Source organism: Humulus lupulus, chromosome 6, assembly GCF_963169125.1.
Source record: "Humulus lupulus chromosome 6, drHumLupu1.1, whole genome shotgun sequence".
Lineage (NCBI taxonomy): Eukaryota > Viridiplantae > Streptophyta > Magnoliopsida > Rosales > Cannabaceae > Humulus > Humulus lupulus.
This window is the reverse complement of record NC_084798.1, coordinates 49,039,194-49,111,282: the sequence shown is the minus strand read 5'-3', so window position 1 is coordinate 49,111,282 and position 72,089 is coordinate 49,039,194. Positions and strand designations below refer to the sequence as shown.

General features: G+C 37.7%; 1 long non-coding RNA gene across 2 annotated transcripts; it reads right to left on the bottom strand.

The window, feature by feature from the left end:
- Positions 1–27,482: 27,482 nt before the first annotated feature.
- On the bottom strand, positions 27,483–46,703 carry LOC133782155 (uncharacterized). 2 transcript variants are annotated; one of them, XR_009870350.1, is made up of 3 exons: positions 46,575–46,703; positions 40,675–40,925; positions 27,483–27,884 (listed from the first exon to the last, which is right to left on the bottom strand). It is a non-coding gene; the product is annotated as an uncharacterized LOC133782155 (long non-coding RNA). The 2 variants fall into 2 exon arrangements; XR_009870349.1 differs by lacking the exon at positions 46,575–46,703 and having other exon boundaries at positions 40,675–43,774.
- Between the last annotated feature and the right edge of the window lie 25,386 nt (positions 46,704–72,089).

Below are 72,089 nucleotides of genomic sequence, written 5' to 3'. Positions count from 1 at the left end.
AGTTATGGTTAAAATACAGTCAGTGGTTGCACTTAAAGAAAACCGAAAAAAATGGAAAAAATTACTACTGTCAGCCTGGGGGATAGAACGTAGTGGCCGCGACAAGAAATGTCCCAGGCCGCGGCCAGAGCCCAATTTTTAGGAAAATAGATGTTCTAGTGTCCATAGCCACCAAGAAACACTGGCCACGACCGGCGATCGATGTTTCCTTAATTTTTGAATTATAATTGTATTTATGAAAGGACTATTAAAGGGGTTGGGGTTAACTTTTATAAAACTTTGGATTGCGAATTTTAAAGGCTAGAGCAGCAGAGGAGGAGAAAACACCTCAGCATAAACATTCTTCAATCTAGTTTTTCTTTCTTCGCAAAACTATTTTATTTCCATTGAATATTTATGTTTATGAATATGAATGTGATTATGGAGTAGTTCTTTTTTTTTATATAGTTGAGGGTTATTTCAAAACCCTAGACCTGACATTTTGAATGCATTGATGAATTTTATTTCTTCTGTTCCGTTATATAAAATTGCTTCTATTTTTCTATTTGAATGTTATGGATCTTGTAAGATCTTGTTAGGTGGCCAACTAATTAGGGTTTTGCATTGTTTTGCTATCATCTTAGGATTGTTATTCACCTAATAGTTTAGGATTCTAAGTAGAGTGATAAATTACAATTATGATATTGTGACAAGTATTTTGATTGTGATGAAAAATAGAACCTAGGTTACATGAATTGCATGCTCAATGAATTTATTGCCTAGATCAACCTGTTTCCATAGAGTGTAATGCTTTTACTAGGTTAAATAGATAGCATGCTTAATGAGTTTATTGCTGTGTAAAAAGGGTTAATTAAGAGCGCTTAACTTTAATGAAATATAATATGGAAACTGGAATAATTGACTGCTTAAGTGTATTGCTGTGTAAAAAGGGTTAATTAAGAGCGCTTAACTTTAATGAAATATAATATGGAAACTGGAATAATTGACTGCTTAAGTGTTACTTGCGGGGTTAATAGTTTAATTGGGAATAGGGAATATTATTCTTCATTGTTGATAGATTGATTGTTGAAGGTAGAGAGTAATTCATGACTATTTCTTTAATATTGTTCTATCCTTAGTTATTTAATCTTTGATCTTTATTTGATTTGATGTTTTCAAATTTTAAAACTAAATTCCCTTTCTAATTTAAGTTTAGTTCTTATTTTGAATAATAATTTGATCATAATTCTCGTGGGTTCGACCCTTATTTACCGCTATACTTAAGTAGTTGTTATAATTGAATAAACAAATATATTTAAATTTCATATGGCATATGACACCCATCAATATACTCAGAACCTAGTAGAAGCAACACACTTAGAAAACTCTCAGGTTTCTTCTCTCCCCATCACGTTTTTCTCGCTCTCACTCTTAGAACTTGGAGGGGTTTTGGAATTTGGAGGAGAAAAGGCTCAAAACTTGGGGGATTGAAAGCTCCAGCTAGGTTTGGGTTATCTGTAGCTAGGAGAACAAAATTAATCACTAAGGTAAACCCTAACCTCTGCTTTGATTCAAGTTTGATTTAAGTTTAAAGGTGTTCTTGAGGTGTTCTTGAGCTTCAAAGCTCAAGATTGGGTTTTTGATTTTTAATGGGATTTTGATCTAGGGTAAGCTTGGGTTGGTTGATGTTGGTATGTTAGTGAGGTTCTGAGGTTGAACTTTGAGTTTGGGGTGTGTTTAGATTGGATTTTGAGGGTTTGATTTCGGAGATTACGCAGGTGGGAGAACTCTTGGTTCTGGAAGGAGCGCTACAGCGCTGCTCCTTTGGCGCTACAACGCTAGGTGTTCTTTTGGGTTCTGGAAGTAGTGCTACAGTGCTACTTCTTGGGCTCTACAATGCTAGGCAAAATTTAGGAAGGCAAATTTTCAATTTTTGAGAATTTGGTCTAGGGGTTCGGGGGGTCGATTCCACCACCCCGTTTGGTGGAATTGGTGGTCGCGAGAGCATGGGATTAGTTTATGGAATCGAATTGTAATGAGGATGCTATTTATGGTTTGTGACTAGGTGATCGCTTGGGCTTGGGACAGGATCGCGCTCGGGGTCGTCTCTTGTAATCTAATGCTTGAATAAAAGGTAAGAAAACGATGCTTGCACATAGATCAGGGCTTGGTGCGAATAGTTGTGATTTATTTATGCTAAGTTGATATACTATGCATGCTAATTGTGATGATTATGCCTGAATTGTCTGTGATTGATCGGCATGAGCCGAAATCGGCAATATGCTTTATGAATGCGGCCGTAATGGCAAGACCACCTAGGGTTACTGCTTACCCTTGCTCGGCTAAGGCCGGAATCTTGTGCCTGGTAATGCACCTCTTGGCATAGACCACTCGTTTGAGTTAGTAATGACTGTGATAATTGGTTAATTTCTTTGGGTATTAAACTGTGTTGTTATCATATGTTATGCTTGTACAGTTTTCATGCTGAGCCTTGGCTCATAAAGGTGCTCTATGGTGCAGGTAAGGGCAAAGAAAATGTCAACTAGCCATGAGTTGGAAAGCTTAGGAGTGGCGTGTAAATGTCAGACCTACCTGGTCGCCATGGTTGGGGCATTACGAGGGACTTTGTACAGATGTCAACTTTTGTCTCTTAGGTCAACTGTATTACGAACTCTTTATTTTGTTAATATGTTTTAAACATCGTTTTGGGATCCCAATGTAACTTTTAGTACTTTAATGAAAGTTTAAGTCTTTTATGCAAATAATTTATCAAGTGTGTTTTAAGTTAAATTAATTACACTTTTGAGTTTAACACCTCGATTAGCAAGTCGAGCACATTTTAAAATCACATTGTAACAACTCTAGGGTAGTTGGGCATTACAAAGGAGCTGGGGGAGGACAATTTTTTGTCGTAATTGTGGAAGGCTGGAGTTTCTTCTTGGTGGAACTGGTCCCATTAGTTTTGGCTTGAGAACGAGTAGCAGCTCCAGGTCCAGATGTAATTTTTTTTTAAGATTCTCAACTTCTTGACTTTAGGGCCAATTCTGAAGATGTCCTTCTGCAAGGACAAGTGGTAACATAACAAAAACCTTACCATCCGAACATGAGGAGGAAACTAATATGATTAGTTTTGAATTATGGTTCAGGCAGGATATAACCTCTAACTCCTGGATTATTGGGGGGGGGGGGGGGGGGGGGGAGATTCTAGCGTACTACTTCATGGGGCCTACTGGGTTCGGGATCCTCATCTGGGCTAGGCTCATACTCGACCTGTCTAATACCCGGGCTTAAGGAACCATGACACAAGGAATGGCATAACAGGAGGTTTGTACCATATTGTTAAAAAATGGTGGGCCTAAAATGTCAAGTGTTTTCTACTACTATGATATATTAAGGGTAGGAAAAATCATGGAGAATGACCAATTGGTCGACACACTGATGTAAAGTCACATTCTGGTCCGGGTCTTCAGGATGTCGGCTCATAAGTTGCCTCAGATTGAATTGGACTAGTCTAAAACTTGCAGCAACCCGATTTATCTCCCTGTCTTGATTACCTTGGTCAGAGGTGCCAACTACTGCCCCCGATTTGGCATGACCTTGGTCAGAATTCTGCCCGCCTTCAGTGATCTTTCTTTTACGCACCAAGGGTGCGACCTCCTCTTCTTCCTCGACCTCATCAGCGATTGGAGGAAGATCCTTGGGAGTACCCTGAGGCTTGATGGCTAGTTTCTAATCCTCTCTAATTAGCTTGCAGACCACCATGGTGGCATCATTAACCACTGCCCTGAACTCCTTTTCCTTAGCAGAAGCGTTGGCCATAGTTTGGTACTGACCCCCAAGGGTCTCAGATCGCTCTGTTCTCTTGTAAATAGTTGAACAAGATAACAACTCGACCAGAATAAGTAAAACTAGCGAAACCATAAATAACTCGATCAAATGAAGAGTTCAAGAGAAAAGATACTTACGAGGTTGGTTGAAATAACGATATTCGCAGTTCTAGAATCCTTTTGTGTTGACGCGATTTTTCTCCAACAGTGTATTAAGAAATAATAAGGAAGATTAGTGCTTAATAGTAAACCGTAATGAAAAATAATATGAATTCACTCAAGAACACATAACTTTTACGTGGTTCAGTGGTTAAAATCCACCTAGTCCATGAGTCAATATTATTGCTGTTTCTCTCCATATTTTGGCAGAGTTTTGGTATTACAGAATAATGGTCCATTTTCTTGTCCAATATTCCCAGTATTTATAAGAGAATTCCATGAACATGTTTGGGTAACCACGTGAATCAATTACACATTTACATAATGATTACATTGAATACAAATAATTCCCTTTTATATTGGGATACAATTTGATAATAGAATAAACAGGTTCCCGCTATCTCAAATAATAAATACGACAACCTGGTCATAAATAAATGTATAAAGGGATCTCGAGTCTCTAGGGATCCGCGGGTATGCAGTATACTAGAATTACCACGAGCTGGATATCTCCTACAAACTCGTGCTTTGACAGCTATTTAAAATTACGAGCTCGTGCTTCACAGCCATTGCATCCTTAGTTCGGGATAAACTTAGTACGCCTTACACCACATATGACCACTATGAATCTCGAGTTGTCCACGTGGATAATAAGCGGATATTATTTCCCTTAGTCATTTCTTTGTATATTTATCTGCCAGTTGTACCTGAGTTGACTGCAAGGACTCATGCTAAAATTTTCCCCCCAAGCTCCTGCTCGTGTATGATGTCGTCACTTTCTGACCTACACAGTAGGGGCTTTTAGACTTCTGTCACATAAAACCACGCCTGCCTACTACTCGAGTAATGGACACGTGGTGTACTGCAATTTGCGTCTGTTCGAGTTTCGAGGACTACAATAATTGTCTTTTCAACTTTTTGCTATTGTTTGGTCTATTTAATCTTGGCCCTTTGATCTTGAACTAACCCGATTGGATGGCCTAGATTAATTTCCACAATTTACATATAAATATGATGGCCAAATTTCAAACTTCACCACCTTTGCATTTAAAAATTTCCCTTTTCTGAACTTCCACACTTCCCTTCTTTACCAGAATCCCCAAAATCGTTCATCGTGCCCAAACACTCAGAAGCTTTCCCAGAGCTTCCCGTTGCCTAGTCTACTCCCTTCAATCTGCGAATGTTCTTTTCTGTAAGTATCTCATTCTTTGGTTTGAAGAGTTTTTTCCTTTTTTTCAAATGGAATTTTTGTTCTTAACCATGTTCATCCACAACACTTATTGTAGTTACTGGTAGGCTATTTCTGAATGTTCATAGGGAATAGGTTTCGATTTTAAACTCCATAAGTGAAATCAAATATGAAGGTATTCATAAAACAGAGTAATTTTCTGGGTCAATCTGGGGTAGTTTTAATCTCAAATAGGTTTAGGAAATACATGTTTGGGGTATAAGAAATTGTAAGGTTTCTAGGTTTAAAACCAGGTAGCTTAAGGGTTACGATTCCTTAAGCGGTTTTGCACAAAACTGATTTTCAGAGGAAAGTAGTGGCTTGCCGTTTCTGACACACGGATCCCTAAATATCAGGGGACTGTTAAGAAACTGAGGCGCATAGACTAGGACCTCGCGTGGCATCACGCGATGGGGCTGAGGCTAACTTTAGCCCGTAGAACCAAAATAATTGCTTTCGTTCTTCATTCTATCGCGTCATAGTTATAGATCATCTTAGGTCGCTTACTAACTAGGCTGCTTTGTCATCAGGCGATCTGATGGCTCCTCAAAATAAGAACGCTCAAAAGAAGAACACCTCACTTGTCCTCTCATTAGAAGAACAAAGAGAAGCATGTCGCCTCCGAATCTCCCATCCCGCACTTCGGTTCGGTGGTGGAGAAGGAGCTCGTGGTCAATCCCAACGCATACTTCGAGGTTGAGTGTATCATCTCCAAGATCATGACCCAAGGGAGAGTGAATAAGATTATGTTGAGCCTAACATAGAGGTCAGAGCTTGAACTCTCCTTGCTTGACCTGCATTCGAAGGGGAAAGGAGTTGTTCCCCTCTCCAAGATGACTACGCGACTTGAAGTGATAAGCACCTGAAGGCTGGGGCCTTCCTTTCCCTGGACCAGTACTTTGTAAATTTCTTGAATAACGTGAAGCTGGCTCCATTCCAGCACCCCCCAAATTCGTATAGACTTTTGGCGGGGCTGAAGTACTTGTTCCGAAAACACGAGTGGGAGGTCCCCACCCTGGCAGACATATTGTACTTCTTCTGCCTCAAGGCAAGCCCCAACTAGAGGGGATGCGGTGACATATTCTACTACCTCATGCGATTCCCTAACTCCGCCTCTGTCATTGAGCTCCCCAGCCATCCAAAAGATTATAAAGATTTATTCTTTATGTCGAATGGCTTCAGAAACTGCGAACACCATTACTTCAACCAACCTCGTAAGTCTTCTATCCTTGTAAATTCAGCTTGTGAATTTTTGTTCCTTTTAAGATATTTCTTTTTTTTTTTGTACATATCTTGATTGAATTTGTTACTCGTGCAGCCATATTTGCGAGGACGGAAAAGTCTGTGACCTTCGGGGGTCAATATGAAAAATTATCCAGACTTCCCTCTGGCGAAAAGGACTATTGCCAGGTCGTGAGCGATGCCACCATGTTGGCATGCAAGCTGATAGGAGAGGGACAAACATTAGCTCGTCCAGATCGAGTTGCGCCAGGGGCAGCAGCTGGCCCCTCCAGCCAAGGTAACCCATACCTGTTTAGGGAATTAGATAGGGTTGTTGCCAATTTTTGGTTAGTTTGGTATAATCTGAATTAGCTCGTCCACCATCATCCTTCCAACCCGAATCTAAATATAACCCTGCTCCAGTATGTAGACCACCTAGTGGTACGCCATGAAAATAGTTACCTTAGGGGTACAATCGTAGTTGACAACACCCTAAATTTTAGATCCGCCATTTTTGAAGAATATGGGACAAACCGTAGGGCCTGGCCTTCTCTACTCCAAGGTGCATTTTCCCTTGGGTTCAGACAATATGTAGATGAGTCCAGCCCCGAGGAAGAACCTGAACCCCTTAGGATCCAAGAAGTATTAACTGTAGACTCCCCTTCTCCTCCATCAGTTCCAAGACCAGAGGTCGTGCCTTTCCCGGTCAAAACACCCGAGCTGGTGATAATAGACTCCTCCCCCAGCTTGGAGGGTAGGATCTTTGTTTTCTTTCTTTCTTTATAAATTCTTTTTGAAACATTATTTTTCTAAACTAACTCATTTTGTTCTTTTTAGGCGAAGAGATGGAACAACCAGGAGAACCCGACCTAAGAACTGCCTTTCAGGCTAGGAAGGCTGGTGCGAGCCTTATTGTGGAGAAGCCCAAGGTGGCAAAAAAGACCACTTCTACAGTGGGGAATACCTCAAAGTCCCCGGCTAAGAGCAAGGACACGAGCTCAACTCATGAGCCAGCTCCGGTGAATGTTGCTACCGAGCCATTTCCCCCTCCCCCCTCTCGAGAGATGCTCCCACCTCCTCAAGTCATTCAGGCCGAGGCTCCCACTGTATGAATACTAGTGGATCCTAAGGAATTGGAGAGGATCCCTGAAGCCTTTCGAGGAATAATATATGAGATGGAGTCTCATATGGTGGGCCATGCGTACAAAGCCAGCATGAGGGAATTGAGGACCATTGAGGAGCGCAGTCCGGAGAATATCTTTGAGTCTGCTATGGGGATGAATCTCACTGTAAGTTTTCTCAAATATGGTGATGATTTTATATATATATATATTTTTGTTGAGTTCTGACTTGTTTTGTTAATTTGTAGTCCGTCGTGGCCCAATACTACATCATAACTCGTGCTCAGACCAGGAACGATGAGCTTCGGGCCGAGCTGGAGACTGCCAGAGCCGCCTTGAATGCTGCCAAGGAAAGTGAGGAGGCCACCAAAGCTGCCCTGAAAGCTGCTCAAAAGAATGAGCAAGCTACCAAGGCTGCTTTAACCACCTCCCAAGAAAATGAGCAGGCAGCAAAAACCGCATTATCTGCCTCACATTCTCAGGCCGCAGAAGCTCAGCTTGAGATTGGTGAGCTTAAAGCAAAACCACTCGAGGCCAAGATCAAACCCAAGGAGGAAAGGGCGACATCATCATCATCCATGGAGGAGATGCTATACCAGTGCTGGGCTTTCAACCAGGAAGGGAACTTCTCTTTTCTGGAGCCCCATTTGTAGGACCCGTACCTTGCTAAATTCAAGGTTCGGCTTCTGCAAGAGTCCTCGGAGAAAGGTGATGCCTCTGGAGCGGCGAAGGGGTATGGTAAGGAGGTCACCTCTTTGGGGTGAGCTGAAGGAGCCCATTAGTCTCCTTTGTATTTGTTTTTCTTTGTAATTATTTAACATGTTTTTTGATATTAAACAATTGCCTTCGGGCTCAGTTCATGGTTTTTTCTCCTCGTGTAATTTATTTACTTTATTTCAATATATATCTATCTTTTGATCAATTTATCTTTCCTTTATTATCTCTCATGCTTATGAATCCTTAGACATGTACACTCGAGATTTTAGGAATTGATTTTTAGATCGGGATAGATTTTATCTAACTTGGTTATATCCAAGTTTTATTTGATTATTTGCATCATACTTGTTAAGAATCAAACCTTGACCTGGATAGATCAAGGGTTTTTTAGTGATTAAAACTTAGTTTGATTTAGGTTTATTGAAAACTCGAGCTAAGCCCTTGAATAATTAATTTTCCCAAATTTCCAAGTTTTTTACCTAGTTATGTCTAGGGTTTTAAATGATTTAAACGTAGCTCGCACTAGGTTTAATGAAAACTCGAGCTTTAAAAAGCTCTTGAATAATCAATTTTCCAAAATTTCCAAGTTTTTTACCTAGTTATGTCTAGGGTTTTAAATGATTTAAACTTAGTTCGCACTAGGTTTATTGAAAACTCGAGCTTTAAAAAGTCGTTGAATAATCAATTTTTCCAAGAATCTAAGTTTCTTAATCTTATCAAGCAGGCTTAATTTTTCCAACCTCGGGTTATGTGCCCCCCCAAGCAACTAGAAAGTAGAAACTTTCTTGGTTGCTTTTACAAATATTAGAACACGAACTAATACAACCTTAAAAAAATTATTTAATAATCCATCTATTATTTAATAATATGGCTTTTATAAATAAGCCTTACATTGATGGTGTACTACTGATAATACTTTTTCAAATGTAGGGCATTCTAGGTCCACGGGACTACTTCCCCATTCAGCCGAGCTATCTTGAAAGTTCATTCATGCAAAACCTCAACGACCTGATATGGTCCCTCCCAGTTCGGGCCTAATAAACCGTCCTTGGGATCCTTATTTGCTAAAAAGACCCTTCGGAGAACCAGGTCGCCCAGTTTGAATCTATGCCTCTTAACTTTAGTATTAAAATAGCGAGTGATTTTTTGTTGATAATGGGCGAGTTGTAACTGCGACTCTTCCCATTTTTCTTCAATCAGATCGAGAGATGCGTTAAGTATTCCATCATTCTGTTCTTGACTAAATGACCTTTGCCTGTGGGTGGCTACCATGGCTTCAACTGGAAGCACGACCTCGCTTCCAAAAGTTAAGGAGAAAGGAGTATGCCTTATGGAGGTTCTGTGAGAAGTTCGGTAAGCCCAAAGTGCTTGTGGGAGCTGCTCGGGTCATAATCCTTTCGCTTCATCTAACCTCTTCTTCAGGCTCGCCTTAAGGGTATTTTTCACAACCTCAACCTGCCTGTTGGCCTGCGGATATGCTACTAAGTAGAAACTCTTAATAATGCCATATTTTTCACAGAATTCAGTGAAGAGATCGCTTCCCATTGTCTGACACGATCTTTTTAGGAAGCCCAAACTGACATATAATACACTTTACCACGAAGTCGAGGACTCTTTTTGAAGTGATGGTTGCCAGAGGCTCGACTTCTTCCAACTTCGTGAAATAGTCAATTGCCACCACCGCGTAACGAACTCCCCCCTTTCCCATAGGTAGGGAACATATTAGGTCGATTCCCCATACCGCAAATGGCCATGGGGATGACATCATCGTTAGCTCGACCGGAGAAGCTCGGGAAATCGTAGCGAAACGCTTGCATTTGTTGCACTTCTGAACATACGAGATTGAGTCTTTTGTTAAAGTGGGCCAAAAATAGCCCTGCCTCAATATCTTCAGTGCTAGATTTTTCCCCCACGCATGATCTCCACAAAAGCCTTCGTCTATTTCTCATAAAATTGTTTTGGCTTCCTCGGGCAGAATGCATCGTAGGAAAGGCAACAAATGACCACGTCGATACAAGGTTCCATCCACTATTATGTACTGTGAAGCTTGAGAAAGTATTTTTCTTGCGTCCTTTCTGTTGCTAGGTAGCCTTCCTATTGTGAGGTATTCCATTATGGGAGTCATCCAGGTTGGTCTTGTGTCGATCATGTTGAACTCTATCATTTCTTCTGTTACATTCGGGCTATCCAAGAACTCCACTTGCACTACATTCAATGTCTCAACCTCTTTTGTGGTGGCAAGTCGTGCCAAAACGACAGCATTAGGATTTTGCTCATGGGGTATCTGTTCAACAGAACTGTACTCAAATTCAGATAGTTCTTCCTTCACCTTAGCTAGGTAGGCCGCCATCTTGGTACCTCGAGCTTGATATTCTCCCAATACTTGATTGACCACGAGCTGAGAATCACTATAGCATTGGACGACTTTCGCCTTAAGCTCCCTCGCCACTCTCAGCCCAGCTAGTAAGGCCTCATACTCGGCTTTGTTGTTGGATTCTTCGAATCCGAATCTCAGAGCTGTATGAAATAAATGTCTTTCTGGTGATATCAAGATGATCCCAGCTCCCGTTCTGTTCTCGTTTAATGATCCATCCATGAATATTTTCCATAACTCCTGCACCGACTCCTTCAAGAGCTCCTCTTGAAATCCGGTGCCTTCAGCCATAAAATCAGCAAGGGCCTGACTTTTGATTGAGGTCTGTGGTATGTACAAATATGAAACTGGCTAAGTTTGATAGCCCATTTTAACAGACGTCCCAACGTTTCAGGTTTTTGCAAAACCTGTCTTAATGGTTGGTCGGTCATGACGTTGATTGAATGGGACTGGAAATATTGTCGAAGCTTCCTGGAATCCAATATCAGATAGAACACCAGTTTTTCTATTAGTGGGTATCATGATTCAGCTCTGATAAGTCTCTTGCTTATATAATATACTGGTTTCTGAGCACAGTCTTCTTCTCGAACTAACACGGAACTGATTGTATTTTCTGTCATGGCAAGATGAAGGAATAGAGGTTCTCCAGATATAGGCTTAGATAACACTAGGGGCTCGGCCAGGTGCATTTTTAGGTCAAGGAACGACTGTTCACACTCAGTCCACTCAAATTTTTTGTTTCCTCTGAGCAAATTGTAGAATGGTAGGCACTTGTCAGTACATTTCGAAATGAAACGATTCAAAGTTGGTACCCTTCCAGTTAGGCTTTGAACTTCTTTATGCGACCTGGGCGAGGGCATTTCTAACAATGATCTGATTTTCTTAGGATTTGCCTCTATCCCCCTCGTGTTGACTATGAAATGCAGAAATTTTCCAGATGTCACTCCGAAAGTGCACTTATGTGGATTCAACTTCATTCAAACCTCCTTAAGATTCCAAAACATTCTTCTAGATCAGATACATGGTTATCGACAGTCTTTGATTTGACAAGCATATTGTCAACATACACTTCCATATTTCTCCCGATCTGATTAGCGAACATCTTGTTGACCAAGCGCTGATATGTTGCTCCAGTATTCTTCAGCCGAAAGGGCATAACTTTATAACTATATAAATTATTTGGGGTCATGAAGCTATTATGTTCCTGGTCTGCAGGATTCATCGCGATCTAGTTATATCCAGAATACGCATCCATGAAGGACATGAGCTCGTGACCTGCCGTGGCATCTACCAATTGATCAATCCTTGGCAGTGGGAAACAATCCTTAGGACAAGCTTTATTCAAATTGAAGAAGTCAATACAGGTCCTCCATTTCCCATTTGGTTTTGGGACCAGCACGGGATTGGAGACCCAGATCAGGTATTTTTCCTCGCGGATAAACCTGCTCTTTAATAGTTGAGCTACTTCTTCCTCAAGAGACCGTTCCCAAGCGTCTCTGTTTTTGGGATTTTCCATGCACGTTCTTGTCCAAATTTAAAGTGTGCATAATTACACTCGGACTTATTCCCACCATATCTTCATGTGACCAAGCGAAAGCGTCCAGATTCTCCTGTAAGAAATTGATCAGCTCATTCTTCCTTTTATCATCAAGATTCTTCCCAACCTTATGACTCTTGAAGCTTCTTTAGGGTCAATGTTTACTTCCTCGAGCTCCTCTATGGATTGGAGTTCTGAATTGTCTTCATCCATCTGTGGGTCAATGTCATCATGTTGGGTGAGGTCACTATCCTTTTTTTTGTTGAGGTTCTTCCGTCCCACAAGTAACTTCTACTTCCTCGGACTCATTACCTCCGTCATTTATGACCATAGCTTGCTGCCCGGTTTGTGATTTTCCCTTCATAGAAATGCTATAGCATTCTGTAGTAGCGAGCTAATCACCTCTGACAGTGCATATTCCCGCAGCTGAGGGGAATTTTATTGCTAGGTGGTGGATAGAGGTTATGGCTTCAAACGCCATCAACGCAGGTCGGCCCAAAATTGCATTGTATGCAGCTGGACAATAGATTACCACAATCGCGAGTTTTCTCCCAATGTCACTACCAATCTGATCGTCCCGATGGCTGTCGTCCCCTCACCAGAAAACCTGTACAGAGTCATTGAGGTTGCCTTCAAATCTGTTACAGATAACCCTTTTTTCTTCAAGGTGGACCTGAAAAGTAGATTCACAGAACTTCCATTATCTACCAGTGTCCTCTGGACCCTCCGGTTGGCGAGCTGAATGGTTATGACCAATGGATCGTTATTTGGGAATTGGACGTGGCTAGCATCCTCTTCTGTGAAAATGATTGGTTCCTTTTCCAATCGTTGCTGTTTTGATAACCGTTGCTCCGGGACGAACTCCACTCCGTTATGGGACTTTAATTCGTTAATGTACCTCTTCTGGGCCCCACTGCTCATGCCTGCCAAATGAGGTCCTCCTAAAATGGTAGTTATATCTCCCCTTACTATCGGAGGAGGGTCGACCTGATTTGTTTGAGCTCCAGTTCGACTTATTGGAGCTTCGGGGACTAATGGAGGGTTTGCTCTAGCGGGCTGATTAGGGACCACCCGATTTCGGGCATACTGGACCAAAGGTCTTGCTCTAATGAGAGTTTCAATCTTATCCTTCAGCTGTCGATAGTCATCAGTGTTATGCCAGATGTCATTATGGAATCGACAAAACTTTGAAGAATCTCTCTTCGCCCTCTAGTTCTTCAATGGCTCTTGCTTCTTCCATGGAAGGCAAGTAGAATTTTCCAGGAAGATGCGCTCCCTAGTGTCTGTTAGGTTGGTATAAGTAGTGTAAACAGGTATGAATTTCTCCCCAGACTTATTTTTCTTCATCCCGCTCTGGTCGCCCTCGCCATTTCCCTTCCTTTTGTTGTTTCCCCCTTGGTTATTCTGGGTAATAGTTTGAGACTTAGCTGCACCATCTGTTACCCCTCCAATGGGCTGGATGGGGGTCTAGCTGATTCCTGTGATGGAAGCTCGTGCCTCCTCTAGATTAATCCAATCTTGAGCTCGGGCCAAGAATTCATCCAGACTCTTAAGTCATTTTCTTTGGAGTTCTTGCCACAGGTCGCCCTCGACAAGAATTCTTGTCCTCAGCACCATTTTCTTAGAGCTGTCATCAACATCCCTAGCCCGTGCAGCGACATTGGCGAACCTACTTAGATATGCCTTCAACGCCTCACCAGGTTGCTGTTTTACATTGGCCAGTGAATCAGTATCAACCCGAGCCGCCTATGAAGCTCGGAATGCTTTTTTGAACTCAGAAGAAAACTTCTTCCACGAGCTTATGGAATGCCTCTTATATTGCTAAAACCACTGTCTGGCTGGCCTGACCAGAGTTGCAGGGAATAAAATACACCTTAGATCGAGCACGACATTGTGGGCCATCATCATGGTGTTAAACATTCTGAGGTGGTCTGGCGGATCTCCATCTCCATCAAATTTTGACAAGTTTGGCATTTTGTAGCCTACCAAATATGTGGCCGTCGCAATATTTGGAGCGAAAGGCTGGAGCTCGTCCTCTAAGTCACAATCCTCTTTGTCTTTTCTAGATAAAATCCTCTTCATTTGCTCTTCCATCAGAGCTAGTCTCTCGAGGGTTTGGTCTCTGGTCCTTTGGTTACCTGGGGGCTGTTCAACAGCTCCCATCCTATTGTATGTGTTTTATGGGTTATTGTCCCTCCAAGATCTAGCTTGGTTTTGTGGGGCATTATTCGCATTATCGCGTACTATGGACGGACCTCCTTTTTGTCGAGTATAACTAACATCTTCATTCCGAGTTGGATTCCTCCTTTGTGAATTCAGACGATCGCGCAAATCGGGCTGTGGATTGTATCGAGGGCTTTGTGCTGAACTCAAATGATTTCTTAGGTTGCCTCAGACCTACCATTACGACAAGTTTCTGTCCAGTAACTCCCATTTGCGAAGCTTACAGCTCGCGGTTGGGGCCGAGGATCTGGATTTTCAACACGTGTCCGTGGGATGTAAGTGTTGGTGGATAGGGGAGTATGTCCTAAAAGCATGTAAAAGACATTTATTATTTCGATGAATAAATAAATACAATGGTCTATTATTGTTATATTTAGATTATTACATTATTGTTTGAATAATTTTGTAAATATCAGAAAAATTCCATATTCATTATTGAGGATGTTATCTTGTATTAGTACGAGAGAATTAAGATCACATGAATGAATAAAAATAGTCAACAACAACAAATTGAAGTTATGGAATTCTTTAATTGGGATTGTAAGTACGGTTTGCTGAGTATCATGTTGATACAAATAATCTAGATTCGGATTATTGATGTGGTAAGACATCTCGGTAAATGTGCTTTATATAATATGATTATATATGACATGGACCGATATGAATAAAAGTCTTTATCCAAAAACCATGAAATAATAAAGACTTGTAATTCATATCATAACTGATGATCATTTATAGATCAACCTAAATCCTGAGTGTTCATGAACTCTTATTCATGTTTATTAAATCTTTTGATTCATTCGTTAAGGTCTCTTCATAGAAGGAGGCTAATGACTTTTGTTTTGGAGATTTAATATCATGGATGGCTGGGAACATGCATCAACAATACATAATCTAATCTTTCCTAACAGATTGTATATTAGTTCCCTTAAGGGTTAATTATGGAACTGTATGATTTTGAGCTCAAATCTATAATTAGTGAATTAATGGTACTTAAGGAATAAGAAGTAAATTAGAAAGGTAAAATGGTAATTATTCCATTCTAATTTATGAACTAATTGATTAGAGGGTTGAATTATTGTAAAATGGTTATATCAATGGACAACTTAAAATAAGATTTCTATAAAAATATCTCTATAACATAAAGAGTTCATTTATGAATTTATAGTGGAGAAATATCAGAATTAATAAATTAAATATTATAATTAAAGAGTTTAATTATTTAGTTTCAATTTATTGGAGCTTAATGTTATAGGTCCATAGTCCCCGAAATGGCTCAAACAAACACTAACAAAGATAAATACAAAAATAAGCAAAAGGACTTATTTGATAAGTAAAATATTTGTTTATGCACTAAACATAATTATTGTATAAGTATGTGTAATTAATTAATTATTTGATTTAACAAATATATAATTAATTTTGAATTAATTTATTTTTGAGATTTTTGGTATTTAAATAATAAGAAAAAATGGAAAAAATCATATGTCTTCCTTGGCATGTAGTACACGTGTATCACGGTGCACAGTCACTATGCTACACACACAAGAAGCTTCTAGAAGTTTCTTTGTTCCACAATTTTAGTTATTTAAATATTAAATAAATAATGAGATATTGTAATATGATTAAAATATTATTATTTTAACGAAATTTGATAACTGATTAGTTATTTTTAAATTGTTTTAAATAACTAATATTTTATTTTAATATATTTGATATATTAAATATAGGAGATCCATTTTTTTTCAGAGCGATACTTTTCAGTGATAGAAAATATATCGTGAAATCTCCCTAAGAGAAATAGAACAGTGATACAAGCATAGGTCACTGTTATTCACAAACTTAGGTCCAAACTTTATCAGATCTCATGTGTTGAGAACATCTGATAAATAGATTTTGCCTATTATTTTGTATAGCGAGCCCACACTCGTTCTTTGAGTGTTGAGAACATTTTGGAAGATCCTGGTGTGAGATCTCAAGGATTTTTGTCGTACAAAAAGATAGCAGCAAGGAAGGACTTGAGGTAATTTTCTATTCATCTCTTTGATTCAATATATATATGTATGTGAAGAAGTAGATCTAGAAATCTTGTGGGGTTAAATTAACAATTTTGATTGTTGTTCCACCGCATATAATGTCTGATTTGATCTATAAAAACCAACAAATGGTACCAGAGCCATCTTCATATATATATATTGAATCTGTGTGGGTTTAGTTTTATGCATTTATTTATTTATGATGAATGAATGGATGACTTAATATAATTGAATGCATGGGAATGTTGAATCGTTAATTGTATGGTGTTTTTGGGTTAGGATTTGTTTATGATTAGAACATTGTGTAAGCCATTAAAGGGTATAGGATTTATGTAATTTTATTTGGTTTTTGACACCATAAAATTGTAATTCCGATCACACAAAGTCAAAACGGAGCCCGGGATTCAGAATTCATCCACCGTTCCTCCGAGGCCACCCTCTGAGATGCTGCCAGGGACGTCGTACGGACGTCCGTACAAGTGGGCCCCGGCAGCACCTTTTGGTGCCACATGTCCCCGTCTTGCTGGTCCAGAATTTTTTTTATTTTTTTGAAATTAATCTGTTATTTTTTTAAAATTTATAAAATGTTAAATATCCTATTTATTAGAAATTTGATATTTAAATAATGAGATAATTTTGTTATCCTAACAACCTTTTTGAATATCTTATTTAAAAATTTATTTTTAAAATAACAGATTTTAATTAAATTCATTTATGTTTTTTTTAATTAAAAGTTGTTTTAATTAGAAGGAAAATAAAATAATGATTATTTAAAAGTTTTGTTTTAATTAATCAAGATAATTAGAAAATAGTTTTATTATTATTTTGGACCAACGACACATATCCTATCGAAAGTAAAGTAAAGAAGCCCGATGGAGATCAAGGTGGTTTTATTTTAATTTTATAAAGATGTTATAAAATTAGAAACACCCAAAAGCACCCGATTCAACATTTATTGTTTATTTATTTCATTAAATAATTGTTTTCATGTGATTGATAACTGTTCATGCATTTTGTGTCATACATAAAAAACCCACACAGCCATTATCATGCATCTCATTGGTAGAAACATGATTATTAGGATTGTCCTATATGTTTATATGAGTTGTTTTGTGAAACCAATTGCATATAAATTACTTAGTTTTATTCTTTGAAAACTTGGTAAAATATCACACCGGTTTTAAGTCTTTATGACTTAATTTCTTTAAACCAACTTTATTTTAAAATTGTTTTTTAGTAAAGTTTGGATGAACATAATTGGTAATTTAAAATTGGATATGGACCTAGAAACTTGTTTTCTTACCAATTTTAATTATGTTCATAAAGTTCAAAGAATCTATAATTAATTTGGAATTAATTAGGTTAAAAAAACTTATTTCAAAATAGTGAGTGAAAGAGGGTTGATAACTCAACATAACCCGTGGTCTCCATTATTAATATAACACCATGAGATATGAATAGCGTCTCGCGAAGACTTTGTTTTTGTCCCCCTAAGGAATGTGTCTAGACATATCAATAGCAATGTTATATTTCTTATCAAGATAGGAACTAATGATGTATTTTAGGTTTGACCGATCCTAAGGCGGCATGTCCTAAGTTAAGTCATGAACTCCAAAATAATGGGTTAGACTCACAAAGTTATGATTAAGCTTTTGTAGTGGATAATCATAACTTGACCAAACTAAGCAGTACTTTACTATTTAAAAGAGAAAATAATGAGTTATTTTAAGTTTTAAACAATAAAGATAAGAACATCTTATAAATTCTCTAAGATTAATTTGATCGACCCTAAGACGACACTTTAATTGTTAGAAAGTTTTATCATGGAAATTAAACTTTATTTTATGTGTTTTAATTGTGCTCATGCATCACGTTTAATTTCTGAAACTTTGATATTTATTTTTCTAAATATAATAATATTTGTATTTTATTATTCACACCGATGCAAAAATGTCACATACTTGGTGAATTACACACCGATGCTTTTCTCAAATCCTTGGTTTTTGAACCTGAAAATATGCCACACTGGTTTCGAGGCATGTTGGCCATTTTTTCTTATAAATGTCAAATGTTTGTAACAAACCTCCAACAGAACCACATTTGGCTACTAGCTATGAAGCAGAAGAAAAATATGCAAATTGGATGAAATCTGATCGGTTGGCATGTTATTGCATGCTTTCAACCATGCCTGACGAAACAAAGGAAAAATATATACACTAGAACTCAGCACATGAGATGTGGCGAGAAATTACAGAGGAAGTCTTTGCTGAGTGTCATCGTTTATATCAAACAAAAAAGGTAAATAAGATTTACATATAATTTTCAACTTTGAATAATAGATTCAAATACTATGAACATCAGATTAAAATTTTTTGATAGTATATTCAAAATTATATGCCACTAATCTATTTTTCTTCTGTATTTTCCTTTTACAAAATCATAACCTTAAAAAGGAGGAAGAGACGGATTAGGATTTGAATAGCATGTAAAGAGCTGGAGGAGTTGGAGAATAGTTTTTATTTAGTAATTTGATTGTTAGTTGAACAATTTAAATTTCTTTATGTTGTTTTAGAAATTTTAGATTTCTTCAGACAAAGAAAACTACAGTCTAGAAATTTTGTTTATTGTTAGTAATTTTGATTATTAATGTTTGGAAACTTATTTCTATTTTTTGCATAACATTTATTTCTTTTATTAATAAAGTAGTTATTATTTAAAGAAATTATCTATTTACTTGTTATGCAAATGCTTTGGGATAAAAAAAATTGCATACTTACAATGAATGACAAATTTTTTATAATTTAGAATTATTTAAAACAGTTAATCCTAGATCTATTAAACTGATTCCGATAGTGAAACATATCTGTGGCACTTGAGATTGAGCCATATTGTTCTAGACAGAATAAATAGGCTTGAAAAGGATGTTCCTTTAAGAGAACTATCTATTGGATCACTCCCTGTTTGTGAATCCTGTCTAGAAGGCAAAATGACCAAGAGACCTTTCTCTTCTAAAGTTTCAAGAGCCACAAAACCACTTTAGCTAGTACATATGGATGTTTGTGGTCCACTTAATGTACAAGCAAGAGGATGTTATGAATATTTCATCACTTTCATTGACGATTATTCAAGATATGGTTACCTATACTTGATGCAAAGAAAATCTAAAACTTTTGGAAAGTTCAAAGAATTTAAAGCAGAAGATGAAAAGGAATTAGGTAAATCACTAAAAGCACTTCGATCTGATCGAGGAGGAGAGTACTTGGACTTTGAATTCGAGGAGCATCTACATGAGCATGGCATTCAATCCCAACTCACCGCACCTGGAACGCCACAACAAAATGGTGTTTCAGAAAGAAGGAATAGAACGTTATTAGATATGGTTAGATCAGTGATGAGTTTCTCATCAATACACATGTCATTCTAGGGCTATGTGATTCAATGTGCTCTAGACATATTGAATGTTGTTCCATCTAAGTCTACCCAAAAGACACCCATTGTAACGACCCGAATTTGCTAATCGGGCTTAGGGCCTTGATTAGTGTGCCTGGAGGGCAATAAATGATTTAATATGCTAATGTGTGGGTATATGTGAATATGTGATAATGATGCATGTTTAGTTGAGTTAAATGTGCATGTGGGCCCCGACTGGATATTAGGGGTATAAATGTGATAAATGTGATAAATGTGATAAATGTGATAAATGTTATATATATGTGATATGTCTGTGCAGCGATCTGAGACAGACCTAGGGAGCGGTTAGCCAATAAGTCACAACGGGGTTGAGATTCCGACTCGGGGCGAGTCGAGGGGTAATTTGGGTATTAGATGTGTTATGGGGTTACCGGGTCATGGAAATAAATATTTGGAGATATATTTGAGGATAAAATGTCTAGGAGGGGACATTGGGGAAATTTCCCATTTTGCCCTAGGGGACATTTTGGTACCCCGAGCCTTGAGGTGACCTTAAAGTTTAAGCTGAATAAAACAAAACTTGGAATTGTTTGGAATACTTAGGAACTGACTTACATATTCCCTTCCGAGCGGAGGATAGTTTCTAAACTCCCTTTTCTCTACTCTCTAAGACTAACTCAAGGAAATAGGCAAGGGAAGGAGGATAGTCAAGAACTGAGGATTGGGGCTAAGCTTAGGAGACTCCAATAAGAAAACCAGGGCTTGGAGGTTGAGGAATTGAACCTGGAACTTAGGGGAAATAACTCTGAATCAAAACACAGCAAAGGTAAGATCTAACTATGGGAATTATGCTTGAATTTCAGTTAAGTTTTTAGGTTATGCATGTGGGTAGAATCTGATTTGTTCTTGGGAGTTTTAGTTGAGTTTTGGAGTAGATTTTGATGGGTTATGATGTTGAATCTGGGCTAGAATATTGGTGTTGATTGTCTGGCACTGTTAGCTTGATTGTAGGATGAATTGGTTTGAAGAAAATGCAGGAGAAAGATGAAAATTCTGGGTTTGGAGGTGAAGGCTGCGACCCTAGGATGGGCGCGCCGCAACCCGTGTGCGCGCGCGGCCATGGGAGGCCGAGAAGTCTCATGCGCGTCGCGGTGCTTGGTGTGCACGTCGTGGCCCGTGTGTGTTGCAGGGGAGTGCTAGCCTCTGTTTTAAGGCTAGCCGCGACGCTTGATGGTGGGGCCGCGGCTCTTAGTGCCAGTTTGTGTTTTTAAGGGTGTTTAGGTTTGGGAACTCAATGGTTAAGGCTCGGGATGGATTTTATCACCTGGATTGATAGAATTCAAAGTCCCGGAGGTTAGGGTTATGGCTCAAAGTTATTTATTGGATTAGAACTTGATGGATGGATATTGTCAATGTGTTGTGACTAGGATTTCGGCGAGGCTCAAGTTAGAGGACTGTGCTCAGGACATCGGCGCTCGGAGAGCTCGGGACTCAGGTAAGAAAACCCTTGTTCCCATAGAGCTTGTATGCAGGGCTGAGCCCAATGTGTTTATAGAATTGGTATGCAGGGCTGAGCCCAAAGTGTTTGAACTGCGGAGCGTAGCCCTTTAACTGAATTTGCTAGAAATCTGTACTTGCTTGCTATACTATGAATGGTATTATGTGAATGTTCAACAAGAGCCGGGAATGGTGTAGGCCGAGGACGGCAGGGGCCGGGAACGGCGTTAGGCACGTTGAGTGCAAGGCCGAGTACGGCAAGGGGCTGGGAGCAGCGTTGAGCACGTGGAGTGCGAGTTGCCAAGGCGAGTCCCTAAAGGATACCTGGGATATCCTCACGGTATGGACTGCAAACCCAGGGCTTGGTAAACACCTGGGACGGCTAGGCCGTATGTGTTTAGCCCATTGGTGGCCTGTTTATGTGCTTGATATATGTGTTGCATATGTTATTTGTTTGTGGGTTTTCTTGCTGGGCTTTGGCTCACAGATGCTCGGTGGTGCAGGTAAGAGTAAGGAGAAAGCCAATCGACCATTAGTGTAGCAGGCGTGAGGCGGCGTGTACATGTTTGGCCAGCCTGGCTGCCACAACCAGTGGATTTTGGGAGATGTTTGTAAATAAACCTAGATTTTGTCGTTTAGTCGACTTGGTTCAATTTATATGTTGTAAATGTTTCTAAACTGTATTTTGGGATCCCAAGTGTAAAACTTTTATGATTTTCTATGGAAATTATTATTTCTAAAGTTTTTCCTCTATTTATGGCTTAATTACACTATTTGACCTAAAACCTCGATTAGCGAGTTGAAAGCACGTTTTTAAACTCACTTAGTAATGACTCTGAGGAAGTAGGGCGTTACAACTTGGTATCAGAGCGAGCCAAGGTTATTGGTTCTGGAGATTGACCGAACATGTACACTCGCTGTCAGTGACAGGCATAACTCAGGGTTGGTTGGTAAGATTGGCTAATATGTTTGAATATGTGTTTGAATGCCTTATTTGCCTGCCTATCTTATATAGAGCATGATGAAAGAGTTAACATATGCATGATGCTAGGGCATGGCCCGCTGTGTGTTATATGTTATATGAGTTATTATTTGTGGATGACTGATATGTTTGGGAGGTGGTTTTGGATGTTGTTATCATGCCTGATGAGTGGCGTCGTTGGTTGCAGGCATATTTGTTGAGTTGCCTCGACAATCAGCTAGACTCCGCGGCAGTAGGGCCGAGGATGACAACTAGGGTCAGGACCCTCCACCTGCCCTACAGAATTGGCAAGAGATGTTTGCTGAGATGGAAGCAAGACTACAGCGAACAAAGGAAGAGTAGCGACAGTTGAGGCAGCAAGCCCCGCCTTAGGTTACTGGGCTGCCAGTGCAGTCTGCTATGGAGAAGAAGTGGGAACCTTTGTATGAGAGGTTCAGGAAGTAGCATCCTCCCACCTTCGAGGGTGGATCAGACCCACTGCGGGAAGAGTAGTGAATGAATATGACTTCCTCAATTCTGGATTTTATGAGAGTTTAGGGGAATGAGAGGGTAGCCTGTGCTAGCTACATGTTTAGAGAGGATACCCGCATCTGGTGGGACGTGGTGGTTCAGAGAAGGAATGCATCAGTTATGACCTGGGAGGAATTCAGAAATTTGTTTAATGAGAAGTACTATAGTGTGGCAGTTCGAGCTGCGAAGGTTGATGAGTTTATCAACCTGACTCAGAATCGATCGACAGTGACAGAGTATGCTATAAAGTTTGATAGATTGACGAAGTTTGCGCCATATCTAGTGCTGACTGATGCGGCAAGAAGGGATAGGTTTGTGCGGGGGTTGAATGTTATGATCGCCCGCGATGTGAATATTACCTTGGATCCAGAGACTACTACTTATGGCCAAGTTGTGGATAAGGCCCTTACTGCTGAGAGGGCCGAAGATCAGATTCGGAAGGATAGCGCTGCTAGGAGCGATGCCAGGAGGACAGTGCCTCCTTTTGTTGGGTTCAATCGTGGTGGTGGTTCTAGTGAGCAAAAGAGGAAGGCCCCAGATTTCTTTGTTCCTCCTAGTTCAGATAGGAGGGCACGGGGTGCTTCCACTGGCCATCTGGGTGGCAGTGACAACTGGAGGAGTTTTCTAGTGTGTCCGAGGTGCAGGCAACGACACCAGGCTGAGTGCAGGATCAAGTCCTGCTTTGTTTGTGGAAGTGCCAGTCATCTGAAGAGGGATTGCCCTCAAGTTAAGAAGGAGGAGCAGAAGCAGAGTGACAGTCTTGCTCCTGCCAGGGTATTCACTTTGACACAGACTGAGGCGGAGGATAGTCCCTCAGTTGTGATAGTTCAGATCTCTAGTGCTGGTTCTTTGTATACGGCATTGTTTGATTCAGGGGCTACCCATTCATTTGTATTTGCTAGAGTCATAGACCAGCTTTGTAGACCTAGTGGTGTGTATGCTAGGGGATTTCAGACTTTGTTGCCAATAGGAGAATTGGTAGTCTCTAGGAAGTGGATTAGAGCATTGCCAGTAGAGGTAGATGGTAGGGAACTGTCTGTTAATCTGATTGAGTTAGAGATGGATGATTTTGATATGATTTTGGGAATGTATTGGTTATCAAAGTATGGGGCAACGATTGATTGCAAGTGCAGAATGGTGACTTTTGAACCAGAAGGGGAGGTACCCTTTGTGTTTGTGGGGTCAGTTAGTGGACCGCGTGTACCAATGATTTTAGCATTGAAGGCTAGAGACCTGATGCAGGGAGGTTGCATAGGATTCCTAGCGAGCGTTGTGGATACCTCTAGGGTGGTGTCGGTTGGACCGGGTGAGACTAGATTGGTGTGTGAGTTTCCAGATTTTTTTCCAGCAGATTTGCCAGGGTTGCCGCCACAGCGGGAGATTGACTTTGTTATAGAGTTGGTACTAGGAGCGGAGCTGATATCTAGGACACCTTATAGAATGGCTCCAGCGGAGTTAAAGGAGTTGAAGATTTTGTTGCAGGAGTTACTTGATTTGGGGTTCATCAGACTGAGTTTCTCGCCATGGGGTGCTCCAGTGTTGTTCGTTAAGAAGAAGGATGGGTCCCTTAGGATGTGTATTGATTATAGGGAGCTGAACAAGTTAACCATTAAGAACAAGTATCCACTGCCTAGGATCGATGATTTATTGGATCAGCTACAGGGAGGAACAGTGTTTTCCAAGACAGATCTCCGATTAGGTTACCATCAGGCAAGAAGCCATGAACCAAGAAATGGAATGGATGTATTCTAATTCTATCTGGGTTCTTGAAGATCCACCTGTGAATATCAAACCCATTTGTTAGAAGTGGATATTCAAGAAGAATAGAAGAGCGAATGGGAAAGTAGAGACTTTCAAAGCAAGGCCTGTAGCCAAAGGTTACACACCGAAAGAAGTTGTTGACTATGAAGAAACTTTTTCTCCGATAGCCATTCTAAAATCCATTCGTATATTCTTGTCCATAGTTGTGTGCATGGATTACGAGATCTGGCAAATGGATGTCAAACCAGCTTTTCTGAATGGCTACCTTGACGAAACCATTTACATGTCTCAAGCAGAAGGGTTCAAATTAAAAAGGTCAAGAGCAAAAGGTTTGCAAGATTCTTAGGTCCATTCATAGACTAAAACAAGCTTCTAGATCTTGGAATCTTAGATTTGATGACACAAGTAAAACATTTGGTTTTTGAACAAAATGTTGACGAATCTTGTGTCTATAAACAAATCAAAGATGGTATAGTAGTATTCCTTGTTCTTTACGTAAATGATATATTACTATTGGATATGACGTAACATCGTTATCAAGTGTAAAGAACTGGTTAGCTGAACAATTCAAAATGTAAGATTTAGGAGAAGCAAAGTATGTTCTGGGCATTCAGATTCTTAGAGATAGACAGAACAAAACTTTGGCACTGTCTTAAGCAACTTATATTGATAAGCTGCTAAAATGCGTTAACATGCACAACTTCAAAAAAGGTGATATGCCAACCCGTTTATGGAGTATTCCATTCCAAGGAGCAGTGTCCCAAAACACCTTAGGAAGAGGAAGACTTGAGACAGCATCCCTATGCCTTAGTAGTAGGCAGTCTGATGTATGCAATGTAGTGTACAAGAATTGACATTTGTTATGCAGTAGGGATAGTCATCCGTTATCAATCCAATCCTGGATTGAGTCATTGGATTGCAGTGAAGAATATTCTCAAGTACCTTAGAAATACTAGAGATCATATGCTTGTATATTCAGGTGGAGACCTGAACCCGACTGGTTACACTGATTTTGATTTTCAATCAGACAGAGATAGTTAGAAATCGACTTCTGGATCAGTGTTCACTCTTGGTGGTGGAGAAGTTGTCTGGAGAAGCATTAAGCAATCCAGTATAGCTGATTCAACCATGGAAGCTGAATGCATAGCAGCTTGTGAAGTAGCTAAAGAAGCAGTTTGGCAGAAAAAGTTCTACACGGATCTGGAAGTGGTTCTAGAAGTGGAGAAACCACTTGTTCTATACTGTGACAACAATGGAGTAGTGGCTAATTCTAAAGAACCAAGAAGCCACAAGAGGAGAAAGTATATAGAGCATAAATACCACTTAGTCAGAAAAATCGTACATAGAGGAGATGTGTCCATTCTGAAAATCACATCAGAACACAACCTGGCAGACCCGTTTACAAAGACACTTCCTGCAAAGCAATTCGAGGGTCATGTACGTAATATGGGATTGAGAGAAATGTCCTAATTGATTTAAGTACAAGTGGGTGATTGTTAGGAGTATGTCCTAAAAGCATGTAAAAGACATTTATTATTTCAATGAATAAATAAATACAATGGTCTATTATTGTTATATTTAGATTATTAAATTATTGTTTGAATAATTTTGTAAATATCAGAAAAAGTCCATATTCATTATTGAGGATGTGATCTTGTATTAGCACAAGAGAATTAAGATCACATGAATGAATAAAAATAGTCAACAACAACAAATTGAAGTTATGGAATTCTTTAATTGGGGTTGTAAGTACGGTTTGCTGAGTATCATGTTGATACAAATAATCTAGATTCAGATTATTGATGTGGTAAGACATCTCGGTAAATGTGCTTTATATAATATGATTATATATGACATCGACTGATATGAATAAAAGTTTTTATACAAAAACCATTTAATAATAAAGACTTGTAATTCATATCATAACTGATGATCATTTATAGATCAACCTAAATCCTGAGTGTTCATGAACTCCTGTTCATGTTTATTAAACCTTTTGATTCATTCGTTAAGGTCTCTTCATAGAATGAGGCTAATGACTTTTGTTTTGGAGGTACAGAACTTGGGGTGGCAATTCTGATTGATCGACTTGGTTTGGATCCATTATTCCTGTGGGACTTGTGAGACCTACTTTGCCTCTTTCCGACATTAACGTCGGTTGCAAGAGGGGGTAATCGAGCCAAAACCTCCTCAATCTGCCTGTTTTCCTTGGCGAGATGGCTTCTCCATTGCTTGTTTTCAAATTCAATGGCAATTAGGTAGTTTGGATTTGGTGGAAATGATGCCGAACTCCAAGTGTTGCCATGACCCGCCAGGTGTTTTCCCATATGTTGCTGGATCTCAGGGCCATGCTCGTTCGAAACAGCGGTATGATAGGCCTCCTGCCCACCAAACTACTTTATCTCATTATCGTGCATTGAGCGAGTGAGCACCATGATGAGAATCGACTGGGATTTTTATGAAGCACTAATTTGCTCTCAATGAAAGCACCAAACTGTTGACGCGGTTTTTTCCAACAATGTATTAAGAAATAATAAGGCAGATTTGTGCTTAATAGTAAACTGTAATGAAAAATAATATGAATTCACTCAATAACACATAACTTTAACGTGGTTCAGTGGTTAAAATCCACCTAGTCCACGAGTCAATATTATTGTTGTTTCTCTCTCTATTTTGGCAGAGTTTTGGTATTACAGAATAATAGTCCCTATTCCTATCCAATATTCCAGTATTTATAAGGGAATTCCATGGACAGGTTTGGGTAACCACGTGAATCAATTACGCATTTACATAATGATTACATTTAGTACAAATAATTCCCATTTATATTGGGATACGATTTGATAATAGAATAAACAGGTTCCCGTTATCTCAAATAATAAATACGACAGTCTGAGCATAAATAAACGTATAAAGGGATCCCGAGTCTCTAGGGATCCGAGGGTATGCAGTATATTAGAATTACCACGAGCTAGATATCATCACCAAGCTCGTGCTTCGACAGCTGTTTAAAATTATGAGCTCGCGCTTCACAGCCATTGCATCCTTAGTTCGGGATAAACTCAGGACGCCTTACACCACATTTTTACACATGGGATCCCAAAAAGGAACAGCGTTCAAAAGTCTGTTTACAAAATTTCCAGAGTTCAAACAACCATTAGCCACTCTAAGGGCAAAACAATATTTATGGTTCTCCTGTTCCTGTCTCCCTCTCAACCGTGGCGGTTGAACAGCTGATCATGTACATTCTGCTCTCAGAGCTCTCCAAATCAGCTCTGATCGAGCTTTCCCTTGCCTTTACCTGCACCACGAAGCACCCGTGAGCCAAGGCTCAACAAGAAAACATATCATCATGTATAACAAGCAACAATAACATTTGGATAACCCCTTAAGCTTGTTTATACACTTAACATACCACAATAATCACAAAGCATGAAGATTCAACCAAAGATTAAGCTAATCAACACCCAGCCATACATCATAACAATCCACCAATCAATAATAACAATCAAATCACACAGTAATCAAGGTTGACACCTTAGGTCGCACCCTATGTTTAACCCACTAACTTCGACACGCTTAAACCACACTCAGTGCATAATAAGCTGTCCTCAGCTACCAGTGGCTGAGCCGTGCCCTGTGTGCTAGTGTAAACTTTGGCACTCTTAGGCCGTTGGTCTACTATTTACATGGCATAATACCATCCTTCACAAAGCATACAAAATAGGGATCCCTTAGTCCCATTATAAATCCATAACCGGGTGCAGTTTTCTTACCTTTAGTTCCCAAGTGCACTGACTATGAGCGATACCTCTTAAGAACGATCCGATCCCCGAGCCCTAGCTTAGTTCCTAGTCACAACCAAGATAAGGGATACCATCAATAATTGTAAAGAAGGGTTTCTAGACAAAGTTCTAATCTCCGGAACATCGAATTCCACCAAGCACGGTAGTAGATTCGATCCTGAGCACCCTAGGTTAAATTCCCATTCTTAAGATCCCAAATTCCCTTAAGGGTCGTGGCACAAGCCTCCCATACCACGGCATGGCCCCAACCAGAGGCTCCCCCACACCCAAAACCAGACATAGGCCGCGGCCTTACAAGCCCTATGCCGCGGCCTGCCCTCTTTCCTCAGCATGCATCAGCTTCAGAGGGTTGCGGCTCACCAAGAACTATGACGCGGCCCGACCCCTTCGAACCCAGGAAAACCTCCATTTTTAACTCTCAAACCTCACTCAAAACCATCCAAAACTATCCTAATTCCACAACTCAATTATCACAAAACTTCTAACATGATTCCAGCAACATAATCCAACGAAAACCTAGCTTAAAAACTCATCAAAATCCCACTTCAATCTTTGAAACCCAAAAGCTTAAGAACACTAAAACCAGCCATGAAAACATCAGAATTCAAATATTAAACCATAAATTCGAGCTTACCTTCACTGCAGAATCAGCTCTCTAAGCAAGTTCTGAGCTAACTCCAAAGTTCATAGCTTCAATTCAGTCTTCAAGTTCAAAACCCAAAATCTCTTAGAACTCAATCAAAACCACAGAATTTCAACAAAAAAAAGTGTGATCCAATCCTTACCTCAATCCTGGTTGAATTCCTTTGCTAAAACTGAGCTAATCCCTCAAAACTCTAGCTCAAATCACAGAGTTTCCAGCTAAGTTTTCCTTAGGTTCTAGTGGTTTTCCTTTGAGAGAGAAAGAGAGAAGGGAAGAAGGTCGGTTCCTAATGTTCCACAGAATTATGTGACTTACTTAGTCTACTCTTAGGCAATTAAGTTAATCCCGAGGCTCGGGGTACTAGAAATGTCCCCGAGGGCAAAATGGCAAAATTCCCCAGTATTCCCACCTTAGATTTCCTAACCTCAAATATATCTCCAATTATTCATTTCCATAACCCGATAACCTAAACAGCCATCCAATACCTGAAATACCCCTTGACTTGCCCAAAGTCAAGTATTAAGCCCCGTTGTGACTTTCCCGCTAACTAGCTCCCTAGGATCGCCTCAAGTCGCATGCTGCAGATTTACCCACATAATAATGTGGTTCTAACAATTATAGCATATATTCACATTTATATTCATATAAACATACTAGCTTGCTTATCATATAATCACACATTAAACTTAGCAAATTCACACGTAAACCAGTTGTGCCCTCCCGGCACACTAATCAAGGCCCTTAAGCCTTATTAGTGATTTTGGGTCGTTACAGTTTCTTCTTGAAGGTTTAGTTTCCACATTTATTCTTTACTCTTTAGAAATACTCACCATTCTTATTGTTGGTTTTAGTAGTGTTCATGTAATGACCCAACTATTTCTAAGACCTTGGACCATTAAAATTACTAGACATAGCTACTATTTCGATACAAACATAAGAAATAACATGCCTTTATTGAAAACCCAAAATATAAGAAATAACATGTCTTTATTAAAAATGTAAAATAAAATGTGATATGGTATGGGATCCCATTGTTTACAAAACAAAAAACATAGCTTTAAAAACAAGTTAAAAAAAAGTTGAATGCGGAATTACAAAAGAGACATATTTCAAAAGACTAAAATAAACGTCATCCTCGATCGACACACAGCCCATCCATTCCATTCATCCTCAACACACATGCCACGTGTTGACGGTAAGAACTTGTCAACAATTAAAGGTTAGAAAACTCAGATTTTTATACTACGGAAAGCTTAGAATCAGATGGAAAGAACTTGAATCAACAGAAAAAACCAGAGCAACAATGAAACAAGGATCATATATTTCTTAAGTGTCTCTCCTACAATCAGTTTTCCAACCTCCTAACCTGAGGGGTCAAAATCTATTTATAGGTGGGCTCTATTGGCCCCCTGATACAAGTGGGTCTCAGGGGACCGTGTACGTATGCAGGTACAGGGTCAGGGTAGTGGCTCAGGACATAGTGGTGTCTACCCTGACAATGCTCAAGTAGTGGTGTAGGACATCGTACTGTGGACTCTGGAACATTGTTGGGGATGCTCAGGTAGTGCCTCCACTCTCCGTACAGGTTCATACCGCCACTACTCCTCAGATGGTAGAGCCATGCCTCCATCCTCTTCACAACCGTATATCTCGTGTCAGTACACGTGCCTTGCACCTAGCCGTGCTCATCACTTCACGTTTGGCGCCTAATGTTCATTTGACATACCCATTTGGTGTTTCCAAGTGTTCCTCGTATGCATATTGAGGAGGCTCCAAACATGAGAAGTAGTGGGGCTATGCCCTCGCCTAGCGAGGGTGGCCAACGGTGCGAACGCATGCGTCCATGGGCGCGGGACCCGTGAGAAGCGGCGGGGCTGGCCCCTCACATAGCGAGGCTAGCCTAGGCTGATCACACGGCGGCTGGGTGCAATGCCTCGCGTAGACGCGGTGCGCGGGAGGCTCACCTTGACCCTCGCATAGCAAGGGTGATGCCTTGGGGTACCCATGTCCGGGCACTTAGGCACACGGGGATGCTTACCTTGACCCTCCCACAGCAAGGGTGATGTCTCGGGGTACCCATGGTCAGGTACTAGGGTGCACGCGGGAGGCTCACCTTGACCCTCGCATAGCGAGGGTGATGCCTCGGGGTACCCATGTCCGGGTACTTGGGTGTGCGCGGGGGACTCGCCTTGACCCTCGCATAACGAGGGTGATGCCTCGGGGTTCCCGCGTCTGGGTACTTGGGTGTGCACGGGGACTCACACGGCGCGACACAAGGCAGCCTCGCATAGCGAGACATAGGGTAGCCTTGCATGGCGAGTCCCTCACATGATAACCCTTGAAGACTTATGCTCGGAGGCCTGTGTCTATGTATCTCGACACTTTAGCTTATCACCCTGGTGTGGGCACATTGGACCTTGGAAGGCCTTCGAGAATGGACGCCATTTCAAATATTTCTTAGGATATTACTCGATATTTACACCATGCTACCAAGAATCCTTCCGCCTCCATAATCATTTTCCTGCATCACACTAAAATAAAGGAATGAGCCTAATGCCCAGCAAGGAAAATCTACTAAAAACAAAACATACATCGTAAACATAAGCATAAGACTACATCAAATACTATAAAAGAACATAAGACTATCTAAAACATATATCATATATCATAAGCATACACTATAAAACATATGGCTACAAAAACATCTATTACAATGGCCATCATATATCTTGGGGCTTGCTAGCTAGGCAATCATATGCCCATAATTCTACAGGGCTAGTTATCTAAACAAGTCATATAAATTTATGGGGCTTGCTATCTAAACAAATCATATGCCTAAGGAATATACTATTGGGACTTGTTATCTAAACAAGTTATTTGTTATCTAAACAAATTATATGCTTGTTATCTAAACAAAACATATACCCAAGAACTAAAACATTTCATACGTATACTTATCATAGCATAAACATATAACTTAGCATATCATAACATAACATAACATAACATATAAGCACATAAAATCTATCCTATTTTCCTTACCAACACCGGGATATGAGAATAAGGACGGGATTTGAACACTCCTATAACCAACAATACAAATGGTGAGTATTTCTAAAGAATAAAGAATGAATGTGGAAACTAAACCATCAAGAAGAAACTTACCAAGAAAGAACTTAAGTTTCAAGAACCTAATCAAGAACCAATAACGAAAGTTAGGATCTGAATAAAAGGAACTAAAGAAAACTAAAGAGTTTTAAAGAATTGGACTTAAAGAATAGGAGTACCTTAGTTGACTTTATGGATTGGTCTAACCCCAATACCGAAATACACTAAACCTAACTTCCCAAGTATTTTATAAAGCTTAAGAATGGCAAAGCTTTTTCCCAACCCAAGTATTTATCATTCTATGGTAGTACTAGTACCTTGGAGTCTGATTACAGCTGAAGAGTGAGGAGAAGGGCTGGGTTCTAAGTCCAATTTATAGAGTTCTAGGAATAAAAATCTTCTTTTTGGCTTTAAATAAAAATAATGAATTTAATTGAAAATATTTGAATATTCATCAGTCAAAGGCTTAGGACTCGGTCAAATCATTCAGAGGTAGGTCTAAGGAGTCAAAGCTTGTTTTAAAAAATTAAAAACAAAAATAAAAAAAATAGAATCCTAACTTCTAACTTCCTAAATCTCGTAACTCTAAACTCATCTGTAGTAACTAGAGCTGTAAGACTCCAATTTAGACCATCTTTATACCGTTAGAAATCTCATTCCATTATCTACAACTTTCTAGAAATACTATTTTTCGAAATTCATAACATAACTAGGTCAAAAATAGGTTGGAAGTTACAGTACCCTAAAGTTACGGGAAAATCTATTTAATTATCTAAATAACAACATAATCCACAAATTTCTTAACTAACCATAAAATAACAAACTCTAATTCCCTAATAATCATGCTTATGACAAGTGTCATATTCTTATTGGCTCTATCTAAACCTTAGGTTATAATAAATAATACACCTAGGACCAACAATATTAATCAAACCTTATGTTATAATTAATATTCTTAAACTATAGGTTAAACTTAAAAAATTCATAACTATTGCTATGAGTTTCCAACTAAGTCCCGACTTGAACCAATATCCACGTAATCTAACATACTACAAACTAATACTAACTACTACTAACTACTACTACTACTACTACTTTATATGATATGTTATGCTACCTTATGTTATGTTATGTTATGTTATGTTATCTTATGTTACATTATGTATAGTATGTTTATAGACCTTGGGCATATGATTTGTATATCTAACAAGCCCCAATAAATTATGGGCATATGACTTGCTTGGATAGCAAGCCCCAACAATCTATTGGGCATATGACTTGTTTAGTTTACAAGCCCCAAGTAGTATTATATGACATATATTTATAGTATATGTGTTTATGGTATAATTTATGTATATGCTTTATGTTGTTAGTAGTTTTTCCTTGTTGGGCATTAGGCTCACTCCTATACTCTTAGTGTGATGCAGGAAAATAGATACAAAAGCGGAAAGATTCTTGGAAGCTTGGCATGTATGTTGAGGTGAATGGAGTGGATGGGCTGCGTGTCGATTCGAGGACGACGTTATTTTCTTTAGTTTCTTTAAATTACGCTTTTATGTATTTTCCACATTTTGCTTTGTAAACAATTTCATTTAAGTTATGTTTTATTTTAAAACAATGAGCTCATTTATGTATTACAAATATTATTTTAAAGTTTTCAATAAAGTTATGAATATTTCTCATGTATGTTCTCTTCAAAGGTAGTAATTATGTCTAGTAGTTTTAATGGTCTAAGTCTTAGAAATAGTTCGGTCATTACATTTTATTACATGATTTTTGAAATAATACAAACATTTATAAAATCCCGAACATATGGATAGTTACAATTATAGTGACTAGGTCACAATGGATTGTAGTTGTAATTATATGTTCAAAAGAACGAGTCCTAAGATTATATCAGTGCATTGGATTTACACTGATTAGGCAATCTACGATATGATCTACTTACACATTCGGGGTGTGATGTCTTGTCCAAGGCATTGACCAAGCAGATAAGATCGGATGTATTTTGTTACATTGGACTATGACCGATATTGATTATTGATAGATAAATAAGTATTGTTGTTATCGAATCTAATCAATGTCACAACGTTGACCATAGGTTAAGTCGATCTTAATTATGAGTGATAATATTATGCTAATTATATTATTCAAATCTTTTGACTTGTTCGTTACTAGCTTACCCTACGATTTAGCCCATACTTACATCTTGAAAATTTAGTAGTGTAATTGAGTGGGAGTATTATTCATAAATATGAAATCTATAACTTCTGTATGAGAAGTTAAAAGATGATTTCCTTGATTTCTTTGTTCAAAAGGTTAAATGATTGATGTCTCATATATGTGATTAAGTTCACGGAAATATCATTTATAAGGAACTTAGTTAGAGTTAAGGATAAAAAACTGATGAGGGGTAAAACGATAATTTGCACCCAGCTCGTTAGTTAGTCATCGATAGAGGATTGACTGACTATAATGGTTACAACAATGGATAACATATTTGTTGTTTGGAAAATACGTTCTATGAATTTAAGAGTTCAATTGGGAGTCTATAGTGGAGTCACAAGAAATTAATAAGGTAGTGAAATTATTCGTAAATAAATTCACAGTAGCTTATTGGAGCTTGATTTCATGGATCCATGGTCCTCACATCATCTATGACTAAATCATCAAGAATGTCTCAATTAATTGATTTAATTATCAATAAGAATTTTTAAAGTTGACTAAGTCAATTTTGGAAAATGTACAGAGATATGAGATTTAGACAATAAAATAGAATCTTTGGGTAAATTTATTAACATTGATAAATTTGTGTCAATATAAATAAATAATATTAATCAAGTTTCAAATTATAATTAGTTAATTTGAATAAGGATTTAATTAATTAATTAAAAATTGTTGGGATTTAAATTCAAAGTAAAGAGAATTGTCTCAAGTCCATTTGTGTGAGTCCAAGGCTTTTATCTTTTTATTTTTAATTAATTAATGAAATCCTTGTTGAAATTAACTAATTATAATTTGTAACTTGATTTAATATTATTAATTTATATTGACACCAATTTATCAATATTAATAAATTTACCCTAATATTATCTTTTATTCTCTAAATCTCATATCTCTGTAAGTTTTCCCAAATTGACCTAGTCAACTTTAAAAATCCTAATTGATAATTAAATCATTTAATTGAGACATTCTAGATAATTTACTCAAAGGTGATGCGGGGGCCATGGATCCATGAAATTAAGCTCCAAAAAGTTAACATGAATTTATTTACGAATAATTTTACTACCTTATTAATTCCTTGTGACTCCACTATAGACTCGGAATTGAACTCTTGAATTCATAGGACATATTTTCCAAACCATAAATATGTTATCCATTGTTTTCCATTACAGTCAATGAATCCTCTATCGATAACTTACTAATGAGCTGGGTGCAATTTACCATTTTACCCCTCATCAGTATTTTATCCTTAACTCCCACTAAGTTCCTTATAAATGATATTTCCGTGAACTTAATCACAAAAATAAGATCTAAATCATATAACCTTTTGAACAAAGCAATTAAGGAAATCATCTTTTCACTTCTCATATAGAAATTATAGATTTCATATCTATGAATAATACTCCCACTCAATTACACTACTAAATCTCCATGATGTATGTATGGACTAGACCGTAGGGTAAGCTGGTAACGAATAAGTGAAAAGATTTAAATAATATAATTACCAGAATATTATCACTCAGAATTAAGATCGACTTATCCTATGGTCAATGTTGTGACACTGATTAGATTCGATAACAACGATACTTATTTATCAATCAGTAATCAATATCAGTCCTAGTCCGATGTAACCAAATACATCCGATATTATCTACTTGGTCAATGCCTTGGATAAGACATCACACCCCAAATGTGTCAGTAGATCATATTGTAGATTGCCTAATCAGTGAAAATCCAATGTACTGATCTAATCTTAAGACTCGTTCTTTTGAACATATAATTACAACTATAATTTACTCTAACCTGGTCACTATAATTGTTACTATCCATATGTTCGAGATTTTATAAATTTTATATTATTTCAATAATCATGTAATAAACAAACAAGCAACATGGTTGTCAAACTAAATGATTTCTACTACTTTTATTGACAATATAAAATTGTGTTACATGTCCGACATGGTTTTATAAGGGCATAAAACCCAACAACACTACTGTGGGGCCGGAGAAAGCAGGAGGCGGGCGAGGCTGCGGTTGCAGTCTCAACACTTTGGTCACCTTCGAAGCTTTGGTGGTCTTCAAGGAGACCTGAACTCGCTTTGAGCCTATGGAGGCAGAAGGTTGGCTAAGGATGATTTAGAGATCAGAATCCATCTCACCTGCAAAAGAGAAGGAAAACATAAGTTTTCAATCACATTTATTTGAAACATGAATGCAATATTAGAAAAGAAACCTAACTGGAGGGTTCACCGTGGTTTGAACTCAAAGTCGAAGAAATCTCTATGTCCTCTGAGGATATCTTGATAATACTAGGACTATATTCCTCACCTTGAAAAGTGGGAGACAACTCAGATAGATCTCGCCACTCATTCGAGTCATACTGTAGTCCTATGCCTTCCCATACTTCATTAATATTATACATAGTTTGGGACTCGGCAAGCCAACTATCATCCCTATGTACTTTAAAATCTACCCCTGACTAGATCATAAAGTTATTATGGGTGTTCTTATAAAAAAACTAGGACATTGGGTTCTCACTCAAGAAGAGTGGGAGACCAGTTAATCATATCAATGACTACATTACCTCCATTAGTTGGGGCCAGGAGAAGCCTTGTCTTGAGCCTCGTTCCTTGAGCACAAGGGTTCATTAAGGGAAGGAATGAAAACCCTCGAGCTTGAGCCCACTTTCATTTTCTTTGAAAGGGGTTTGGAAGTGGGAATCAGGATATTCTCCCATCACATTTTCAAGTTCCAGCATCATCTGTTGACTCACCCTCATCGAGAATAACACATAAGCGGAGCTTGTCCTCGTGAAGGAGGTAGTTGAGAGACCGCTTGTCGTATGGAAGCTTCAGGATTGCTTCCCTATGGTCCTTCATGTCTTTGATAGGCTTCAGGCAGTCAAAGTTTGCTGCACAAACAATTTGGATGAGCATTCGAGCTCCAAAAATAAAAATTGAAGCATTGTTAGCATTAAGGATGGAAACTTACGGAGACTCTAGAACGAGTAGAACTTGGATGGCTCAATTCCATTAGTTTTAGAAGAATTGTGTCTTAAAGTTTGGAGAATGGTTCAGTATATCCTCAAACATTCTTCTTTCTCAGGGGTAGCTCGACAAATAATAGAAGCCATCCCCACCTTGAGCTCAGGTATGGTTGTTTTTTTTAGGTAAAATAGACATAATATCTCATATGTTGATGGCCCCTCCCATGACATCTCGTGGTATAGCGACCTCAGTGTTGCGATGACTCAGTATGAATTGGATTGTAGTTGGAATGGGGCTATATCGATCCAGTCGGTAAACTGTCGGAAATAATACTTCAAGGGCAAAAGTGCCCCAGTTTGCATATGGTTGCGGTTCCAGGCCGCGAGCTTGTATTTCCTCTTTGGGTTATCCTCACCCGGAGCATAACTACTTCTTTTGAGAGGCCCAAGAGCTTAACACACTAACTCAGCAGACAATTTTAGGCCATGGCAAGACAGGAGGTCCGAAATTTGTCTTGTGGTCTTAATATAACTCTTGTAGTGGTTAGCCTCAAAAAATTCACTCTTTGAGGCACGAAGGGAGGTTTATAAGGCTGATGATTTAAGTGGTTGGCTCGAATAACTCTCAATGGTCTTGCAAGAGAGTTCCCTTGGGTGGTAGTCAGTGGTCACTTTAAAGGTGGGGTCCAAACAAACCATAACCTTCTTATTTTTCCTTCTTCGATTTTAGTGAATGGACGTTGAAAATGAGCACGTATGTATTCAAGTTCGAGACGCTCTTCGTTCTCTCAAATCCTCATTGGTTTCAAGTAAAAGAAGATTCAACTCAAGGCGAATGAGGGTGATAAGGAATGGCAAGGCCGGGCCCCCATCGATCCTTTGAAGACTGCATCAACTAACAAGAAAGGAAAGGGTAAAGGCCCATTCTTTAGAAAGATATGAAAAATAAAATATCTTGAAAATTTAAGATTAAATAAGCTTGAAATAATGAGATATAAGTTTCGAGTAATTCGGGCCGAATCCAACTCGAAGTATCGAGATTGAACCAACGTAGAGTGGGTGATTAAACTTCCAATTTGGGTTATCCATATTTTCTAGGAGGAAATGGAAAATTACCCAAAATGGGGTTATCATCGGTTTGTGTGCATTAAAACCCTATTCTAAAACCTTATTTCTTATACTACACGATACCTATAGCCTACCACTCTACAGCTCAGAAAACTGCCAGTTTTACCCTAAAAAATGCCTATTTATTCTCACAAATCACATACTCAAACATATCAAAAAACCACCTTTTTCAACAAGATTTCAAGAACACATTAAGAAAAGAAAAAAAAAAACTCATGCAAAATAGAAGAAAGGTCGAAAACTTACACTAAGGAAGTTGGTGATGAAAATGAAGTGTAGAATGGAAATACTTGTGTAGAGAGATTCTTGGAAATTCATTATAGAAGGGAGAATATGAAGGAAATCGGGGGATTTTAGATATCCTTTTCTTTTTCCTCGAAGAGAACATGCGAAAAGCTTAAACGCTATGGTTTTATTTTAAAAGAAAGAGTGAACGTGATGAAGAAGGAGAGAAGATGGGTATAAATAGGCTTAAAATGGAGATTTCCAAGTGAATCTAGGCCCTTAAATTAATATTAAAACGTGTTTCGAGGGACCACGTTCAACCTCGAAAAGGGTCAGAAAAAGTAGGAAGTGAAAGGATGTGGGTAGAAGAAGAGTACTTTAGTACTCCCAATATCCATTCTTGTGATGAGACGTGTGCATACTCGAGTGTGGTAGGTAAGCACATTTCCCAAAAGAGAAGTTCAAAAGTTTCCTTCTCACGGGGCTTGAAAAGATATTTTTATGGGGACAAAATGTTACACCCTAAATTTTGAGATATAAATAGCACCCTCGAAATGTAGGCTCGCAAGTGTGGAGATAATAAATGCAGAGAATAATTAGCATGGTTACTTATGCTGATAATCGATCACTCTAAGGTGCCATGTCATTGGCACCCAAGCATGCAATGTGAGCTCGAAGGCAGATCTCCCCTTAGAAGGATAGTCTCAAAAGTTTGACGGTAAGGAGGCGATGTTAATGTTCCGATGAGCTCGAAACATGAAGCAGGCTCGAAAGCGCGTTAAAGTAACAACACATATGCATTTATAAATCCTTACAATTATAGGCTTAGTTAAAACTCTGTAAACAACCCTATTTTTAAGGGATATTTATTTAGTTAATACATTTGATTGTATTTTAATATATTCTTTTGTATTTCAAATTCAAATGAGATGTCTTGTTTCTTCCCTAAAATTAAGAGAATAATATTTTGTAAACCGAGTCTATAAGTAGCTGACATTTAGTCATTTATTTCTTACGCACAAATTTGTACTTAAAGCTCTGTGAAATTGCTCTTAAAGTTTTAAACGTAGACTACTTAGTAAAAGTGACTCGTGGACTTGGGTATATTTAACTACTAAACCCTGTAAAAAATCTTTGTTCTTTCTTTTCTTCCTTTATTGTTTATAAGTGCTTAATCGTTCTTATTTAATTTTAGTTGACGAAAAACGTCGTCAACAATAGTAATTATGACAAAACTTATAAAAATTCGTAATTACTTCATGAAATTATGTTGTTTGTTTTTATTAAATGTATTCAAGTGTGAAAATATTACTTTGCAATTTGCAAAAGGAAATATTTAAGGGAAAATATGCAATTTTCAAATTCGCGATCGATCCGTATGCTTTGGTATATGATAATTTAGACTCTGTGTTTTAAAAAATAGATTAAAATAGTACTCTAAACTTGATTTTGGTCAAAATATTTTAAATTATTGGGTTGTTGACGATGCGATTGGTTTAGAGAAACAGAAAAAGTGATTGAGGATTTGAGAAGAAAAGAAAATATTTAAGAATATTTTGACCAAAATCGGGTATATGATATTATTTTGATTAATTTGATAAAATAGATGGTCGGAATTGTCATTTAACAAAACACAGATAGACAATTGTGTATTGGAGAAAAATACTGGGGCCAAACTCTTTTTTTTTTTTCCAATATTTAATGAACTACTATTTATATGCATGAGTGTCTAATAATATTACGAATCATAATTTTCTAGTGAAATATGTTATATTTGTTAAGAATATTCAAATTCTTTTATCATCATCTTGAAAATAAAAGGCTACAATTTTTTTTGTCTACATTCTGTTGAAATTAATTGAGCATCAAACAATAATCAAGAATTGATCAAACATAGTCATGCTCAATATTGCACAATGAAATCATCTTATTTAAGGCATCAAACATAATAAGAAAAAGAAGTTTTACATACCTTTGTGATCAAGTCTATGAACCATCATTCTTCATGATTATGCTCATCACATTTCACCCACCTACACATCAAAGATCAAAGGCGTGCTTGGGGTGTAGATGAACACTACTCTCTTTCTCTCCTTTTCCTCTAAACACCCATTGTCCACACACACTTTATAAAAGGGTGTAACCCCTTTTATAAACTATAATGGGCTTATTGGGCCTAGATACCCAATGAGAGGATTAGTTGCCTTGGCCCAATGGGCTGGCCTAAAGACATTGAGAGCGTGTCCATGGGCCCCGAGCGTGTTAGTACATTATGTCCATCCCATTATGGCTCGATGGTAATAGCATGCAATACCGATTATATAGTTATCCTTACATGCTAATCACGACACTACGTGAGCAACGTATAATTATGTCAGTCCATATAAAATATTCTAACATTCTCCCACTTGGACTACATAATTAAACCAACAAGTGCTCATTGAACAATAATGTCTATACACAAGAATCTCAAGAACCACAAATGTCTATAAAACAAATTATGCATCATATCACATCGATAGGATACAAATATGATACATAACGAGACATTGGAGATTCATAAAGCATGGCGATAACTCCCAATATGGATCCACTCAAACATGATATCTAGACTAAGCCATTGGCTCGCATCATTATATCATTACCAAACGAGTGTGCACTCATAATGCCAAAGAGTGATCCACAATATGCATGTATTCAACAATAAATAACAATCCTTAACATGTCTATCATATATGAAAACAGTAACTCCCACTGATTAAATACATCTTTGGCACCTAACAATCCACATAAGAAGTATGTTCTCAGTACACACGGTTAGGCAAGCCTTGTCAGTGTAGTTATTGACATGTTATCTATAAGTGCGTGTCATGATGCAAATAAAGGACTCCACAACTTTCTCATTACAAATGGAACGTCATCTTCATTAATGGAGTAACAAGACTCCGCAAGTTCCGAGAGAAAGATATGACTGCGACATTTATCACATAAGTTCAGTAAATTCACAATAGAGTAAACTACTCTTGACATTGAAACAAAATATCACAGTTGTATTGTATAAACCATGTCCTCATAACACGTCACTCACTCTACATCTATGAATGAGGATGCTGTAAGTGTCCACCTAACACCAAATTACAAAATAACTCCTTTTACCATTATACCTACATGTATGGGAGAGGAAATTGTAGGTGTTTATTTGATTAGACACTTAATCATAAAATAGCTCCTCCTACCATTATAGAGGATTTTGACATCCATGCACTCTGTTCAATCGATATCACTAAAACCAACTATTAAGCGTCATAATGTTGATTTGTCGATTGCAAAGACATCCTTGATACCATAAGGATGACTACTCAAGTACCAATCCAACATGCCCATGACAAATATCACAATAGGGAATGCATATACATGAGAACACTCGAGGCTGCCTTCAACAAGCATGTATGGAACAATCTCAAAATTGATCTCTCATCATTATCAATACACGTGGACTTTAGGCCTTTCACAATACATCACACTTTAGACTATTCCAAAGTTCTCAATGAAATTGAAACATTACTCACATCAAAAGTCAGTCAACATAATCTATGAGATAATTCATCTTTCCGTTGATCTCAACATGAAGAATCTAAATACTTAGACCATGCAAGGCTTCTCTAAAATTCTTCATCCAACAGAGACTATCAAATAACAGTTTTACTTGTCTCCAGATTAGATCAACATCATAAATTATGAGCAATGTACTAACCATGTAATAATATAAACATATCATTGTTCCCATTGATCTCTCACATAATATTGACTAACGATAATGTTTCGAATTGTCCATTCTGAGAATAATAATAGTCATTGTCTTGATGCCTTTCCAAAATGAATTTAATCCATTGAATTCGGGTGTCCTTGTCAGTTGCCTTCTCAAGGCTTGATTGAGCCAAATGAAATTCTAAAATAAGAATTTAGTTCTCACATCCTTCTATATTGATTTCCAAATAGTCAGCACTTTATCATCCAATAATAATGTATTTTGAACAGTTCATTCCATCATAATGGTAACTAGCTATAGGCTTTAATCAACCTTAATTTGTTCCTCAAATAGTCTGTTCTCAACAAGACCTGTCATCAAGAAAAATCTCTCAGTTATCATGTGATTAAGCCTAAACTTCCATGTTTGATTATATCTTGGAAATCATGATATTAACATATCAGCTCTCCAAATAAGGATTAAGAACTACTAATGGCTATCGATTAACAATTTTGAGGTATATGTCGTTAACCTTATTTCCTACTTGTAATTGTAGGTCTGTAAAACTATTTCGATCCTATATCTTTGCTTGTTCACATATGGAGTTTCTTATCATATTCTGGCTGATTGTAGGGTCGGCAAGAAGAACAGCGGAAGCAAAACAAGGGATAAGTCTAGTTATTCCCTAAATAATCTTTTGACCCTTGACTAACCCCAACTTGAAAATCCAACATGGACAGCTTTATTTACTCATCATCAATAGTGGATAGAAGAGACAAATATATGAACCATAGTACTATAAAAAAAAAAACCATTGAGATAATCATTTTCTCTTTCACAATTAAACTTTGAGATTGCGATTGCCCAAAAACAAGGTCTGCAAATTAAATCATTATTCAGTCTCAACCTATATAAGGCTATTTGGAATGAAACGATACAACCCATCAAATCTAAATCCTTTTGAGTGTCATAGCAAAAAACTTAACTCATATTGTCTCTTTAAACACCTAACATGGTTGTGAATATGGAATTATGTTTGTGATTATATTAGTCCATACAAAAATTCAAATATCTCTCCCACTTGGACCAATATAATAAACAACCACCATATTAAACTTCATTATCTAAAAGGCAGTCAAATAAATCATGTATAATATCATACCGATAGGATACATATATTAAACATAATTTGGCCTGGAAGATATCCAAATATAATAACAACCATTAAAACAACATGCATGCAGTGCAACCATTGAGACTATATATATACGTCCCGTTTTGTACTTGTCACTTCGTCAAACAATGCATATAAGAAGTGATTGCACGTCATTATGCATGTTTGGATTAATTATTTAGGTGTTTTCCACTTTGAAGCTTTCTAAAACACAACGTTTAAAACTTTGATGTGTCAAAGCTCGAGAAGACTGTGCTCAATATAATGATCATGTGAGAGAGATTTTAACAAAGAGTAATAAATACTCGATATCTCTCAAATCTTATACATGATATTATAGATCATAAAAAAAAAACTTTATGGACAAAATAATTAATATGACCAGCATGTGTACTATGCTTAAATAAGTCAAAACCTAACTTCCCCTTATTCTTTCCATTGGTTATCCAAAAAAGAATACTAAGTTATCAATATCACTATATATCAAGCTTTGTTTCATTGACTTCAATCAAACCAAAATTGTTGCCTAAATATAACTTAGCTATCCTCAACTTTGTAGCAACAATGACATGATATTGAGTACACATGCGTTATTCTATTTAATTTGGATTCATCGTGTTTACGAACATCTCCAAGTTATACGTTTATCACCTCGAAATAGATAATGATCACATATCTATTGTCGTATTCTTCCAAAATTTGTCCACTTATGATCTATGCCATATCTTGAGCCTTAATTATAAGAAAACCACAATAGATGATTCACTAGTCCCACTGAAACTATCTTAGGGTATAAAATCAATGCAATAGTTTCCTGAACTCATCATTTTCGAAAAACGTAAAAGTTTCACTTCAATACCTTAAGAGATTCCTAAGCGATCTCATCCTCATAAAGTTGTCATGGAAGGATCGATTAACACATATATACCTCACTACAGCCAACTAACACCCATCTCAATATTCTCAATCTCCCACTGATCATGGAGTAACTCGGCATCTATTGAAACAATGCGACTACAAGATTTATCAATTTTAGGCCTAGTCCGACTTTACAATGAGATATCGTTATGTCAAAACACATTATTGTCCCATCCGATAATTAAATAGTAGAGATTTTAGGATTGCTTGAAGCTAAGAGAAAATATCAATGAGCAGTGCCACTATGCATGTGAAAACAAGGATCGCACTATTTGCTCGTTTTCTCAGCTTTCCAAATGATCTATCAACAAAATCGATCATGTCATGCTAGAGTCGTTCTAACAAAACATATGACTCTTACGCAGGTAAGGACAACCACTTCGCATGTCACAACCAAATTCATTAATCCACTACCGATAGGGTAGAAAAGATTGTGCGGTTCATGACATCCAATGTGTTTCCTTCACAATCTAAGCATCCTACCCAACAATAAAATCATCGACAGGATGACTAAATTGCATGTATGGATCTTAGTATTAATTGTGATTAGAACAAATGTGAATTTAATCAGCGATAATCACAATCACGATATGAATATCCATAGAACATTTAATTACATGTTCGTCATAGATTATAATCTCATAATCATCAAATAATCCCAACTACGCATCCATAAATGTCAAAGAATCTTTAAAAAAAAAAAGCATAAATCAAATAGGTAATAATTATGTAAATAAACCAAATATATGCCAACAATAATCCATTCGTAATCATGAATCCTCAAAAACAAATTATAAGACATATGTACAAAAATTTGGTATAACATATTGCTCGATTATTGGGTCTTATGTGAGATTATAATTTTAAACTCCATAATTTGACATGTTTAGACTCACGATAGGCAAGCACATAAACATTCAAATTGTATTAATCTCACAATTATTATGAATGGCAAATTGACATGCTTAATCTCACGATAGGTGAGTACATAAGCACTCATTTAACATCACAACAGCATAATCATATTTGCACATAATGCCAAGTATTTTATAACAAAACATAAGGCATAAGTTTCAAATAAATATAATCATGTTTACAATTAATAAATGATATAAGATAAATTGTGAGATAATAATTTTAATTTAATTTAATTATATGATTATATGTCAATTAATTGTTAATATTGACCAAACCCAAAATATAATCACACAATTAAGTGGGAAAACAAACTTGGAGCTAAATGGTGAAAAATAGTCCAAAAATGGACCCTACACGCACCCCACGCGCTTGGGTTTTATTTTTTGCTGAAGCCCAAAAAACGACAAAAAATGATAAAAACGACAACATATAAAAAAAACGACATGAAGTTCAAAAAACGACACCCTCTCTAAAACGACATAAAAATCTAAAAACGACAATGAGCTCGAGAAAAAACGACACGTCGTTTTTTATCGTCTTCAACCTCCAGATGGGTCGAATTTGACCCGTTTCGGACCTAGATTCTGACCAAGTCGGATTTTGACCTCCAGTACTCCGTTTTTGATGCCGTTTGAGGGGTTTTGCTCCAAATTTCATTGTCTTTTAAACCATAAAAATTATTTGGCCAAAACACTACTTGAAAACTGATTTTATTCAAATCTATTTTCAGCTAAAAGAGCTTGAAAACCAGTCCAAAAATGGCCAAATATGAGTCCAATAATCATAAAAAAAACACCACCCACAAGTTATATATTTGATATATAGACTCAATCCATCATTTATTTAGGTTAAAATCATGTATTTTGAATTTTGGATAATCAACACTCATAAAAATTCTAAAAAAAAAAAAAATATATGAAAATGCACTCAAAATTTTGACAAAGTATTCATGAGCCTTAAAATCAGATAACTTGGCTCTCATACCAATTGTTGAAATTAATTGAGCATCAAACAATAATCAAGAATTGATCAAACATAGTCATGCTCAATATCGCACAATGAAATCATCTTATTCAAGGCATCAAACATAATAAAAAAAAGAAGTTTTACATACTTTTGTGATCAAGTCTATGAACCATCATTCTTCATGATTATGCTCGTCACATTTCACCCACCTACACATCAAAGATCAAACGCGTGCTTGGGGTGTAGATGAACACTACTCTCTTTCTCTCCTTTTCCTCTAAACACCCATTGTCCACACACACTTTATAAAAGGGTGTAACTCCTTTTATAAACTATAATGGGCTTATTGGGCCTAGATACCCAATGAGAGGATTAGTTGCCTTGGCCCAATGGACCGATTATATAGTTATCCTTACATGCTAATCACGACACTACGTGAGCAACGTATAATTATGTTAGTCCATATAAAATATTCTAACACATTCCTCATTCGTTTATTAAGACAATCCACTAGCATATTGGGAGAAGGTTTTGTAAATCTTATAAACAAAATTATTTACAGGATCGCCTACTTTAAAAATATTTTTGTCAAAAAACATATAATTTTTTGACAATTTTTCAGTTAGAATATATATTTGAGCTAAAATGAAAAATTTAATATTACACATAGCATCATTATTATGTTATGATTAACAAATTATTTAAATTTTTAGTTTCATAAAATATATTTTGTTATGACTAATTATACTTTAGAGCGCATACCCGTAAAATACAATAGACGTATAGAAAAGTAATAACAGAAAATTTATTAGTGAGTGTAGTATTAAATACTGACTTCTAATTTTTGTCAAAAAAAAATATTGACCATTTTACCATTTTGTTTTAAAAAAGTAAATAATAATAATAATATTGTAAATTTCTAGGAAACTTTCATTTTTATTTTTTCTCCTCGTTAGTCGGGTATTGAGCACATGTCAAAATAATTTTCAAGACAAAATAAATGAGATTTTGACACCGTTGAATACCAATATACACAAAATATATATATATTTTTTAAATGATTTATTTATTTTTTAGTAGTATTCTAGAAAAGAAACTTTTAAGAAAAACCATTTAATTCAGTTTGATCCTATCACAAACTTTTCTTTTGCTTCCCTAACGAACGAGTATTACACAGGTAAGACAACAATAGTTTTGTTATTATTTTTAACTAATGGTGTCAAAATGAGGTGAGCGAGGGTGCATATAAATATAGAGTAATGTTTTGGTGCATATAAAATATACGAACATATCATTACGCGAGTAATTTTTTTTTCAAGCAATTACAAATAAATATATGATGAACAAGAGAAAGAGAAAATAGATTTTTACATGGTTTAATGATTAAAATCTATTTAGTTTATGAATCATTTTTATTAAGTGCTTTGTCTTATAAAAAAATTCGAAATATTCAATCAGATATTCTTATTTAGATTATAGTATCTAAAATATTTCATAAGAAGTGAAACCGTATAACTATTCAAAAAAGATAATTATTTGAATTATAAAGGGAAATTTCACTATCTATACATAAAATATATCCATAATTAAAAAAAAAAAAATCACTACTATTGTACTCTAAAAATTAGCACGAGTTTAATCACTTAGCTAGGGGTGTAGCTGGAAGATGGATATAAATGTGAGCAACTTGAGTTGGGACTTGACAGTACGGCATTCAGGTTATTATCAGGTCGCCTCCTAGGATAACGATCCAGTTCGAGACTTATAGTGGCCAGATTCTCCTTTGGGCGCTTGGAAGTTAATCCGAACTAAGGTTCGAATAATCTTAGGTCACCAGCTCGGTGAGGATATTCAGCTCGTGGAAACCTGGTCAGAACGCATAATGAAGGATCCCAAGAAACTCAGAGACTCTTTATACGCTCATTAATGTCCAGGCTGTATTGCAAACTTATCATTTATTATCCGAGAGAGCAGGAATATATTCTGTTATCAAATCATATCCAAATGTAAATGAGAATAATCTGTGTCAAATGTATACCATATTTATTCACACAGTTACCCAAACTTGTCCAAGAAATTTCACTATAAATATCAAAGATAATGGACAGGGAAGGGGACTGCATTTTTGTATTACTGAAACTCTGCAGAAATTGTGAGAGAAAGTCAATAATATTGTCTTGTGGACTAGGTGAATTTTAACCACCGAACCATGTAAAATTGCGTGTGTACGAAAGGGTTCATATTATTTCATTACCATTTACAAATAAGCACTAATATCCTTATTTGATTTCTAAATCTACTATTGGCGAAAAACTGCGTCAACGGTTTGGTGCTTTCGTTGAGAGATAATTAGTGCTTTACAAGTTTCATTTGAAATTCATCAATCATGGTGCTTACTCGATCAATGCATGACAATGAAATGGAGCAGCCTGGTGGGCAGGAGGTCCATCATACCACTGTTCCCACTGAAAGGGGCCCAGATGTTCAGCAACGTCCTGAGCAACATCTGGTGGGCCAAGATGATGCTGGGAGTTCGACGTCACTCCCACCAAATCCTAATCCATGATATTTAACTGTCATCCAGATGGAGAATGTCCAATTAAGGAGCCATCTCGCTAAGGAAAACAAATAGATCGAGGAGGTCCTGGCTCGGTTACCCCCTCTTGCAACCAATGTTAATGTCGGAAAGAGGCAAAGTGGGTCTCATAAGTCCCACAGGAATAATCGGTCCAAACCCAGTAGTTTTGTCAAGACTTCCACTCTGAGCTCTATACCTTCAGAGCTAAATCACCGAAGTGCTCAACCCACTGGTCATCATAGGAATAATCATTAGCATGCCAGTCGGTCGGTCAGAATTGCGACTCCAAGCTCCGTGCCCTCTGCACAGATTCCCAGGAATGATCACAACAACTCACTAGGGCGAGCTGGGACAAGTTCATAGAGACAAAATGCCCAAACAAATCCATCCGTGCCACGAGAAAAATCCTAGGCACAAAGAATTTGTGACATTGGGGGTAGAGCCAAGGCAGGTAAATTTAGTTCGTCATGATGGAACGAGGATAGCCTCACTAATAAGGCATCCGCCATCACCGATTAGAGATCCTACACCACTGCGGCTGTAATGCCCCAAATTTCCTAATAAGGTTTAGGAACCTTGATTAGGAGGCCGGGAGGGCCATAATTAATTTATTATGATATTTAATGATTATATGCATGTTTATGTGAATTATATTATTATATGATGGTGAATGCATGCATGTGGGCTCATATTTTAAATGCAAGGACATTTTGGTAATTTGGCCACTGTGGGCGTAATTGTATATTTTGGGTGCATGGTTGAGATTAATTATAATTTTACCACATTGTATGTGGTTTGGTTTGAGCTTATCGACATGAGACGATCATGAGATGAAAGTGTTCGGTCTAGTCATAACGGGCTTAAGTTCGGGGCTCGGGGTGATGTTAATGATTAGAGCATTACCGGGAATTAAAGGGTAATGAGATGTGATTTATTGGTATTTGAGAATATGGAAGTTGGTGGAAATTGGGAAGCGTTAATTATAATTAACGGTATTGGTTTGAAATGACGATCTTACCCTTGGAAGTGTTTAGAAGCTTTTAGTGACCTAGGGGCACTTAGGTCTTTTGGCAAGGGATAAGTATCAATTACAAGGCTGTGGAAAAAACAGAGCCTATCTTTATCCTTCTCCCTTCCTTCCTGTACAAGTCTTTCCCTCATCCTTCTCTTTGAATTTTAAGAGCCACCTTGAGGAGTTTAGCATGGGGATCAAAGGGAACAAGCTAAGAATTGAGGTTTGGGCTTAGGAACTTGTCACAGCCAGTAAAGGAGGTTCAAGCTTGGGTTTAAGGTGACCGCTAAAGGACTAAAAGCTGATCGTTCTCAAAGGTCGTTTCTTTTATTAATTCTCGCTCGAACCCAAGGTAAGAAAACTGCACCCCATATGTGACATGCATGGCTATGATTGATGCATGTTGGATGTTGAATGTGAACATTGTTAGCGTAATGAATGCTTGGCAGTTTTGCCCTTTGCATATGAATATTATTGAGGCATGCTGGTTGGTTAAGTGTGATGCATGTGATGCATGAGAAACATGTGATTAGGGCATGCCGTGAATGATGTATATGAGATTGGTCAGAGCTTGAGTCTCTGAGTTTGTGCATGATTATAATTATGCCAGCAACTGTTAAGTAAGCATGCTGAATGCCCTATTCTTGGTTAATTGGCATATGATACACATTGATAGCATTACTTACCTGTGCATGGTACTGACTTATTAGTCAGGTTTGGCAAGGGTGCTAGTATCAACTGTGAAGCTGTGGCTTATTAGTCAGGTTCGGCAGTGGTACTGGGCACTGATCATGTTGAGCTGACTTATTAGTCAGGACGGCCTTAGCGTGTATCACGCAAGCCAACAAAGATTAGATCTAATCGACCACTAGCATTGAATGACTCAAGGAGCATTAATGCCTGACCGACCCTGAGGGTCGATGAACAAATAGAGCCTGGAGGCTAGTGGCTTACCTAGCAGCCACTCTCCCGCTAGAAAACAGAGCCTGGAGGCTAGTGGCTTACCTAGCAGCCACTCTCCTGCTAGAAAAGAGAGCTTGGAGGCTAGTGGCTTACTTAGCAGCCACTCTCCCGCTAGAATCATGTGATGTGCACCCATTGGTTTGAAAGCTTTATGTTCAGTGTGATTATAATGATAATCATTTGATAATGTTTGTGAAAAGTATTATGTTTTCTTGCTGGGCTTCGGCTCACGGGTGCTATGTGGTGCAGGTAAAGGCAAGAGGAAGCTGGACCATCCTTGAGTTGGAGAGCTTAGGTGATGACGTGTACATATGCAGCTGCTCGACCGCCACGGCCGAGGTTTAAAGTGGAACTAGGGTTAAACCCTGTTTTGTCGCTTAGAACGGCCTGTTGTAAATATTTTATGTAATAAACTCTGAAATTATATTTTTGGGATCCCAATGTATACAGTAAACGTTCTAGTGAAACGTTACATCTTAACCAAAGTTTTTAATCCCTAAACTGCTAATCATACTTAGTTCACGATTTTGGCCAAATGACTCGGTTAGCGAGTTTAGCACTGTTTACAAGGCACACCGTAACGGTCCCTGGAGTTTGGGGCGTTACAGCAGCCCACAACAAGATGCTCCAGTTCATGGAAATAGTAGGAGAAATCCTCCCCCGTCAATAGATTCTTACGCCCCACAGGCACGCGCTGAGAATCGAGGTCCTCGATCTCAGCCGTGGAGGCAGATCTGAAAGCGACATGAGAAATCACCTTAGCTCAGCGCAAAGTCCTTGGTATGATCCACATCCCGACCTGCACAATCATTTGAACTCACAAAGAATGTATCCAGCTCGCAATGATGATACAAGTTATACTCGACATGAGGGAGGTCCGTCTATCGTATGTGACAATGGGAATGTCCCACCTAACCAAGCTTGAACATGTAGGGACAACAACCCATCAAACGCGTACAATAGGATGGGAGCTGGTGAACAGCCTCTAGCTAACCTAGAGACCAAAGACCCAATCCTTGAGAGACTGGCCTTAATGGAGGAGCAGATGAAGAAGCTCTTATCGGGAAAGGGGATTGATGATTGTGACTCCGATGAGGAGCTCAAACCTGTCGCCCCGAATATTGTAGAAGTTTGGTATCCTATTGGCTTCAAGATGCCGAACATGCCGTCATTTGAGGGAAATGCATATCCATCTGACCACCTTGGGATGTTCAATATGTTGATGATGGCCCAAAATGTCAAATTTGACCAAAGGTGTATTCTGTTCCCCACGACTCTGATCGGGCCTGCTAGAGAGTGGTTCAAGAAGTACAAAAAAACATTGCATAAGCTCTTGGAAAAATATGTCTTCCGAGTTCAAAAAGGCTTTCCGAGCTTCAGAGGCAGCTCGCGTAGAGGCTGGCTCATTGGCCAACGTAAAATAGCAACTTGGTTAATCCTTTATAGTATATCTGAGCAGTTTCGCCAACATTGCAGCCTGAGCTAAAGACGCTGATGATTGCTCCAACCTTATGGAGATGAGAACTGGAATCCTTGTGGGAGGCAATCTATGGCAAGAACTTTAGCGAAAAGGAGTTAGGAGTATAGATGAGTTCTAGACCAATGCTCAGGAGTGGATAAACTTAGAAGAGGCGCGATCTGATGCACAGGTGTTGCAGCTATGGCTCAACCTGTTACCTAGAAAACCAAGTAGGGAACAACAAGAGAAAATGGAATGGTGAAGGCGACCAGAACGACACGAAGAAGAACAAGCCCAGGGAAAAGTTCAAGCATGTTTATGCCACCTACACTGACCTAACGAATACAAGGGAACATATCTTCCTGGCAAACTCTAATTGCCTTCCGTGGAAGAAACCAGAGCCATTAAGGCATCAGAGGGCGAAGAGAGATCCTTCAAATTTTTGCTGATAGCACAATGACATCGGTCATAACAACAACGATTGATGACAACTGAAGGATGAGATTGAAATTCTCATTCGGGCTGGACCGTTAGCCCATTATGCCAAAAATCGAGTTGCTCTCAATCAATCTCCTGGGCAGAATCCTTGTCCAGCTCTAGAAACTTCAACAGGTTAGCCTGGAGCTCAGATAGATCAGAGCCTAGTTGATCCTCCTCGAATAGTAGGAGGAGATATAGCTACTATTGCCAGAGGAACTCATTTGTTGGGCACGAGCAGCGAGGCCCAAAAGAGGTATGTAAATGAACTGAAAACTCATAACGGTGTGGAATTTGTCCTGGAGCAGTGGTTATCAAAACAACTGCGCTTGGAAAAAAACCAATCATTTTCATGGAAGGGGACGCTAGCCACGTTCAATTCCCACATAATGACCCACTGGTGGTAACCGTGCAGCTCTTTAATCGAAGGGTACGAAGGATACTGGAAGACAATGGAAGCTCAGTAAATGTGCTTTTCAGGTCAACCCTAGAAAAAATGGGATTGTCCGTAACCGATCTAAAGGTGACCTTAATGACCCTGTACGGATTTTCTGGTGAAGGGACAGCGAACATAGGGATGATCGGACTAGTGGTTATGCTGGGAGATGATGCACGAATTGTTTCTAAAATAATTGAGTTCGTTGTATTTGATTTTCTGGCGGCGTGTAACGCAAATTTGGGGCGACCGCCACTGATGGTTTTTGAGGCCATCACCTCGATCCGACACCTGGCAATGAAGTTTCCCTCAACTTCAGGTATATGTACCGTAAGAGTATATCAGCTTGTTGCCAGAGAATGCTACAACATTACCATGAAGGGAAAATCACAACAAGGGCAGCAGGCGATGGTCATAGACGAAGAAGGTGAGGAGTCTCAGGCAATGGAAGTTACCCGTTGGACAGAAGAACCACGAGAAGGGGATGATGAGGTCGCCCAATATGATGACATTATTTTGCAAGTAGGAGAAGATAGATCTCAGCTCAAAGCAATAGAAGAGCTCGAGGAAATAAATATTGACCCAGAAGTACCTTCAAGAGTTGTAAAAGTTGGAAAAACTCTTGAAGCTGAAAGGAAGAAGAATCTAGTCGAGTTCCTGAGGAAGAACCTGAATGTCTTCGCCTGGTTGCATGAGGATATGGTGGGAATCAATCCGAGTATAATAATGCATACTTTGAACTTGGACAAGAATGTGCCTACAAAATCCTAAAAATGAAGGCTTTTGGGAACAATACGATTTGAAGCATTAGAAGAAGAAGTAGCTCGCCTACTTAAATGCGGATTTATCAGGGAAGAAAAATACCAGATCTGGGTTGCTATCCCCGTTCTGGTCCCGAAGCCAAATGGGAAGTGGAGAACTTACATTGGTTTCTCCGAACTCAACAAGGCTTATTCTAAGGACTGTTTCCCATTGCCAAGAATTGATTAGTTGGTAGACGCCATAGCCGGTCACAAGCTCATGTCTTTCATGGATACGAATTATAGATATAACTAGATTTCGATTAACCCTACAGACCAAGAGCGTACCAGCTTCATGACTGAGCATAACGTATGCCATTCGGGCTGAAGAATGCCAGTGTGACGTACCAATGATTGGTCAACAAAATGTTCGCTAACCAGATCGAGAGAACACATGCAGGTGTATGTCGATGATATGTTCGTTAAATCAAAGACTGCCTATAACGATGTATCCGTCTTGGAAGAATGTTTGGCATATTGGGGAACTATGACATAAATTTGAATCCCTAGAAGCGCACTTTCGGAGTTTTGTCAAGAAAGTTTCTGGGGTTTATAGTTAACACAAGGGGTATTGAGGCGAATCCAGAGAAAATTAGGTCATTATTAGTAATGCCTTCGCCTCGGTTGCATAAGGAAGTACAAAGCTTAACTGGAAAGGTGGCGACCTTAAACTGCTTCGTTTCTAAATCCACTGACAAGTGTATCCATTTTACAACTTGCTTAGAGGAAACAAGAAGTTTGAATGGACCGAAGAATGCGAACAAGCATTTCACAACCTGAAAGTGCATCTAAATGAACTCCCCATATTATCAAAACCGACATTCGGGAAGTGTCTATCTCTATATCTGGTCGTGACAGAAAATGAGTGTTGTGTTAGTTCGAGAAGAAAATCGGGCGCAGAATCCTGCACTCAGCTAGGGGTACAACTGGCAAATGGATAATGATGTGAGAAACTTGAGTTAGGACTTGGCCATATGACATTCAGGTTATCATCAGGTCGCCTCCTAGGATAACAATCCATTTCAAGGCTTATAGTGGCCAGATCCTCCTTTGGGTTCTCGGAATTTAATCTGAACTAAGGTTCGAATAATCTTTGGTCACCAGCTTAGTGAGGATATTCAGCTCATGGAAACTTGGTCAGAACGCATAATGAAGGATCCCAAGAGACACAGAGGCTCTTTATATGCTCATTAATGCCCAGGTTGTATTGCACACTTATCATTTATTATCCGAGATAGCAGGAATATATTCTGTTATAAAATCATATCCCAATGTAAATGTGAATAATTTGTATTAAATGTATACCATATTTATTCACACGGTTACCCAAACCTGTCCAGGTTATTCCACTATAAATATCAGGGATAATGGACAGGGAAGGGGACTACCTTTTTATTACTGAAACTTTGAATAAATTATGAGAAAAAATAAATAATATTGTCTCGTGGACTAGGCAGATTTTAACCACTAAACCAAGTAAAATTGTGTGTGTACGAAAGGGTTTATATTATTTCATTACAGTTTACAAATAAGCACTAATATCCTTATTAGATTTATAAATCTACTGTTGGCGAAAAACCGCGTCGACAACCACTATTCACATTTTCAATATGATGCTAAAGATTCCCCATCTACAAAAAATAACCCTCTCATTTTTCCACTACAAAAAATTGAACCCTAATTTTATCTCTCTATCTCTTTTGGTTCCTCTCTCTCTCTCTCTTGCTCACTCTCTCTCGCACCTAATCTGTTGAGCTCCAATGCCATCAAGCCTTTCACCCATCTCTTCTAGCTCCGATGAATAACATCTTCTCCTACCTCTAGAGCAACCTCCATCTACCCCAAACGATCCTCCACGACGGATTCCACTTGAAACCGAGACCTATGGCGGCGATTTCCTCCCTTGAAGTCAAGGACATCCGAGAAGGCAATCAAAGGTTAGGTCTCAAACCCAAATTGATTGTTTAAGCTAAATGCATGTATAATATGTGATATGTGGAATGGGTTCATCGATTTGAGATTTTGGGTTTTTTTTTCTGGGTTTGGACCAGTTGCTCGATAGATTCGATGGTAGTTCAATAGAAAGCTCGATAGGAAGTATATATTGGGTTCGATATGAGCTCGATAGAAGCTTGATAGAATGAGAAAATATTTCTCGCTGGGTTGGTAGTTTTAGATTTAATCTTGCTCGATAGGCTAGGTAGGGGCTTGACAGTGACTTGATAGCCTCGATAGTTTTAGAGATATTTTTGCTCGATAGGCTTGATTGTAGCTCAATGCATGCTCGATGGTTCTTTATTTAGACATATTATTTTTTTCTCGATGTAGCTCGATATAGTATTGATAGTGGCTCGAGAGGGTTATAATGTTTCTTTATGATGGCTCGACAGAGCTCGATGGTGGCTCGAGGGCAGTGTTTAACTCACTCTTCCTATGAAATTTTTGACAATTTTTGGCCAATTTTGTTTTCTCACTAACTATTTTCATGTGTCAATGGATATGCCAAAGTTACTTATTTCATTTCAAGTTCACTTTCATGCCCGAGTCACATATATGGGTGGTAGTTATTTGATACAATTAAGAAGAGGTTTGTGGAGCTCGGGTTAATAGAAAGGACTAAAGAATCCCCTTTCAAACAATTCTTCTTAGCTTTGAAATTTCATTTCTCAGGAGTTTTGGTGCATCAACTATTATCGAGGAAAATTATAAGTAAAAAAGTAGATGAGGTGCATTTCTTTTTGGGCTCAAAGGCCTGTATATTTGACATTGGAGAGTTTGTTGTGGTGACGGGGTTGAATTTTAGTTATGGACCATCACATTAAGATTTGGATGAGTGTCTGACTAGTGACCACTTGATAAAGGAGTATTTTAATGATGCTAAGAATGTAAAGCTCCTACAGTTAGAGAATGCTTTCAATGTCTGCACTATTGTCGAAGATATCTACAAGTTGGGTCTCTATTTCCTTGTTGAGGGGGTTCTAAGTGCCCTAGAGGGAAAGTTAAATATATGACACAATATACTGAAGCTCGTTGAGGACATAGACTACTTCTTCAGCTATCCATGGGGGAAGTAATATTCCAAGAAGCTTATCAATTATTATAAGAAGAACATGCATCACCATAAAGATTTATATGACAGGAAGAAATATGCGAAGGTGCAAAAAAAGTCGAAGTATAGTTTCTACAGTTTTTCCCTGGCGTTATAGTATTGGGCGTACGAGGCCATTCAGCAGGTTACGCAAGAGTATGTTGTGAGCTCTGGAAATATGGTCCCGAGGATGCTTAGTTGGTCGCACCGAAAGAATAAGGATTTCACCAAGCCTCCCTTTCAAAAATGTTTTCGAAGAGCACTATAAGTGATATTTTATTGACAATAAGTAGTTATGTTTAGCTAAATGTATATCTTTTATGATAATTTGACCTAATTCAATGTTTTGTTTTGGTTGCAGTTCATTGTGTTAGTGTTATTCAAGCCCCAACCAGCATAGGTGCAATATTAGGATGATGCCCCTCTGTATCCTATGCTTGGCCAAGACACTGAGGAGACTGATGGGGAGGAGGAGACGGCCTTGGATTTTGAGAAAGTGGCCAAGAAAGTGTCTCAAGTTGCCCAGGCAGCAAAGATATTTGATGATGCTGGCCCTGATGAACAGGAGGTTCCAGGCTCCACCCCTCCCGCAGCCCCTGCTACAGCCGCAGTCACAACCCCCATAGTAGCTGATATCACAGAGTTGATACATCGGTTGGAGAGAGTTGAGGGTCGACAGGAGACCATCCTGAAGAACCAGTCTGTAATCATGGACACAGCCAGTCAGAACCTGACATTTATTCAGGAGCAACCAAGAGGCTTCAGGGTCGATGCAACAGATTCAAACTTAGAGTCACTGGATATGCCAAATGATTTTGAATTTTATGGGTCATCCACTCCTTCCACCATCATTGTGACACCAAATCCTGTGACTCTAGGCATCACTATTGTCAACCCTAAAGAGGTTGCTAGGGTTGAATTTATGAGGAAAAGACGCAAGCTGAAATTTTTTGAAGACTGCACTGATCCAATGAGAAAGAGACCTCATGGTGATGCTACTATGGAGGAGCCATCGGTCATTGACCCTCTCAAGAATCCAGCTCCCAAAAAATATAGGATACTTTGCAAGTGGTTGGTTGGAGACATCCCTGACAAGATTATGAGGGAAGTGAAGATAGAGTCTTACAACCCAAGATTGTTTCTGACGTTGAAGTCACACCAGTCGTGGTTCGATGATGGGGTAAGATTTTTAAAATGTTTAACAAATTCTGTCCAGTTTAGACATTTTTAATGTTGTTTGAACTGGCTCGATAGAAACTTGATAGGGTATTGACCTATCTCGATGGAGTTTGATAGGGGCTCGATGTGAACAGAGAGCATTGGGGTGTTGGGGTTTTGAACTACATCGATAGGAGCTCGATAGGGGCCCGATGACATGAATAGATAGAATTGGGTGTTTGGGTTTTGAATTGGCTCGATAGAGCTCGATACAAGTTCGATGCAGGCTTGATGGAGGCACGACAGAGCTCGATGCATGCCTTTTCTAACTACATTTCATCCATTTAAGATGATTTTAGCTAACTTTTTCTTATTTAACGCATTTTTCTGATGTCTTCTCTTTGTAGCATATTGATGCAGCAAATCACATGCTTCTTAGGCATCACCAGTTCTACCCCGGGGCATATCACCAGAATGTTGTTGTGATAAACGTCATGTTCTGACAAGTGATACCTGCCAGACATAAACAATACAAGAAAACCAAAGGAAAGTTCCTTTGAGATGAAGACGTTTTTTCGCTAGTGACTGGCCTCGAGCAACATTTTCTAGCGTCTTGGGAAGGAGTTGAGGATGTATATTGGTTCCATAACTATGAGCAGTCTCATTTGTTTTCCATTGAATTTCTAGTTGGACATTCACCATATATGATCCAAACTATTAGTGATTAGTGACAAAGTTGTGGAGGAAATTATGAGTCCATGGTGCATCATGTTTCCTTCTTTGTTGTTTGATGAGTAAAATGTTCAAAGATAAATTGATGTTGAAGATTCCTGCAACATGAAAGAGGCCACCTGAGTTCACATGGCACTGCCTACAATGACACGAGCTCCCTCAGTCTAAGAGAAGGTAAAGAACATCATCTTTAGATAATATTAGTAAGAAAATTTATAATATGTGAGTTGGAAGTGAAGTGCTCGTTTCAACAAGAGCAAAGGCAACAATCTTTTTATTTTTTGGGAACAATAATCTTATTTTGAATAATGTTTATTTTATTCCTGGATTTTCTAGAAACTTAGTTTCTTTATCTATGTTGCATGAACAACCTTTTGATATTTCTTTTAATAAAAATGCAATTGTTATTTTGAAGAATGGTTTCAAAATCTGTGAAGCAGAATAAACAAATAGACTGTAATGCTCAAGCCAAATGAACGATCGCTAAATAACTTAGAGTTATTTAAAGTAGCAAAACTGAAAGAAAACAAATGACAAAAGGTTTCAAATAAGGATGACACATATCTTTAGCATCTTACACTTGGTCATATAGGACTAGACAGGATAAACCAGTTATCGAAAGATGGTACATTGAGGCAATAGAGGAAAAGAGCCTTTAGAGCTTGTACACATCGATGTATGTGGTCCAATCAATGTACAAGCTAGAGGTGGATATGAGTACTTCGTCACCTTCATTGAATATTACTCAACATATGGTCATACTTACCCAATGCTTAGGATATCTGGAACCTTTAGTAAGTTTCAAGACTTCAACGTTGAGGCTGAGAAGCAGTTAGGTAAGACTCGTGAAACACTTTGATCAGATCGAGGTGGTGAATATTTGGATTTGGAATTCAAAGATTTCATGCTAGATCATGGTATTCTATCCCAACTCACAACACCTAGAATGCCACAACAAAATGGTGTTTCAGATATAAGAAGTAGGACCTTGTTGGACATGTTCGGGTCTATGTTAAGCTACTCTTCACTTCCTCTCTCATTCTGAGGATATGCACTTCAAACAAAGATTACAATTTTCATGTTGCCCCATCTAAGACCATAAGCAAAACACCACTGGAAATGTGGAATGGTTGTAGTAAAGATCGGGCGGTCGATTCCACAAGGAGGTAACTAAGAAAAAAAATAAACACAAAAAGTTGGTGAAAAGTAATAAAAGATAGTGAATATACTTTTTTTTCCTTTTAATTTTCTAGTGAGTGTGGGTCGCTTGTCCATTCCTGTGGTTACCAGCAAGAGGGTTGTTCCTAGGAGTCCGTTTAGAAGGCATAGAGCTCGTTGTTACTGTTATGGCGGAACATCTTACAGTAGGTCGATTATTCTTGTGGGACCGTGACTTGTGGGACCCAATTTTCCTCCTTCCGACATTTTCATTAGTTGTGGGAGGGGGTAATCGAGCTAGAACATCTTCAATTTGCCTATTATCTTTGGTGAAATGGCTTCTCAGCTAAGCATTCTCCATTTCAATGGTGGTCAGGTACTCCAGATTTGGGTTCGGGGGACATGATGCCGAACTTCCAGCATCGTCCTAGTCCACGTGTTGTATTCCAGGATGGCACTATCCAGACGTACCTTCCCCAGTGGTAATGGTTGTACGGTAACCTCCATGATCATCAAGCTTCTTTGTTCCCTTGTCGCGCATGGAACGAGTAACCACCACATTATTGCTAGGTTAAAATTTGTTCAAGATTTAAACTTTAATGAAAGCACCAATCTGTTGACGCAGTTTTTCGTCAACATGGGATTTAGAAATCTGAAGTAAAGAGATTAAGCTTACAGTAAACTGAATGTAAACTAATATAAACACACACACAATTTACGTGGTTTAATTGTTAAAATCCACCTAATCTACGAGTCACTATTATTGACTTGTTTAGGAACACTAGACAAAATTGTATATAGTGTCCTAGATTTGCTAATAAGGCTTAGGGCCTTGATTAGCGTGCCTGGAGGGCAATAATTGATTTATTATGTTAATATGTAAATTTGATGATTATGTGAGTAGAAATGCATGTTTAGGTGAATTAAATATGGATGTGGGCCCCATATGGTTGTGAGGGGCATATTTGTAATTTTAGCCGGTTGAGGGCCATAAATGCTATATTTATGAATATTGTGATTAACACCACGAGTGAGTGGTGATATATCTGTGAAGCACGATCTGAGACAGTCCTAGGGAGCAGTTTAGCTAGAAAGTCACAACAGGGTCGAATACCCGGTTCGGGAGTAGCCTAGGGGTATTTTGGGTATATAATATGAGTTTGGGATTTATTGAGTAATGGGTAGTAATTTAGTAATGATTTGAGTATGCTGGAATTAACAGGGATTTGTAGGAGTACTCGAGGACTTAGCGGGATTTGGCTAATGACTAAATTACCCTTGGTGGTATTTGAGGACTTAGACTAACTTAAGGGGGCAATTTAGTCATTTTGGCAAAAGGATATATAAACAATTTGGAAGCTGGGGACTCTAGAAACACTTAGAGAAAACAGAGGAAAGAAAGAAAAAGAGCCAAATTTCTCTCAGCTCTCTCCCATTCGGTTCTTTCTCTCTCCATGGTGTTGGATTTTATTTGAAGGATCTTAGGCCAGAAATTCAAGAGGTCAGAGGCTTAGTTAGGCTCAAGGGTAAGTTTTTAATTCAAATCTTTGTTGAATTCTACTGGGAAGTGTTGTGGTTGGGAGCTGATTTGTGTTTTGTTTTGTGGGTTGTTGGGATGAACTTTTTGCAAGGTTAAGCTTAGGAGTCTGGTAATTTATGCTTGGAACTGGATTTGAAAGCAGCTCAGGGTCAAATTTCTACTTAAGGTAAGAATTTCATTGATTTCTGAAGTGAATTTTCTGGTGTGGTTTATGTTTATGTGGAATTTTAAACCACTATGTGATTTTGAGCTAGGATGGATGTTTGAGTGTGTTTCTGGTGTTTATGAGTTTCTATACTGTTTATTTGGAGTTTTGGGTCGAATTGGAATTTGGGTGTACTTGGGTAAGTTTTTGCATAGGAAAAATAGTTGGAAAAACCCAGTTTTCTGGGTTCGCATATGAGTGTCACGATCCTGTTCTTCTGTGCCGTGGCACTGGGACGAGTCTAGATAAGGAGCCCGTGCTGGGTGTCGCAGCCCCTGTAGGGCTGTGCCACGACACTAGGACATTTTCAGGGTGTTGGATTTTGTGTTTTTAGGGCCGTGACCCAAGGGGCTCAGGGGACACTTTCGCTATTTTGTATGGGGAAACGGGAGGTCCCGAGATTACGGGATTGGTTATGGGGTACAATTATGAATTGGTTAGTAACGAGAGCGTTACTTGTGTGTTGTGACTAGGTTTTCAGTGAGGCTCGTGTTAGAGGACTATACTCAGGATTTTGGCGCTCAAGAAGCTCGGGACACAGGTAAGAAAACTGTTGTACCCGTAGAGTAGGGCATGGCCCTATAGTTTGTATTACAGGGCATGACCCTATGTGATTGGATTGCAGGGCGTAGACCTATTATTTATGTATTGTATTTGTTTTAAGTATTTCTTGATTAGATGATATTGGTTGCATAATTGTGAATGAATGGCAAAGGCCGAGAATGGCAGGAGGCCGAGAACGGCAGGAAGCCGGGTACTGCAAGAAGTCGGGTACGACAAGGGGCCGGGAACGGCGTTAAGCACGTGGACTACAAGGCCAAGTATGGCAAGGGTCGGGAGCGGCGTTGAGCATGTAGAGTGCAAGCCGCTATGGTGAGATCCTTCACGGATGCACGAGTCATCCTCACGGTGTAGACCACGAACCCAGGGCCTGGTAAAGCGCCTGAGACGACATGGCTGCTATATGTTTAGCTTGTTGGTAGCTTTGTTATATATGTTGATTGGTAGATATGCATATGTTGATTATTTGTGTTGAGTTTTCTTGCTGGGCTTCGGCTCACGGGTGCTCTATTGTAGAGTCCAAGAACTTTACTTAGCTAATTAGATAGTAGTATTATAGTATGTATAGTATTATCTTTGTAACTGTGGATTTTTGGTTCAGACCGGGAATTATTTGGACACTCATAGTAGTACTTATAGATTTTCTAAGTTTAACCTATAGTTAAGAATATTAAGTATAACCTAAGGTTTGATTATATGACTGATATTAAGGATAATATTTGTTATACTATAAGGTTTAGATATCAACCAATAGGATTTTAAGCACATGTCATGAATGGGTGATTAAGGATTAAGTATTTTGAGGATTGAATTAAATAAGGGTAAAATTTGAATGCTTTAAGGTCAGTCAGCAGCTTTGAATACGTTGAGGGCTTAGTCAAGGCTGTTTACTCCATTCAAACTTAGCTAAAAATGTGTAATTTTGTGTTTAAATATTCAGCGTGTGCCGATATATCGCAACTATAGGAGGCGATATATCGCAGCACGTAGATACGGAAAACACGAAACGATGCACGGTCGCCTCGGGCATACTGGCCCAGGCGATATATCGCCTACAGGGGGCGATATATCGCCTCCTTCAGCATAATTCAAATGTTTTTGAATTCTTTTTCCTTTCAGCCATTCAACTTCTTCATAAGTCCAGCATCTTTTGAACGAGTCTTCAGCCTCTGCTGAACGATTATTCAAATTATTTTCACCTAAAAAGCTATTATTTTTATTCAAGTAAAATTAAGATTCCTTCATTCCCAAACTCTATAAATAGGACCTAGTACCCAGCCATTATTCACCTCTTACTCTAAGTTCAGAAGCTGCAAGTGCTAGGAGAGTGTGAGAGTTAAACACTTGGGTGAGGAAATCATAAGCTTAATCATCATAAGCTTATCAAACACTTTGGGAAATAAGATTTCATAGTATTTCGGTTCAAGGGTTAGATTGATCTACAAGTCCTCAAGGTATTCAACACACTCTAGTTCATTGGTTTTATGTTATGTTTCCCTTCTCTTAGTCTTCTACTCAGTCTTCTAACCTCATTCTTATTTTGGTTAGGGAATCTAAGTTCTTGAGCACATAAGTTTTGGTAAGTGTGACTTTCAATGGTTTAGTCTTTCCATTCCTTTCATTTCATCTCTTTTTCTTCATTAGACTCACCCTGTTATATATGGTTTTAGGAGTGTTCCAAAAAGTCCCAACGCTGTCCTCTTATCCCGGTAACTTTGGTAAGGAAAATAGGATAGAATCTATATGTTTTATGCTTATGTTATCTTATGTGTTATGTTATGAAATATGTTATAGATAAGTGTTATGAAATATGTATGTTTGTAGGCTTGGGCATATGACCCATATGACTAACAAGACCCCAAATAGATTATGGGCATATGACCTACTTAGCTAGTAGGACCCCACTAATCTCATGGGCATATGACTTGTTTAGTCTATGGGACCCCAAGTAATAATGGCCATTATAATAAGTGTATGTAATAAGTGTTATGATATGTCTTTATGTTTATTATGAAATTTTATGTTTATGACTATGTGTTAGATTTTCCTTGCTGGGCATTAGGCTCATTCCTTTTTGTTTTATGTGCAGGAAAATAGCCTTAGAGGCGGTAAGATTCGTGGACGCTTAGAGAATGTGTATCGATGGTGAATGGAGGCAAGGAGTCGAGAGTTCGATTTCTCGAGGATGTAGTCTTGTTTTACTTTTTTATGGTTTTACATGTATTTTCCGCACTTTCTATGTAACTCCTTTTCACTTTAAGTTATGTTTTGTTTTAAAGACAATGGGTACCCATATCCTACTTATTTTATGAAAGTAACTTTTGTTTCTACAAGTTTCTAATAAATTTATGGTATTTTCGCAAATGTAAGTCTTATTAAGGTTTGTATGTATAGTTTCATTAATGGTCCAAAAGTCTAGAGTAGTGGGTCATTACATCTATGGTGCAGGTAAGGGCAAGGGAAATGTCGACCAACCATTAGTACTGAGAGCGTGAAGCGACGTGTACAAGTTCGTCCTACCTGGCTGCCTCAGCCAAGGTTATTTTGGGAAAATGCAATGTATAGACTTGAATTTGTCGCCTAGTTGACCTTAAATGTATTTTGAGATGTAAAGTATTTTCTAAACAGTATTTTGGGATCCCAAATGTATAACGCTTTATAACTTCAATGAATGAATACATTTTCAAATCAAATGACTTTTATTACAGTTTAGCCACACTTTTAACCTAAAACCTCGATTAGCGAGTTAATTGCACATTTTAAACTCACTTAGTAACGACTCTAAGGAAGTAGGGCGTTACAGTTTATGACAAGTTCAGTAGGGTTTTTGCATAAAGAATGTCGATCCCTTTTACGGTCAATTCCCCATATATTTATAGGGAATTATGATGGAAAATATTGGGTAACCGTACTATAAATGGCAATGTACAATATTTGGTAACTTCCCAGATTAATAGACATTTGATTATCCTAATTAAGCCTTTTGTCATTTACATCAATCATAAATGTATATAACTATTGTGTGCATTCTTGCACTTATCATGCATCTGAGTCTGTAGGGATTCTTCCATGTGCGTCGTTGAACCACTTTGATCCAGATGCCATTCTCGAGCTGGATATGAATGGAACAGGATGGCTTGACTTAGATAATGCTCGGGCTTGATGCATGCGATCTGGACATTGGGTACCTCGATCTCTAACAGTCTTGAAGATACTAGGCTATTCCAAACTCAGTGACACAACCTCGAGCTGTTTGGTCCGAAGTTAATGAAATATCTCTGAAGTCTTGCCTCCTTTATTTATTTCGTGACATTTGTACCCTGCGCAAGATAGTTGAGGTCGTGTTTTAGGGTACAACACCATGGTATCGGTTTAGACTCAAACTTGTCTTAGACAGAACTCCCCGAGGTTCCCATGTAAGTGTGGAGGGTATCACTACCACAAACATTATTTAACAACCAATCTTTCTAGACAGAATAATATAATTTTTTACCATTTGTAATGTTAAACAATTGTTTCCAATACTAAGTGTTTTATGATTGAAATTTTATGAATAATTTTTTGCAACATTTTTTCTTAAAAGAAGACATAAATTCTAAAGAAAACTAAGAAAAAGAAAAATAAAGGTCTAAACTAGGAAATTTAAAGCAACAAATAATCAACACAAAATAAACTACTTAACAATTATTTATCAAGGAAGAAGTAATTTTATTTTACAAATATTTACTAAACTAAGAAAAATTAAGAAAAGGAAAATAAAATTAGAATTAACTAAAAAGCAAATAAAATTAGATAACTATTATATATTTATATATGGAAGACTTCTTAATGGTTATTACCCATGGATGGTTACCATAAATCACTAAACAAGTTTTTGATGAGGAATGATTATAATGATGAAGAAAATAAATAAATAAAATATATACAATCAATAATTTCGAATTGTGTAGATTAATTAGATAATAAACATTAGTTAGAGAGATAATAGTCACATTAATTATTCCTATTAATTCCAAAATGAATTTTTTTCTCGTGGAATGGATAAAAAGAATGAATCAATAATGAAGAAGGAATGGATAATGAATATTAAATAAGATTTTTTTTATTATTTAATTAATATATATGTGGTTACCATGTCATCAGGTAGCCCTTCCAAAAGTTTGAAAAAGTTAAAATTTATTTTTAGAACTATTAATTAACAATCATAATATGGATCATAGATCTTAATCCAATGGTTAATATTAAAGTAACCATCCATGGGTAGTAACAATTAAGAGTGCACCCATATATTTATGTATATAAGTTTTTTTTTTACTAACATTTTATTAACGCCCAAAACGTGCATCCACTAAGCGGTGGTTGTAATAAAGATTGGGCGGTCGATTCCACAAGAAGGTAACAAAGAATAAAAATATTAGTGGAAAAAGAAACACAAAAATTCAGTGAAAAGTAATAGAAGAGAATTTGATTTATGATTTTTGGTTTGAGAATTTAATGGTAAACTAAAGCAAATATAAAAAAAAAAGATATAATCCAATATTAGAGAATAGAAAGATATCAAGGGTCACCCATATGCATTGTTTACCTATTTAGATCTTTGATTCATAAAATTTACACAAACAAATAGTTCACATCCCATCTACTTATTTGGAGGATATAACATTAATGTGCATGCATGTTTTACAAAAATATATTTGAGCAAATATGTTCTTACTTTTGGAGCAATATGTTAATCATAAGAATAATATAAGAATGACAATATATCATTAAGCCATAATGCAATAAAACATTGAATCAAAAATATAAATAACATCACTTTCATATGCGTTTACTGTAACGACCCGGATTTTCAAGACTCGATAATGCGAAAATATAAATGTTTTCATTTAACAAAATGTCTCAAAAACCCATAGAAAAAAAACTTTTTAAAAAAGTCGTATGGCCATACTTAACATTTAGTTACAAACATGTTTTATAAAGATTAGAGTGAGCCTAGTTTAGGAAAATTACACAACATTTCCAAAAATAAAAAGGCTTCCCAAAAGGTCGGTCCACATGTACATTTGCAAGGAAGACTCCAGCGCTCACTGCTCTGCCCTGCCCTTGCCCTTACCTACAACATGAAACAACTAGGTAAGCGAAAACGCTTAGTAAGATCAACTTCCAAACAAAGCAGATAGAGAAATAGGGATCCGGACCCATCCGGACCCTACACAATCAATTTCAAGAACGCTAAAGCGTCCTGGCAAACTTATGGTCATGCCTGATAACCAAGGATAAATTAATTCATATCTAGATAAAAATCCTGCACTCAGAAAAATCCCAGAACAAGCAGATATATTATATCACAACTATATCTGACCAACAATTATATCCCTGCACTCAGAAAATCCCAGAGCAAGCAGATATATTATAACACAACATAATTCGAGACCAACGCTCGACAATTTCCAACAATTCATGCGTAACGCGCCCTCCAACATAATTGCTAATCTGTAAAAGAGAACCGAGTCCCCACACTAAGATCTAGCCAATAAATATTCTCATCAAGGGTAACTATCATGTTACCTAGGGCATCGCTACTTATTCAAGAGTGTAATCCAATTTACACGGTTTTACGGAGACTTCTATGTTAATCAGTGGTGCTGGTGAGCAGTTGCCCCTAGGGTGTTCAACCTCACTCAATCTTGGCAACCCCTAGTATCTCTAGGCCCTCTCACTGAATGGCCAATATTCACGGCTGCTATCCGGGAATAACTTATCAGAGCACTTGCTCGGATTCTAACCGTCCAATGATTAAGTAAGCATGAGGGCCCCTAGGTCCCATTTATCTTGGCGCCCCTAGGTTTAACCAGCTTATCCTCATCTCATGGCCACCCGTCGCGGTAATGAACCGGACATAAATAAAATCAAGCAGTGTGACGGGGATCAACCGTCTAGGATATGACGGACTTCTACCGTTCATATTTTCTAAATTAGCACTCACTAGACTAACGTCTCTAAGCAACTTTCTATGACAGCCTATATATATGCATGTATCCCTATACTAACACACAAGACAATAATCATTTCATGTTGCAGCCATACAATATAAGTTGACTTACTTGGAGTCCTTAGCACTCAGCAGGTTTTCACCCTCCAACGTTCAGTCCAGTTACGCTTAGCCAATACTGTAGTTATCCATACAGTATACTCGGATTAATTATGGCACTAATAATTCATTATTATTATTTTGGGCAGTTTGGTCATTTTAATAAAAGTCATTTGTAAGGATTTATAATCCTTATTTGGTTTTAAACCTATTAAGGAAAGTCATACAAAATATTCAAGACTAAACCCTAAGTCTCGGGGAGACCTATCCTAAGGTCTCGATACCTAGGCTCGGGTATCACAATGGTATTTCCCCACAATCCGCTAAAAATCTTATTCTTTCAAGGTATCGCTATTAACCCGCACTTTCGACTAGTCGGTTAAAATATGTAAGATTTTAGCCGGTATTATATCCAGAAAATACAAATAAATTCCTTAATTATTTTTAAAGAAAATAAACTCTTTAAATTTTCCTTTTATTTTTCTTAAGGTTTTAATGTCTAAAAACTATTTTAAGAAAATTGCCTAATTTGTCTTAATTAGGAAAACCGTTATAAATTTCTCATCTTGACTAATTAATTTTCCAAAGGCAATTAATCAATTTTACTTACTAGAAAAATAATTCATTTAAACTCAAAGGGGTAATTTTAGTGAAAATATGATTTCAAGACTTACCAATTTATATCTTGAAATAAACAAAATTTTACTTTTTACCTTATGTTCCAAAATCTCATTTTTACACTAAGTGTGAAAAAACCTATTTTTCACATTTTTAACTACATACTTCGTTAGTTCATCACTTGAAATTTACTTACCCAATTGTTACCAAAATTTCCCAATTCCATTTTTGTTATGCCATTTAGGTCTTTGTAAAATCTTAGGTCAAAATGAGCATTTTTGATTGGTGAAATCATTTTCCAACAATGAGGTAAAAATGACCTTATTTTCAAGTCCTTATTTTTTTTCCAAACTTTGACAGTTAATAACTTTCAAACCGTTCAATATTTTCTTACCAAATTTTACAGTTGAATAATAGGTTATGCCATAAATAGGTCCAAAAAATTTTAGAAAAAACTGGGTTCATTTGCCCTATACAGTGGCTGTCCAAACTTGGTTCCGAAAATAAGAATACGAAAAAACAGTTTTTTACCTAAACTTTGAAATAGCATAACTTACTCATTTCTAAACATTTTTTAGTGTTTCAAAAGCTCAATTTTATGTACTCAATCTCAAAAACATCACAGTAAAATTTAATTTTACAAAAACAATATACAGTGGCTGCTTGACCCCTTGGAAGTCACAGCTTAAGACATGTTTTGTTTTAGGGTATCCTACAAAACCGTTGGGGGTTTTGGTTCCCATTTTCAAAAATCAATACACATGCATCATAAAAGTTATTAAACAACTACCATAACCTTATTACATCTCCAACAAGAAACTTTAAGCATTAAATATACAAAATAATGCTTAAAACTAAAAACCCTACAACAAAAATCATCAAAAGTAAACTTTTTACCTCTTTGGTGTTCTTGCTTAAGGTTTGGGCCTTCCTATTAGCTTTGGCTCCTCCAAAACCTTTCAAAAACCCTAACCAACTTCCCCCAACAACATAGTTAATTAGCTATTTGAAACTCTAAGCTTAAAACTTTACAAAAGCCTAGATTAGTGAAGCTTTACCTTAGGGAAAATACTTCCTAGACCAAGACTTAGCCTCCAAGTTTTCCTTGGTGTTCTTGAGGTTGAATATTGAGAGAATACTTTGAGAGGTCTTCAAAAAAGATGATAGTGAATGAGAGAGGGTGGTGTGGTCGGTTGGGGAGGGATGGAAGAGTTATATACTATCTAATTTACCCTAAAAACACTCAAGTGTTTTACCCACTTGCTTTTATCCCTAACCTTTAATTAAATGGGATTTAAACTCAATTTTTTTTTTTGTTCACACCATTAAAAAGAGTCACATGGCCGGCCACCAATTCATTTTTTTCTATGTTATATATATATATATATTAATGGTGAACAATTATTTCATAAGAAGAAAAACCCAATTTGACTTTCTACACCTTTTTCACTCTCATTAAGTTTTAATCACCAAACTTACTATTAATTAATTAAATTAAATGTCTCTCATATTTAATTTAATTAACTACAAAAAAAAATTTAACCTAAGGTCCATTCATGGAATAAAATTCCCCATTTCGGCAAAATTAGGCATTTAACACAAAATGCCTTAAAATTTCCATTTTCTTTTAGGTTTATTATTTTTGACCAAACTTTAACTTTTATGAATGTATTTTATGCCCAAAATATAATTGCCATGATTTTTCGTTTTATTTTCCGAGATTTTTATCCGATCAGGGTTTTTGTGTCGGTCCAGGACCGAACGTCTTATCTTGACTTTTAAAATCACAAAATTCATATTTTGGCTAGCAATAACTCATGGAATACTTACAAACAAAATATAATATTATTTAAAATAATATTCTTAACCCGGGGGAAAAATCCCGACTCGAGTCGTTTAAAGGTACCCAAAAACGTAGGACATTACATTTACCCTGAAAAATACTTACTACTTGACGTGGCACAATCGGTGTGCACGTGGGTAGCACGTGACTATTTAGTGATGACAGTCTGGTCGACTAACAACCAGAGTATAAGATGCTCGATGGGTTCAAGAAAGATACTGAATAGTACGACAGAAGATATACTGACATATGCGACCAAGTCTGATCGTAGTACGAAGCCAGAGTTCAAATACGTTTATAAGTCAGATATTTTAAAGATATTTGATCCTATTTATATGTAAAGATTATGATTTTTGTTATTATTAAAATGCGCTTGTAACAAAGTTGAAACACGACCCATCGGCCCATATGTGCATCCTTGAGCCTACAAATATGATTCATAGGACTCATTTAAAGGGAGGAATAATTTTGCATTCAGAGAGAATTAGTCTTTTTTATACACGACTTTTGTATCCTTTTTTGGAGCTTGTGAAACTCAGTGAACCCTAGTTTGTTGATCACAAATTTCAGAATACATCAATAAAAACACTAAGTGGATGTACGTCATTACCAAAATATTGGGCTGAACCACTATAAATCTTTGTGTTGTTTATTTTTCGCATTCATCTTATAAATCTTTATCATTTTGGTGACTCCATGTCGTTGGCTAAATCATCGGTCAACAATATGAGATCAACCCTAACCTTCCAAGAAAGATTTGGCCATTATGCACATCATTCTCACAAAAATTCTATAAAAAAATATATGAGAAGAAAAGAAAACTTAAAATACTCATAATAAAATCTAATTAAAAAAACCATTATTATTATTATTATTATTATTATTATTATTATTAATATTATTAGTCTTATTCCTATATTGCTATTTTTTTTGTTGTGTTGCAG